This window comes from Clarias gariepinus, chromosome 27, assembly GCF_024256425.1.
Source record: "Clarias gariepinus isolate MV-2021 ecotype Netherlands chromosome 27, CGAR_prim_01v2, whole genome shotgun sequence".
Classification (NCBI taxonomy): Eukaryota; Metazoa; Chordata; class Actinopteri; order Siluriformes; family Clariidae; genus Clarias; species Clarias gariepinus.
In genome coordinates this window covers 5531087-5603175 of record NC_071126.1, presented here as the reverse complement: position 1 = coordinate 5603175, position 72089 = coordinate 5531087, and the positions used below count along the sequence as shown (strand labels likewise).

Sequence of the window (72089 nt, the reverse complement as noted above, 5' to 3'; positions counted from 1 at the left end):
ATATCAGATGTGTGTCAGAAGCAGTGTGATTGTCCATGTCCTAAAGTGCAAGAGTCTGATTTATGATATACAGTAAAATGATTATTATTATATCCTCACTGCTAAATAAAAACTATTATGGGAAGACTAATTCCAATAAATTATAATGTCTGTGGAAGGTTTTCACTTTAATCTCTGGAATGCTGTATTTCTTTCATAGTAATGCTGGAATTCATGGAATTGCTATTAAACTCTATCCCTCGTTTTATCTTTTTCTTTCATTCTTTCTCAGGCTGTATGTCTAAAGCTATTAATGAGCCTGCATTATCCAGGTGCAGAGATGGGGATTTTTTACAGCCATTATCAAAGCCTGCTGTCTACAAATCACCAGAGGTATACACTCCCCCTCATACACACTCACACACTTATCGTGCCATGTACAGTACTCACACAGTGCCCCGTTTGTAACCAGAGTATATTTGTCATGCATTATGACTAAGTCCACCCCCATGTTAAGTAAACATCTGGCCTGCTTTGTGTGTATCTGTGTGCGCCAGTCTGGAGGTCTTTGTGGTAGTGACGCAGTGGATTGTGGGGTTTTCAGTCACGAGACAGACAGTCCGTTATGGGTGGACCTTAACCAGGCACCTATGACACCAGCATTTCCTGTGACACCTCCTACACCTTATGGTAAGTCCTCAATTGTTTATTTCAGTTGGAACGTCAAAAGATAAGATATGAAATAAATGATCATTGCCTTTATACCTTAAACTTTGGTGATCCCATAAATCAACGAGTGGATTCTTGACCGTTAAAAATCAACAGTGAGCTTGTAACTTACTTACAGAAAAGAGGATTTGTCTGTAGAAACTGTACACACAATCATTCAACACCACTTGCATGGCTGGGAGTTACTACCCCATCCTCCGTACAGTCCTGACCTTACTCCAAGCCATTTCCATATGTTAAGGCATTCCAGGTAGGCCAGCATTTCTGATGTGGCTCCGGCGTATTGAGAAAACTTTCTACCTTGCTGGTATCCAAGCACCAGGGAAACTCTGGACCAAGTCAGGGATAAATGCATTAGTGGAGCAGGGGACTATATAAAGAAATAAACTGAGTTTTTACTCTCATAACTGTGTTCTGTTGTTCTGCATAATCCAAAGTCCTGCTTTGACTTGAATGCTCTTTCTATGTACAATTTCAACTTTTAACCTACTAACCTACTAACTAATCTAATGAATAGGGTGGGGTTCAGCTGTCACACAACATACACACAATTTTTTTTTTAATAACTCACTTAAATGCTCAGTATTTAATGCTGCACCAATACAATTTTACCAAGCTAACCTCCACCACTACACTATTTGAATAAGATCAATATGTGATGAAACATTTTTAAAACATTACTGCCTAATCTTTGTAATTTTTATAAGAATTACTAGATTTAGTGAGCTCACAAAACATGCAGAGATGTTCTGTTTGGAAAATCCCCACATTGTACCATGTTATGTAACTGTTTGTCTGTAAAAGAAGAGAGATTCATATGTTATAAACGAGTATACATGTATAAAAAGCACACATTAATATATTTAATTTATATTCAAATTGTGTAGTCAATGTTTAATATATTGCTTGTCCCCAAAAATTGATATTTAATGTATATATTTTCCCTATGAGACAGGGTTAACCCTTAAAACCCAGAGCATTTAGCTATTTTTGCATTACTGTGTTTTAATGAATATACAGTATACTGTATTCAGGATTGTGCAACATAGAGTATCTTATATCATCCACCACAGGTTATATGATAGAATACATTTAATTTGAACTAGCTATATAAACATGACTGAGAAAAAAAAATCATAGACAAATGCAAAGTAATTCCAAATACCTTGGACATATACAGTATTACCACATGTCATCGTTGTTGTTTCTGGTTGCTTGTATGGCCACAAATAATAATATGAGCATTTCGTGAGTTCCCATTTTTGTGTCATTTCCATATTCTGCTAGCAGTAAAATGTATGCATTTTAAAAGTAATGAAAACTTTGATTCGACATATGCAAAATGCACAGTTTCATGTTTGAAGCGTCCTCTGTCGACAAACTAGCAAGGAGCTTTTTTTTCTTTAATGGACAATTGACCAAGCAGCGTTTTCAGGACAGATTCATGCCACTCCGGATTTAAAGGTTAAAAAAATTTTTTGGGGAAAATAAATAAATAAATAAAACTGTAGAGATCTCTTCTTACCTTCTCTAATACTGAAGTTTTCTCATTTTTTTATTCTTAATTAAAGAGATCTTAACACAGCTGGAATAAACTAATATGGAAGAAATAGTAGGTTTCTCCTAAAACCGTTTTTTAACCCATTAAAAAAAAAATTACCAAACAAGTTAAACTGTTGTAAAAGTTGTAACCTAAACCTATATTCAATCTCATCACTGCTGTAAGCTGGGCGGAGAAGAACTGAGCCCCAGCCACACTTCTACCAACCTTTCTGTGAATTTTTTCAAATATAATATTCATCATTTAATTCCATTTGCCTTCACAAAAGTGCAAAAAATAAACTGCAAATGCCATAAATGAAACCTAATATTGATGTATTTTTATCTTTAAAAGACAAGTGGCTTATCCCTGCTCGCCCATTTTGACCAGCTGCTCCTGGTGTGAACTGCTTTCCGTTCATGTGCATAACGTGCATTCATGACTCCTTCTAAACGCCAGTCTGTAACTACATTGTTCATTGTTATATAGTTGGCGGAATGCCTGCCAGAGAGCAGAGCAGAAGCAGCCTAAGATTGTGCATGAAATTTTGTTGTTGTTGTTGACTAGACTAGACCATTGCAGTGTGCTTTATCAGGCTAGCTCATTAACACACACATGTGCACACACACACACACACACACACACACTCGCATGCACACACACCCTTCTTATAAACATTGAGTTGATAAGTTTTTTCCATGTCAGTACGACTCTAAAAAAAACACCTCCTACGGAATCCATGAATATTTCTGAATATTACTATTATTTTGAACCTTGATAACAGTGCCGCTCCTTGTACATTTGTATGCTGTACCCTGTACGCTGTTATCAGTTTGCAGAAAATTTATTTTCTGTTTATAGTCTCTAAGCCAGTAATTTACTCCATAAAGTCTATTAGAAATTAATCTAGAGGTTGTAAAAAACTATTAGGTTAATAACAAGTATAGCAAAATGTTAAATGTATTGATGTGTATTACACTATGTTAAAATAAAGCATAGAAATATGAACTTGTACTGTATGCTGCTTGTTCTGAACCAACTACAACTAAGTAGCGATTCTGTTTCTGTCTTGTATTTAACCAGTAAAGGGTGTGTATGACTTTTCTTCTGTGAGTCTCAGCTGTCCGCCCGGCCCACAGCACCTGCTCTCAAGGACACAGCAAGGTAAACTCAACTCACCTGTCTGCTCTTATACCGGAAACAAATAAAGCATTAGAGTGTCTGTACTTATAATAATTAACAAACTCTACGTTGTGTGACGGCGGCATGGTGGCTCAGTGGTTACCATGGTTGCCTCGCACCCACAGAGTTGGGGGTTTGAATCTCACTTATGGTCCGTGTGTTTTCTGTGAAGTTTGCATGTTGTCTCTGTGCTTGATGGAAATCCTCCACGTACGCAGGTTTTCCCCTGCAGTGTAGGTTGATTGCTTGTATGATTAAGTGTGTGAATGTGTATGCATATGGCCTGCAATGGGTTGCCACCCCATCCAGGGTGTAACCTGACTTGTGCCCAGAGCTCCCTAGTATGGGATTCAGGCTCCCCATGACCTCCCCATGAAGAACCTAAAATCTGTATCCCCTCTTGTCATTTTTTAACTTAAAAATACTAAATGACCATTTTTAATGAATGGTTCTGTGCAGATTGACTCATGCAGCTGGTCTAATTCCCCTTGAGATTCCCTGCACTATGTCGATCTGTAGTTCTATTTAGGGTCACTGGCATAGAGCCCAGCCTGTTTGTGTGTGTGTGTGTATGTGCGTGTGAGTGTACTTGTGAGAACGCACATGCTTATTTGTCATGCAAGTTCAAGATAACAAGAATGAAGTATCAACCAAATGCTTATGTGTGCATTTTAGACAAATAGTCCCTAAACTCACCTCCGCAAAACCTCACGAAAAATGTGTGCAGCTGCTAAAATAGCTCCTTGTGCTAGAGGAAGTGGCCTTGCGAGCCAGGAAATGGACATCCTGTGCCTTTTAAAAGGATGTACAGATCCCCATAAGGCGGTGGATTGAAACCTGTATAAGTAGAGCTATAAAAATATCTCTCATCCAATATTTGCAAATGATGCAAAATTATCAAAGTTTTATTGCATTATTTACATTTTTTAATGTTTCTTTTTACTTGCCAACCACTCTGGATACTTTTACTAACCAGCACTTTTCTGTTTCAATAATTGAACTTATCAATCCTCATAAATTCTTCATGACACGATATCCATCAATTGTCAATAATCAGGCTTGCACTCACAGAATGTACAGTACACCGGGCTCCGAGTCACCTTAGCTGGAATTCACATTCACGCCTTCTTTATACCATTTACGCCAATCAAACATTGTATTGCTGCTAAGAGTCTTATCATCGTACTGCACTCGGAAGTCTTCTGTAAAAGTCAATCGGTTTTACACCTTCGATTTCATCACAAGTCACAGTTTGGCTTAAACATTTCTCTCACAGCGAATGTAAATAAACAGCATGTCTATGCTTGTAGTACCACCTTTACACCATTGGGGGAGCACTACTCCCCCTGGACTTGTACTGTAAAACATGTACTGTATCGTACTCACTTCTCTGATTTCGATTGCTCTTTTAAAGATATTTTTATATATTTTTCACAATTTGTTGCTTGTCATTATTAGCACATGTACAACAGATTTAACCTAAATTTTGTTTTCAAAACATTCAGAATGTTCTACAGGTCTCTTTAATTTTGCTTATTTACTGCAACTATTTTTATGATCCTTTTTTTTTTTTTTTTTTTGCTCATGATTCTAACATCTAAAATAAAATATTATAAACATCTTGTATTATATTAACAGCTCTTTGTCTCTTAAGTTCTATATTAACACAATTGCAGTTGCGGCTGATGAGCCTCGTCATTAATTTAAGTCTGGTTCAAGGCTCAGTTTGAAGTCCTGCATTTATAGTAATACTCTGTTACATAGCAATAGCTCTCTGGGGTTTAAATTTTAATAATAATGTGGAAATTTCAATAGTATTTTATTGACAATTTGCTCCTAGATTAGTAGCAATGGAAATTTACCAGGGACCCCTATACAATTTTATAACGATACCTAGATTCTGATTTGATCTGTATTGTGAAGTATTACGATTTTATAAATAAAAATAGTAGAATTTGTTACAACTTTTAAGCTGGCCTAATTTGCATGTCCTTGGACTGTGAGAGAAATCTGAAGTAAAAAGCCTAGGGAAAACCCCCCACGGGTGGCGGGAATCAATCGTACCTGGAGGTGTGAACCCAAACCGTTGAGGTGTGATTCCACAGTGCCAACCGCTGTACCACCAAGCCTCCCATTGTCAACATTTAGTTTTTAATGTATGGCACAATTGTAGTTGTAATTGGATTGTAACACTGTCACCTGACACCTCCAGGGTTGGGGGTTGAATCAAAACTTTGGTCTTTATGTGTGTGTGTGTGTGTGTGTGTGTGTGTGTGTGTGTGTGTGTGTGTGTGTGCACGCTTGTCAAACAATGCGATGACAACCTATCCTGCCAGAGATACATGGGAGAGACTCCAGCCCCCCTGTGACCCCCTGTACACAGGATAAGCAGGAATAACTGAATTAAGTACATTGAATGAAAATGAATGAATAAATGAATAAATGCCTTACAATAATGGTTGTGGAACCTCCACAAGACTCATCCCTGTTATTGGGTATATCATTGTATCTTTAAATAGCTGTCCCTTTTTTATAACACTTAAAAAAAAATGGTTTACAGAGCAACCTGGAAAAAGCCCTTCGTCCTAAAGGCTAAGGAAATATCCCAAATGTATGCACAACTTCTAAGTCAAGAATGGCATAAAATAAAGTTGCTTTATGGTAGTTATTATTACTTTTGACTATTTAAATAGTAGAACAGTGAAGAGTAACATATTATTATGGCTTCTGCTAGAGTGAATATTGACAATTAGAACTGGTCTATGTATTTTTATCTGATGCACACTGGTATTGTGGTAAACCCGTATTTTTCTTGCCTAAATAACTTATTGTGTGGCGTCGTGACATAGTGGTTAGCACGATTTTGGATCTTTATGTCTTAAGTTTTAATATCCTTTTCCTCTGGTTTCCTCCGGGTACTCTGGTTTCCTTTCATAAAGAAATGCATATTAGGGCAAATGGCTTTTTCAAATAGCTCATAGTGTGTGCATGAGTGTGACCTTTGAGACGGATTGGCACCCTGTCCAGGGTGTACCCCTCCTGGTTTGCCGAGTCCCCTAAGATAGGAAATAGGTTCCAGGTTTTCTGTGACCCTGTACAGGATAAGCGGTATAGACGGAAGTGGGACAGATAACTTATTGACTACAGAATTTCAAATGCATGTATTTTTAAACCTATTAAGTAACAAGTTATTGTAACAATTATGTGTATTGCATGTGTGAGTTTTTTTTTTTTTTTTTATCAAGAGCAGTATGTATTTCCAGAAAGAGTTCAAAGCCATATAATGGTTTTCTAGTACACGTTTACTCATTGTAGAGAAGTTGTCAAAGGCTGTATGGGAACACACACAAAGAGCAGATGTTTGGGGTACTTGCACATGCCACAGTAGAAACAAAAAACCAGCATATGGACAGCGATAAGAGAACATCCTCACCTCTGACCTGTAGCAATGGCCTTTTGGTCAGAAAGGACAGATTGTGAAGGTCTGGAGATTGCTTAGTGAAAAGCTTGAGAGTCATCATGAAGTCATATGTTAATGAGCCTAAAGTGTCTCTTTTCTCTGTCCATCGGCCTCACACCAGGCGGGGGCAGTCGTCTAGCCACCTTCTCCTCCTCAGACATTCCCTTGCTCTCTCTCCGGCCCTCCCTCCCTCTCTTTTTCTCCCTCCCTCTGTCCCTCCCTGTGTCTCCTCAAAGCAGTCACTCAATGGCACATTACTCCAGGAAGAAAGGATGGAGTAGTTTTCCATCTGGAGGCTCGCAGATCTCGGCCAACTCAATGACTTCATTCAGAGCGAAATAGAAAGACTGAGCAAAAGAGAGAGAGAGAAAGAGAGAGAAACTGTGTAACATGCTGTTATTATTTGTGTCAGAGAACAGAGCACAGTGAGAGAACAAAGAGAGAGTGAACTTTAGGGACAGAGACATACTTTCAGTGATAGAGGTAGGGGCGTCTGCAAGACTTTAAACACAGCCAAAGGAGTCGGGTTGTTCCTGTCTAGGAATCTCCCATGAAGATTACCTCACCATGACCACTTCTCTAGGTATGTTTGCAAAAGTACTCCCTATACATGTATTTATACAAAGTTTGTTCTTACCTCTGTTTAAAACCCCTCTGCGTCTTTGTGTGTGTATATGGTAGTGGATTAGCCATTTGCTGTAGCTGTCTTTGGAAATCTTGCATTGTCTACTCGAACAGCCGGCAGTGTAAGAGGATCCTCGTACCACTAGAGTAGATCCCTTCTCTGTGCCTGTCTTTTCGTCTTGACTCTTCGTTTGCACTTGTTTTACATCTCATGCGCTGATCTCATGAAGACTCCATCCCAAGGAAATGTGTATTTACAAACAGGCTTTGGAATGTCACTGAGTTCATATGCAGATGTCTCTCCCTATTTATTTCTCAGACCTGATGTTGGCCTTCTCTTATCCTCCCTTCATTGATGATTGTCGAGTTCTTGTGTGTAAAAAAAAAAAAAAAGGTTGTTGCTTGCTATATAACTTTTTGTTTCTTCCTGTTGTATGCATTCCTCCAGTTTGGGAGAAGAATGTGGTTGAGGGTTTAACTCAACCTCCAGATAAGTCTGTAGATCTGGGCAGATAGGAGCAGCTTGTAAACACAATTAAAGCATATTAAGATATTTGGCTACTTCTCCATGCCGCAAAAAAGAAAAATGGCTTAAGATCTAAAAACAACAACAACAAAAAATGATGCAAAAGTATGTGCCAAGGCAAATTCAAGCTTGAAATTGTTAAACATATTTAGACTTGCTAAAATGAGGGGCGTTCTAAACGGGGAATTTTGATTGTGCAGAATAACAGACCACAGTTATGAAAGTAAAACCTCACTCCAGACCATTAGCAGACTCCCTGCTTTACATCTGAAACTCTGGCCTGCCAGGAACCCTTTAATGGCCCAAACATGTGGAAATGGCTGGGAGCTAGGTCAGGATTGTACGGGGGATGTGACAATAACTCCCTGCTGAAATCCTGTAATGTACATGTGGTGTAAGTGAATGATTGTGTGTTGAGTTCTTACAGACAAATGCATTTCTTTTGTATCGATTTTCAAGAATCAGGCGTTTTACTAGTTGAATGTTTATGGAAATGGCTGCAGTGGGCTCTGAGTCATTTCAGCCTTCTATAAAATGTTTGCACCATTCAGATGTTTTACCGCAGCCAAGATCTGCGGTCTCATCACCGCACTGTGCTTGAAGTCTTCTTTAAATGTCAATCTGTTTTATGCCTTCAAGCATGAGAAATTTCCTCATGAGTCCTAAATAACCTGTCCTACTGTCGTGTGTGTGTTTTGGCAGTCTACCAATGTGTGTATTTTTTTATTTGTCTGTGATTTAAAGCCTTAGGAATTCCTCACAGGCCGTGCACCGTGCACAGTCATATTTCACGCTACCCAATGCATTTTCCTGGAAAATATACAGTTTTCTTTCATGTTCTGGTCCCCTATATCTACTCATCTCACGGCAGGTTTTCTATAATTCTTTCTTTTACTTCTGGAAATCTTGGGTTTGTGCGTATCTGTGTGAAAAGAGGTGGAGGAGTTATCCCAGAAGCACTTGGAACATCAAGCGTAGATAGTGCTTAACTAGACAAAAGCGACAGATCACAAGTAATTTACAACTGAATGTTTTACCATTGAATATCATGAGAAGTGGTGGATCCTAAAGCTCTATGTTTAACGTACTCACTCGTATGTAAAGCTTTGTTCTAGGCAGTGAGATACCGTACCGACAAGGGCTCAGGGTTTTCCATACATTGCGTATGAATCACAGAGAAAGTGCAAAACCACATGGTTCACACCAAGAAGCCTCTCAGCTCTTTCATTTAATGTGCTTTCTCCTAATCAAACCAACAAGGCTGTTTTTCAGCCTGCCTCCTTTTGGTGCCCTTTTAAACTGGCTACGAAAGGAATCAACAGCCTATTTGCAAATGAATGAGATACACATGTACATAAAACCATGCAAATTTCCTTGGGCTTTTTTTTTCCCCCCAATTATTTGTGGTTAATTGTATAAAATCTTTAAACAGTCATTTAAAGTCAGAGAGCGTTCAGGATGGAGAGAACTCCTGGCATTTCATTCAGCAACGATTCTACTCAGGAAGCTATGATTTCATTTGCAGGAAGAGAACATAGTAGGCACCATTTGGCAATGGGTCTGACATTTCCTATTTACTAGTAATCTGGTGTAGGTTATACAGCTGCAGTGATGTTTTTTTACACAGAAGGTGGCAGAGAATGTACAAGCAAACACTAATAGGTGGCATCAGTATAAGACAAGGTGGTCTATAAAGAACACATGTTGAAAGTCACACTATTATCCATAATATGCAGAGCTGGCGAGACTAGTGGTTGGCATATTCATACACTGATCAGCCATAACTTTAACATTAATGTTAACATTTGCATAAACCCAGCTAGGTTTTGGGTTCCAGTTGTACCAATGGAATGTATCTCTGCAGGCCCTCTAGTGTGTGCTGTGGTGTCTGGCACCAAGATGTTAGCGGTGGTTCCTTTTGGTGCTGTGGGTTGCAGGATGGGGCCTCATTAGATTAGACATGTTTGTCCGACACACTCCATGGATGCTTGATCAGATTGGGCTGGGTCAACAGCCTTGATCTCTTTGCCTGCTAAGCCCTGTGCATGGCAGGCTGTGGTGTACAGGGTTTCCATATACCTTTCTATCATGTGCAGCATTGACTTTATTTTTGAGAAGTTTGCGCTGCATTGGCTTGTCTGTCTGATCGGGCCAGACTGGCTGGTATTTGGTCCCAGCGGGCAAGGGTAAGACATGGGTGCCCATGATCTTGTCTAAAGTTTACTGGCATATAATTGATAGAGTTCAGCCTGGGTGTGATTCTCAATAAGGGAACTGACCACAGACACTAGCTTGCAAAAGTGCACTCTGACCACACACAGACCACACACTGCTGGTCCCAAGCCTGGACAAACTGTGGAAGGTTGCATCATGAAGGGTACCTCGTATGAAACTGGTGCCAGATCAAATGTGTGGACTCTGTGATCCACTAAAGAAAAAGGAACAAGGACAAGAAGTCTGCATGAATTGCATCTACTGCAAAGGCAGTGACTGCCACCCATGAGCCTGTACATGGATATAAACATGCCTGGTCATTTTATTGTAGGTTGTGCCTGAATCAACAAATCATCTGTTGGGGTAATGTGAATATTTCTCCTACAAAGCATGTTTCATCGGTTTCTCATTCAGCCTAGCAACGGTTTTCATTTGTTTTAAATGTTCTTAATTGGTCTTTATTTTTACTGTTGCGGTTAACCGCTACAAAAATCAACCAAGTACCAGAGTAGATGATGGCTATCCTTGTTCAAATGCAGAACGTTCCGTTAGGTCAGATGACGTTATGGAAGAAAGAGCTTCATCATGAAAATGATTCATAGCCCTACAAAGAATTGAGGAATATTTTACTGGTTGCATTAAGCATTACGCAGGTCAAAAAATTTGCTTGTCTCTCCTTTCACTTACCCCTCTGTCTCTCCTGCCCCCCCCCACTCATTTTCCCCAGTGCAGCTTTGATCACAACAGCTGAATAGATTTTAACTTGGTTGTGCGTGCATGCGTCTCTGTGTGTGTGTGTGCATGCCTGCGTGTGTGCTTTCCTCCTGTGAATGGTGAGTTTGTTAAGCCTGTAACACTAAAGTTCTTCTTTGTCTTTCTACCAAGCCATGGATGTAATCCAGGGAGATTCTGTTGTTGAAATAAACAATTCCAACAAGTGGCAAGACAGCCACACACTTTTAATCCTGGGAATTGAATACGTTTATATAATGTTTTTCCTAAAAAAAAAAAAAAAAAAGGGTGTGATGTAGTCACTTACTAAAAATAGAAAAGAAATAAATCTCTGGATCTCTATGAGCTGGATGTGTGGAGTAGGTTGTGAGTATTGTATTGTCTAAAGCACAGTGAGGGCTTTGTGTGCAGCATTCTCATACCAAAGAGCAAAAGAATCCTAAGAGGATAAGACACACAATATACAAAACACCATGTTAGATATACAGGCTTAAACTATTTAGTGTCCTGTATCATTAATACCATAGGCTTGCATATACTTTCTTCCTTATTGTCCTTATAAATGGCTTACACCAGGAAACAAGTCTGAATGAACTTTCATCCGATTCTTGTTGTACTCTGATTAGTTTTCCTAGCCTGCTATCTTGTCACCACTGTGATCAGTGAAGCTTTTATTATTTCCATACCATACAGAATTGAATGCAGTAATGCCATACTATACAGGTTTACATACTGATCATTCCCAAGGCAAGGAATCTTTTAACGCGTTTATGATATTTGGTGTCTCTTGGGGGAAAGTCTCATCAATCCAAAAATCAAAAGTGACGTCAAATCAATGTTTGTGCTCACGGCATCAAAGTAGTTCTTACTTATCTTCAATTATTTATATTGTATATGCAAGTATTCGCTTCAAATAGATCATCATATAGACATGTTTCCTCGGTATATCTGTAACACAGACTGCATGTGTTGGAGAGCACTGGAGGAAACTATGCATCAGTCACCACTGGAAGCTTGTTGCTAACAAAAGACAAACTTGAAAATGGCATAATTCCAAGTTACGACCTCCCACTTCCTGAGCAGAAAAACAGGTTCATATTTTGATATTTTGAGCAGATCTTTTGCCCTCTAGTATGGAAAATTCATCTTCCTAAGCTTAACCCATGGATTGGTTTAATTCCACATGGGACAAGGTCAAACCAGGATTTGTGATAATGCAGAATAACACAATCCAGTTATGAGAGTAAAAACTTCCCTTATAGTAATTCCTCTAGGTAATCCCCTGCTACACTAATGCAGTTATCGACTGCCTGCTCCATATCTAAAGCACTGGCCTCCCAGGAACTCCATTAATGGCCCACACATGTGTGTGGTGTTGGTGTTGGTGAGTGATTGTGTGTTCAGTTCCCACAGACAGAGGCGTCTCTCCCACAAGTTGGCAACCAATTACTGTATCCGTCGATGTTCACGACAGCCAGGATTATCGTTCATGGACGTCTTTAAAACATTTGCACCATTTAAATGTGTTTCTGCAGTTAAGAGTTTCATCACTGTACTGTGCTTAGAGTCTTCTGTAAATGTCAATCGGTTTTACGCCTTCATTCATTAGATATTTTATTTCAAGTCGCAGTTTGTCTTGGACGCACACTATTAAATGATTTCCTTTGTGCAAATTATTGTATAGTATTGTATATTGTGTGAATTGGGTGTCTGTTGTTGACTCCATCAACATGACAAATGCCTTGTGATTCATTTCTCCTCAGAACGAAGATTTTGATTCTAAATAAAGAAAGTTTAAGATTTTTAGTTAGACTTTGCTAGTGTATAAATGTATCATTCAGGTTGTTGTTTTAAGAGGCGCTCGATGAAGGAAAGAAATATTGTGGGGAGCCTCCTGTGTGTAGTGTTATGTGCACTATGTCTGGAATGTGTTTGGGTGTGTGTAAGAGGTTGGTAGGGTGTGTGCAGCCCACCACACTGCACATTCGCTTACGTGCATTCACTTCATAACTCTTGACTGATTTTTTTTTTTAAGCTCATCAAATGTAATAGGATTAAATGTGTTGGCAAGTTAATTAGTTATTGAGCAACAAATGACCAAAAAAGTGTCTTGGTCCTAATTTTATGCATTTGTGATTTCATACGGATAGAATTAATCTAAAATACTAAATGAACAGTATAGATAAAAAGATACATTTTACTGCATTAAGAATATCTTTTTATATTCCCTGCCAGAATCACGGGGATATAGGGACAATATGACACACTCTTCTGTGTCACCAGATGGAGACCTGTTTCACACCGAAGTAACATCGAGGCCCGCCCCTTTTCAGAGAGGGGGGTTCGGCTCCATGCGCTCGGTGGGCACCTCAAGTCCACTCCCTAACACTGACAGGTACTGACATTACTGACTTATTTATTGACTTAACACTGTTCTTTTATTATTATTATTATTTTTTATTATTATTATTACTATTATTTATTTATTTATTGATTGATTTATTATAATTTTATTATTATTATTATTATTATTATTATATATATATATTTTTTTTTTACAAATTTTAGCAAACAAACCCACAGCACAGGCCACAATGAAAAGATCAAAGTGAGAAATAAAGTCAGGGGTCTTCCATGTTCTAAACAAAGGGAAAGGCTGGCTGTGGGCTTTTATTCCACCCTAGCAGGAGCCAAATCAAATTCCTGAAGCCTGGTTTTGCGGCTTCCTAGTTACCCCAGAGATTTGGAATTCAAAGAAAACAATGTTCTGATTATAGACCAAGGTTTCCTAGTAGTTCTATTATGTCTCTTTTATAGATTTATTTCCTTGCAGTTGCATACATACAGATTATTGAGACAAATGTACGCGAATAGGAAAAATAGCCCAATACCAGATTTCCGCACTGGATGCGATTATTCCTCAGTTTTATAATGTCTTCAGTTCTTTTTTTTAAAAAAGGGTTTTATATAGTGAATGAGATGGAAAAATACAACTAAAAATTTAGTCAATAAAGCTAAGATGTGGATATTCATGTACAAATAATCCCTTTACCCTTACTAATTGCCCACATGGTGGATTTACCTGCTAAATAGCACCAAAAACTTTTTTTTTTTTTTAAATACCCAAGATGCTTTTCAGATGAGTATTACTCCTATGCAGTGGCACACTGGCATAGTGGTTAGCACTGTAGCCTTGCACCTCCAGTATTAAGGGTTTGAATCCCAGCTTTGGGTCTGAGTGTGTAGAGTTTGCATGTTCTTGGTGGGTTTCCTGCAGGTACTCTGGTTTCCTCCCATTGTCGCTGGGACATTGATCAAAGACATAATTAGGCCAATTAGGCATTTCTAAATTGCCCAGAGTGAGTGACTGCGTGAGTGTGTGTGCCTTGCATTGGATTGTATCCTGCCTTGTTCCCCGACTCCCCTGGGATTGGTTTCAGGCCTCCAGCGACACTGTAAAGGATAGGACTTATAGAGACTTACGGAAGATTTGGTCACCATGTGACTCTCGGGTGGTTTCATATGTAAAGACCCAGTTGTTAGACCCAGTTCATTTTGGTGTTCAATTATCTAACAAGTGTGCCTCCTATTGGCTGGTATGTAAGCCTGCAACAACACTGGCCCTTTCTGGATAAGACTGAATACTTCTGAAGAAATGAATCAATAAAGCAATCAAGAAGAAAAAATAAACACTTCATAATTAGATTAGTTAAATCATGAAGGGATTAATTTACAAACAAACACAATTTATCCCTTGTGATTAAATTGGTCCTGTAGAATAAATTCCTAAATCTGATTGGCCAGAATCATTTTCTATTATATTATCAAACGATTTTTAGATTGTAATACAATTCACAGCTATATGTTACTCAGTTTGTACATAAACACGTTAGGCACATGGACTTAATATGAAAAACAGATGAAATAATGAACATGACTGCACTTGATGTCCATTGAACAAAAACATATGTGAATTATTTTGCACTACATTATAAGATTGGATTAGTCTCCTGATCAATCCTCTCTTCTAATATTTTCTGTACTCTTCTGTTATTTCAGCCCTGTTCCGCCTCATTCATGGTTAGAGAGTGGTTCAAGCACCCCCCTGAGTTACTACACCCCCCAGCCTTCACCTCCACTTTCACTTTCCACCCCTAACGCCCACAGCTCTCCTCGTACACTGCCATCCAGGCTTGACATAGGGAATTTGGAGCTTAGTTTACTGGAAGCAATGGAGGGTCTGGAGTCTCTGGGCTTAAATGGAACACAGCCACCGCTGTTACCTCAGAAGAGGAGGGGTATGGATGGAGGAGATCTATCCCTGAACTCATCATTCAGCCCAAGTGGAGGTTTTAATAACAATGGGTCACCTACAGCATCTTCTCCTAGTCCAGGTTTGTATTTGTATTTATATTTTTCCTTTTCCATTTTCGTTACACGATTTCCGTGAAGTATTCCAGTCCATTTGTTGCATGTAATCATAAAGAGAAATCCTGTTCAGTTAAAAAAATGCTAATCATGTTTTTTTTTCTCATCGAACAGATTCATTTTCCAGTAAAGCTGACAACGTGAAATTTGTTCAAGACACGTCAAAGTTCTGGTATAAGCCGGATATCTCTAGAGAGCAGGGTGAGCCATCTATTTAAATTTTTATCTATCTTCTTTAACAGTTTTTTTTTAACAAATGTTGAAAAATCTTTAAAAACTTTCTATTGTTGTATTGCAGCCATCGCAGTGCTAAGAGATAAACAGCCTGGTGCCTTCATTGTCAGAGACAGTCACTCATTCAGAGGAGCGTATGGACTAGCCATGAAGGTGGCCACACCCCCTCCTTCCATCCTAACGCACAGCAGGAAAGGTGAGAGCTCTGATGTGTTTTCTCCAGATCAATTCAATAAAATGTATAATGTCTAATTGGCATTTCTAAATTGCCCATAACATAGAACCGAGTGTGTGTGTGTCTGTCCAGGGTTTACACCCCCTTTGTGCTCTGAGTCTCCTTAAATAGGCTTTAGCACCCCCATAACCCTGTAAATTGAATAAATTATTTTAACTTCTTGAATAATCTCTGCCTTTAAATTGATCAATTAAATCAAATGCCTATTTGCATATTAATGCACAGTAATTTGTGTGGATGTGACAGCAACTTTATAAAAAAAATCTTCCTCCTTCAGTCAGAGGGAATACACAAGGCAATCCCACACATACACATACACATAATATCGATATCCATACTAAGATTTTTTTTTATCCTGAAAAGTTTGGGGTGAGGTTTTGGAAGAAATCACAACAAAACCATCACAACCCATTCTAATGTGTGCAGGACTACAGGGAGATTGTACAACATCGTACAGCAATAGTCCATAAAAAGGAAAAGAAAGCTATCTGATCAAATGAACAAGTTAGATTATATATAAAAAAAAAACTCTAATAGGAATTAATAAAAATAAAGGAACTAAAGCTAGAAAAGGTCAGTTAAAAAATTTCATAGCCGCCTTTACACCCAGGCTATGGATTCCCTATAGCAACACATGTTAGGGATACTATACAAATACCCGAATTCATATAATTGTTTAAAGACTGCATTGGAATTAAACAGAAGATGCATTAGTATTCATCCACCAACGTGTCTACATACTTAAGGTACCCACTTAAATATCAAAGTAACAACCGTCCTTTGACCCTCATTTAAATTCTCAGGATCAATTAACATAAAACATGGTTGATGTCCTTCAGCGATCGATGTTAGATAGCTAGCTTAAAAAAGCCACTGGTAGACACGGCTACTTTGTTCATTGTCACACTTTTCATATTCTTTTCCAAACTTAAATAACCTGTAAACATTATGATTCAGCTAAAAAATGTATGTGATCAGAATTAGCCTCCAGCATAAGCTTATGGGTTCAGATGTGCTGTGTGGAATTAAGGCCAAACTCTTTGTGTGTGTGTGTGTTTGCAGTGGGTGATCTGACCAGTGAGCTTGTACGTCACTTCTTGATCGAGTGCACACAGAAAGGAGTCAGACTAAAGGGCTGCCCAAATGAACCCTACTTTGGTATGTGTGTGTCTGTTTTAAAGAGGTTTTTCATTCTTATAACATTTTACACCATCATTTCCCTCTAGTGGCCACATTTGGCACTTGTTTATTTCCATATATATGTATGCAGCATCAACATCATGGTCGTCATCATCATCATTATCATCATCATCATTAAAAACAACGCCTTTCTTTCTGGCCCGTCTTGACTTCCAGCCGAGTAATGTGTTATTTGAATATGCTCTTAAATTGTTTCTAGGAAGCTTGACAGCTCTCGTGTGCCAACATTCCATCACACCACTGGCCTTGCCCTGCAGACTAATCATCCCAGACAGAGGTACTCACTATGTGTATTTGTCTGTGTGTGTGTGTGTGAGTGAAAGTGTCAGTGTGTATCTATACCATATTCTAAGCATTCTTTCTTTAGCCTTAACATTATACCCATTTTGTCCTTCTTTCGCTCTGTCTACATCACTTTCTCACTAATAGACCCCCTAGAAGAGCTGAACGAATCTCAAGGACAGACTTCTACAAACTCAGCCACCGAATTACTGAAACAAGGAGCAGGTTTGTAGGTGCTTGTGAAGCGAATAAAATCTTCTATGTGTCTGGATTTGGGGTTAACGGTCCATACATCTTCAACTCCTTATTGATCAAATTGAGATTCAGTGTTCTAACCACTATAGTTGATTCTACACGGATTAGTCTGAACGTTGCCACATAACATTACCACAATAATATTAACACATAAACATAGATAATCAAGTATATCATGGGCACCCAAGGCTCAAATCTGCCTGAGGGGACCAAAGAGAAGCCCGTCTGTTATGGTACCACAGAAACGCCAATGCAGCACAAATCGTTAAAAAAAAGTCAATACTTTCCATGATAGAAAGGCACCAGAACACCAAGTATACCACAGAATGCGTTAAGAATTTGGCATAAAAGGGGCAGCGAGCCCGAGACCGCCAACCCGGCTTCCTAACTCTTCTGATCAAGCACCCATGGGATCCACCAGACAAACAAGTCTGATCCATGGAGCCCCCTTCCTGCAAGCCACAACACCCAAAGAATGTCCTGGCGACAGACATTGTAGCAGACATCGTAGCATACCCCAGAGGTGGAGTCTTAAAGCTGGCACACGGAGGAACCTACGTAATACTAGGCCTAATGTTTTTTGCATTGTAATGTGGCTGATCAGTGTATGTTAAACTGCATTATGAAGGTTCCTTAGCTTGTTTATGCAGACGGTTTCTCACTGTCTGGGACGGTTTTGTGAAATGGACCGAATCTCCTTGTATTAAATTAGCCATTGGAAATAATACATAATGACCAAATGTACATAACTTATATTCAACCCGAAGAGCTGAATCTAAACAACTGGCTTACAGTCTTCCCATTTTTGTAAATAATCAATCACGTGGGATTATGATATTAACTCTTTCTGTATTTTGTTTTCCGTTCTGTGTGCTGTATCTTGCTTTGAAAACCCCCACTCCATCAGAGTTTTTAAAAAGTGATAAAAAAAAAACCTGGTGTAGAGATGCAGATCCCAATCTGTGTGTGTGTGTGTGTGTGTGTGTGTTTCAGCATGTAATGTATGGTTCCTGGGCAGTGTGGAGCTGGAGTCTCTAACAGGCGTACAGGCAGTACAAAAAGCCACCACAGTGTGTCTCGGTCAGGATCCTCCAAACACCTCCACTATCGTCCACTTCAAAGTATCTGCACAGGGCATCACGCTCACAGATAACCAGAGGAAGTAAGCCTTTTACACACAAAAACAAATGATAAAAACAGACACACATGCAAACTCTCATGGCAGTCATTTGCTGCTTTTTCTTTACACACAGCTTTTCACAAGTATTTAAAAATCATATAGTATATATATATATATATATATATAGTGTATAGTTTAACTTCCTTTAATATTTTGTGGTTCCAGATTGTTCTTCAGGAGACATTACCCTGTCAACACAGTCATATTCTGTGCCCTGGACCCTAACAACAGAAAGTAATAATCACAAACTTACCTCTACATCAACATTTTCAGCAGACCCAATGTGTACTCATGTGTCCAGATATGTATTTCAGCAAAGCTGTTTTGATCTTTTTTTAATTTACAGATGGACGAAAGATGGCTGTTTGAACGCAAAGTAAGTCTTTCTCTGTTCTCTTTTTAAAATGGAACTGCAGGACATCTTCAGGATGCATTAAAGCAATAAAACACCTTCAGGACTGAACTCAAGCCTCAAACATAGTCATCATATTAAATGCATCTGTATATGCATTCATTCTGAACACCTTTAAGGAGTTTTGCATTTTATAGACCTTCTACAAACAAATAGAAAGCTAGCGATTTCAGAAATGAAATGATAGCACATTCAGAAATGTAATATACAGTGGTGTGCGTGATGCACCCCTTGTTTTTTCAAATTATGCTTTTTTTTTTTTTTTTTTGTTAAGGCGCACAGTGCTTTTAAATCATTAAAGCATAAAAAAAACATTTAACTTAAGGCAAGAACCACTAAGAAACATAGTGCTGAATTCTGAGTGGTTGGAACAAACAGGCACTTTGCAGTCTGTCACAGTAAAACCTTTGTTCCCATTTTTTTTATTTATTATAAAGAAATGAGGGGTAGTTCAAGACTTTTACATAGAACTGTACATATATATGATGATTTTTTTTCTTCCACAATTATAATTTGGTAATTGTGCATTAAATAATGGCGCAAAAAAAAGCCTCACCTGAGCCTTATGTGAGAAACAGTACTGTGAATGACAAAAAGAAAGCAAGAGCGAGAGCTTGAGAGTGAGAGAAATAGAGAATAGTGATATTAAATGTGTATAGGAAGTGAAACAACTTTAAAGGATCTTACATGATTAATCTTTAGGCAATTTGCAGCCTGTCGCTGTGAAAAAAAAAGGAAGAAAGAAAAAAATATATAATATCTTTCTTTCATTTAATCTAGCTCATTTAATTTCATTTTGTATAAAGAACTGAGGGGTGGCTCAAGACTTGCACAGTACTGTATGTCCATGTATCATGAAAATATTTTCATACTTTACATACAGTATGTAGTCATATACAGTGAGGTCAATAAGTATTTGATCACCTTGTGATTTTGCAAGATTCATGGAGGGGTCTACAATTTTCAGCATAGGTGCATTTCCTCTTTGAGAAGAATCTAAAAAGAAAAATCTGGAAATCACATTGTATGATTTTTTTTAACAATTTATTTGTGAATTACTGTGTCAAATGAGTATTTGATCACTTGCTTATCAGCCAGATTTCTGACCCTCTAAGACCAGTTATTTTGCTTTTAAATAGTCCAGCTACACTCTGCTCATGATTCTAAATTAGTAGCACCTGTTTGAGGTCGTTAGCTGTCATAAAGACACCTGTGCACCCCACAATCAGTCAAAGTCGAAGTAGATACATGGGGTGTCAATGATGCTAAGAATGGTGAAGAATCAGCCCAGAACTACACAGGAGGAGCTGGTCAATGTCGTGAGGAGAGCTGGGACCATCGTTTCCAAGGCTACTATCAGTAATACACTAAGACGTCATAAATTAAAATCTTGCATCGCACGGACGGTTCCCCTGATTAAGTCAGCCCACGTCCAGGCCTGTATGAAGTTTGCCAGGGACCATCTGGATGATCCAGAGGAGTCATGGGAGAAAGTCCTGTCGTCAGGTGAGACCAAAGTAGAACTTTTTGATCTTAACTCTATTCACCGTGTTTGGAGGAAGAAGAATGATGAGTATCATCCCAATAATACCATACCTACAGTGAAGCATGGGGCTGGAAGCATCATGCTCTGGGGGTGTTTTTCTGCACAGGGGACAGAACGACTGTACTGTATTAAGGAGGGGATAAACGGGCCATGTATTGTGACATATTGAGCAAAAACCTCCTTCCCTCAGTCAGAGCATTAAAGATGGGTCGTGGCTGGGTCTTCCAACATGACAATGACCCAAAGCACACAGCCAGGAAAACCAAGGAGTGGCTCCGTAAGAAGCATATGGACTATTTAAAAGCAAAATAACAGGTCTTTGAGAGTCAGAAATCTGCCTGATAAGGAAGTGATCAAATACTTATTTGACACCGTAATTCACAAATAAATTGTTAAAAAATCATACGATGTAATTTCCAGATTTTTACATTTTACATCTTACAGAGGAAATGCACCTATATGCTGAACATTGTCGACCCCTCCATGATTTCTAAGTAAGAGAACTTGCAAAATCACAGGGTGATCAAATACTTATGGCATCACTAGATTAAAATACATATATTATGTATGATTACCCATACATGAAACTATAGGGAAACAACATATATTGCTTAAATATCTGCAAATTTGAAATCTTTTTTAATTTAGGATGTTTTATTTAAAAAGTGGTTCCAAGGTCGTTTATACCAGAGGTATTTCACAAATATTTTTCTAATTTATATATTTTTGCTTTGCCGTGTGCATCTTTCTGCATGCAGGATCTTTGGCTTTGTAGCGAGGAAAAGTGGAAGCAGCATGGAGAACGTGTGTCACCTTTTCGCAGAGCACGACCCTGAGCAGCCAGCCAGTGCTATTGTCAACTTCGTTTCCAAGGTGATGATTGGCTCCCTGAAGGCCAAATAAAGTCAAACATGCCCTTTTTCCCCAGCCATTTTTTATATTCCACTCCATTGCAACAGTTGTTGATTGGTGTCACAATCAAAAATCCACGCATAGGAGACACCATAATACTGCAACCATTAAAGACTGCAGAAAGACCATTGAGGACTGGAACATGGCCTTTGCTCAGTGTAACACATTGTAAAATGAGCAGAAGGGTAAAAAAATTTGAGCTTCATGACTTTGAACTCACCACAGGCTGCTTTGTGCTTTTTACGCAGATCATCCAATAGAGGGAGTCCCACCATTTCAGCCTAAAATAACTTTAAATTACCGGCTGTGTCGGTTGCAAAAAGAAGCAGCATGTGATCTCTACATAGCAGAGTTACAGTCTGTACAGTGCAGAGTCGAGAGGAACTCGATTCCAAAGCCATTTGTAAAACCCCTTAAAACATTTTCCAGCACTGTTTTGTTTCCTGGCGCTTTCACAGTGGCATGCCTCGAAATCCCATAAACTCCGCTGCTTCTGGAATTAAAGTCCAATATCCGTCAGTGAATCATTATTTTTGCTCTGCAAAAAGAACTTCACCCTGATAAACATATCTTAAAGATAGTGTTTGTCAGTTATCAGTGTTTAGATACAGACTTTAGGCTGCTAAATGTGTCAAACTGTTTATTCTCTATTTAAAACAATGTCATGCTCAGAGCAGCTTCACCAGCCCTAAATGAAAAAAAAAAAAGACTGTACCATAATTATTTTTACAAAGCCTCTCTGTTACTACCATTAAATTGCATGTTAAATGTTTTAACTTGCCTATTTAATTTCTGATATTAAGAATTAGTGGCATTTGGTGTATTGTATTGGTTAAAGTTGTGCATCATAGCTTATATTTTGTGTATGCTTCTTTTATATTCATCAGTGCTTGTTTAGAATTTGTCCATAGAAACACTTGAATGGTGGAATTTGTTCGCTAATTGGAACAACTGATTTGTGAGTTGACCAGCTTTGTCTGTGGTGTATTACCTGTTGGGTAATTTTTTTATAATCCATTTATCAATCATAATGAACAATGTTTAATGTAACTGCACATATTTATTTTCATCATTAAGCATTATATTTGCATTACGGCCAGAATCTGTGCATTGATCTCATAAAGCATCTCACTTAATCCACTAATCTAATGGAAATCATTCCCTGTCAGTGGATTTCTCTAAAAAAAAAAAAAAAAGCTTTTCCTCTGCTGCTGATAACCAGTGCGTTTATTATAACTGATCATTTATAGTGCAGCTTTTATATGTAATTTTCATATTTGTGCTTACAGTTTTGACATATTTGACTGATTATTGGCAGCCTGCTTAAATCACTCTTCCATGCACTGGTGATGATTCGAATGAAAATTAACTGCTTGCTGTGATGTGATGCAAAACAAGCATAAGCAATTTTTTTCATATATAATAAATCGTACTGATATTTATAAACTCCTAATTAGATTACTATATACAGCAGATTTACATGTAAAAAGAAGTACAAGATGCTTAATGGAGAATAGACCCAGAACTTCGATCTCAAGTTCAAAATCGACACACAGATTTTTTTTCAGTATGAAGGAAACTGGGTCTCTTTTATCTTAACCTGCTCTCTCTCTCTCTTTCTCACTCTCTTATAACCTCCCGTCATGTATATTTGTTGTAAATTATGTATAGACTTCCTGCCTCTTTATTGTTATATAATAAAAGCAATTTGACAATTGCAGTAAATGAAGCTTGACATGTTTCAGTCAAATCCAGCAGGTGGCAATAGTTCATACACAAACAACCACACACACACACACACACACACACACACACCCCTTTAACATAATTAATTTTATAGATATGCAACACCTAAATCTAACCATAAGTTATTATCCAAAGAGTAACCTTTAAGTCTTTGTTTTGAACAATTTTATCTTATAAGGACCATCCAAAAGACCTGAGAAGTTAAAAAATCTCAGATATTTAACATGCAGTGTTATAAACTTAAAATGGAAACAGGATCTGAAACATACATAATTATAGACACAAGCAGTTCATTGGAATTGGATACAATCTTTAATCATGTAAGGTGTACATGGTCGGTTGCAAGAAATGAAAGCAGATATCTTTCGTATATCGGAAACAAGCAATGACTCAAGCCATAATAATGCTGTGTGTGTTAGCTGTCTCTCTCTCTCTCTCTCTCTCTCTCTCACACACACACACACTCCCTTTTTTCTGGCTTTGTTTATCCAATACCTTTATGTCACCTTTTTTCAAGTCGCAGCATGCTAAAGACTAAAAGTGAAAGATTCATAATCTGGGCCATTTGATGCTTTAGAGCATGTGTGTATGAAGCGTGCCTCTCAAAGTTGGAGGTGTTTAAGGTTAATGAATATATACACTTTTGTGTGTGTGTGTGTGTGTGTGTTTGGATGGGTGCCCAGCCAGGATTCTTCTTCAACAAACTCATGGTCATGAGGAAGTCTGAGCTCAGACTAGAATTCGCTACTGACAAATTGCATTTAGTCTGTTTAGTCTGTTTTAAGTGTGTGTGTGTGTGTGTGGTAGTGTCTTAGCCAGCGGTGGTTAGTTTTGTCCTTAAAATGCTGGGGATTTTGGTCAGCAGTACAACAGGCTGGATGATACGGCAGTAGCAGACAAGTACTGTGAAGATGTGCATCATAAATGTATCATAATGAACTGTTGATTATGATCATACTTTACTGTAAAAGACTGACTGATGCCACTTTAGTTTGGACTCTTTGAGTATTTATCATGCAAGTGATTATCATACAAGTTAATATATATTTTTAATAACCACTGCAAAACTTCAAAATCAAAATAATGAATGAATTAATCAATGAATGAATGAATGAATTAATAATAGATCAAATGCTCGACGGCCTTTGACTTTGTGGCATATATGTGTACACGGAATACAAGACTGTTAACCATTCATTCTTATTGTAACAAAACTGATCATATTACATGCAAAGATGATTTCAAATTCTGCCCTGCTACTGACTTTAGATGAACCCAAAATAAAAAGTCAAGTGGTGTTAGGTCTGGTTTATTTCAATGTATTATTGTTAATTAAGAAGTTATCTTGGGTATGAAATTGAAAAAAGTAAAATATAATTTTCAATGTAAAAATGCCTCTGAATCCAGTTTTTTGGGCCATCTTGCATACACTGGGACTTTATGATGCTATCTATCACATGTCTGTACAGAACATGTGTATTGTGTTTGGGTTACGTGTGTTTTACGTGATGTATGGGGGTTGGTGACCCGTATGTTTAGCTGAGGTTGGGGGGTTGGTATATGTATATGTAAATGTGTGTCTAGAGGGGGTTCATGTTAACTTCTGCTGCCTACGTGGGCTATGGGGGTTGGTGTGTGTATTACTTGAGCATGCATTGTCATGTCTAAATATACACTTTTTTATAACTCATTTTAAAAGCAAGAAAATGAGGTGTCATTGTTCTATATATACATTGAAGGTGCAGTGGATACTGTTACATCACTCCTAGCATTTCCCAAACAGCTTCTCTTTTTCTACCACACTTACCAACATGAACTCAACTGCTAAGATCTTGATTAACTGTTAATCACCCCCTATCCACCCACACACTGCTTTGTCAGGTCATGGCATATCCCAATCCTGTGGGTGTGTGTGAAACAGAGAAAGTGAAAGAGGGGTTTGGATGCATGACCTCATCAGGAAAGGAAACTTTCCCACAGTCCTCACACAAAGCCTGCTGTCAAAAGGTGAACAGAGAGAGAAATAAAAGAAAGAAATTTAACACACCAGATTAAAAAAAAAAAAAAAAAGCATTTTCGTAATCTTAGTATATAGTCACATTTAAAAAAAGGTAAAGAAATTAGGAACATCATGAAAGAATTGTTGAAAAGATGCTGAGTTGACTTTTTTTTTTTTGCCAAGTCATGCCTGGGCATTTATTGCATTTGTTATTACTTGTATTTGTTATATATTTAAGATACTGACACACACCCACACACATATGCATACGTATGAGGGTAATATTATTCTCACTTGGCTTGTAGAATTTATTTTAATTAACTTTTATAAAAGACATCATTTTTTACAAAATTTCTTAGCTTTTTTGTCATACACTTTGTCCATCTGTCAACAAACTCTTATATTCCCTTATCAAAAATGTTTTAGGCTGAGCTGCAAGCCACGAATGCACCGCTGTCCTCACTTCTTCATCAGCAGTGAATCTTTGTCCTCATACGGCTGCTTTTAGGGGATCAAACAGGTCAAAGTGCGACAGAGGAAGACCAGGAATATAGTGAGAATGCTTTAACACCTCAAGTTCTTGCAGTGTGTCGACACTGTGGGCAGAAGTGTGCAGACATCCATCGTCATCCAAGATCATCAAGCCCCTGGATAGCACTTCTCTATGTTTAGGCTTCAGCTCTTCAATAAGCATTCTCACTGTAACGAGCGCTGTTTGTTGAACCCTTTTTTTGATAATGTTCCAATATATCCAATAATGATAATGTTCCAATATATCCAAAATGTAAACATAAATTTTTCAGCTCATGGTTGATTTTCAACTTTTTTTTCTTTGTTTCCTTTCCATACTCTGCCATTTACTCTCAGGCTCGTAGTCATAAATCCAGGTTTCGTCCCTAGTAATGATTTTTTTTAGAAGACTTTCACCTTCCTTAGAGTATCTGTCCAAATCTTGTTTGCAGATATCTACGAGCTTCTTCTGTGAGTCGATTTGGCAGCGGGTATACCATCAGACCACAAAAAGACTATTCACTGCACCCTGCTCTAATTTTGTGAAAATCACAAGTGGAGACATACATTTTTGCTCGCACCACATTACAAATTAACTGATGTAACATGTTCACACCTGCACAGCAGTGACTGGGGAGACAGTAGCCTTGAATGGAAAGCACTGATAAGAAAGTGCGGCCAACAGAAGTTTTAATATAATCGGAGTGCAGATCATTTTTGGCTTATTCTTGGGTGTTTGTGTGCATGCCTATATACCATAACATATCTCATGTTGTATACTGCTTATCCTGTGTACAGGGTTGCAGCGGGCCTGGAGCCTATTCCAGGAGGGCATGAGATTGGCCAAAATGTTACTGAAAGTAAGGGGCTAAGCTTAACTTCTGAAAAACAACCCCATACCAGTTTCTAGATGACTGCGCACCAGTGTACAAAGCAATGTCTGCATATACAGTATATGCACAAGTGTGCGCATATATATATATATATATATATATATATATATATATATATATATATATATATATAACAAACAATTATATTTTGTGTTAATTGTTATTATATTAATTGTTATTATATTATATATATTAATTATATTAACAAATATATATCATATTATTTATCATTATTTATTGTTTATTAAGTTGTTTGTTTATTTGACTTTAAGAGTAAAGTCTGGTGCATTACTTTGGCATATTATTTTTTTTACAAATGTGATTAAAAATAATAGTGAAGTAATGCAACTATAAAAAATATGTTCATTTAAAACTGAAAAAGCAGCAAACAGCAAAAATGCTAAATGCTTTCACCATGTTTTCATTCAAAGGCATTTATAAACGTACCTCTAAATTTGTCAAATCCATCCTTTTGCAGACTACTTTTCCTGGAGAATGTGTTTTTACACCTTACCACATAATCAACACATCTTTAAGTAAATAGGCCAAATCTGGTATTTTGGCCAGATTGCATAAAGCTACCACAAAACTTCCATGAATGTGTAAGTAACTGTAATTCCATTCCAGTGGTGCGGCACATAGCTAGCCATTTTACAGCTCCAGGGTTCCCGGTTCTATCCTTAGCTTGGGTTACTGTCTGTGTGGCGGTCCAGTTCATGTTCTTACTGTGACCTTGTTTGCCCGCCCCCACCTCATGAAAACACGTCTTTAGGAGAGTCGTCTAAGTTAAATTGGCATGTGTATTGGAGTACATACTCTACAACTGTTTGACAGGACTGGTATCATAACCAGTAGGAACTTCTGCATCAGCACCAGTGTTCTGATTTGCTTTAAGATAATAAAGTACACTGTCTATTTATCTATCCATAATAGGCCCTGGATCCACATCCACCCAGTCAAGGATAGGTCATTACATTATTTTGGAATAATATTTCATAGTAGAAGTATACAACTACATTGTTAGGACATTTTCTCTGAATCATCATCCACATTAATGTTGGGTACTAGATGTAGTGTTCATGTTGCATCTAATAAAGGGAATTATTTGACGGAAATAAACGTCTACTATTGGATTTTGAAGTTCTGAATAAATAAGCTCTCACTTCTTTTGTCATTACATTAAGTAAGTGCATTCCTGTTTAAGGTATTCACACATACAATTTAAGCTCCTGTTACATCACATGACATTCTGTAAGCCAGACATAACCTCACTTAATTGATGCCTGCATTAATCCACATTTCCAAATTGATTTGACTTTAAATGGCTTTACAGGCATATTCAGTTTTATGTAATACTTTCATGGAGTTTTTGTAGGTTTCATAAAATGCAAATGAGCTGTGCTGTGAAATGCATTTAAAAATTATTGTAACCTTCTTGTCAGGAATGTGAGTATTGTGATCAATAAAGCTAATTTTGTCACTGTTTGTGGTTCCATTGATGACTGGCTGATAGAAGTAGGCATGACCAGAAATCTCTTCTAGCTAATCATATTGTAGTCTTCTAGATATTAAAGCTTGTATCCAGGAAACTTTACAAAAAGGTATCAGACACACCACAGTATAAATATTACATCCAGTGCAAAGCTGTGATGCGTTGGTCAGATTCTGTATATCACAGTTCATTTGGAAACCTTAACATAAGGACTGATCTTGATCTCTTGGAAAAGTCCAAAGCAGACGTGTTAATTTTTTTTTTTAATATCATACTTGATTTCTGTAATTTCCACTAGACGGTGCAGTGATATTACTTGATTTAACTTTAAACCGTCAGCACATTCATTACACACTTATCAAGTGACAATGAACTCAGCCTTTTCCTTGTTCAGGGACTTATGCACGGTCACATTCCCTTTAAGCTGAGCCTACGTGCTCCAAAGCACATGCTGAGAAGGTCTTGCCTTTTGTTATCTACTCGCGAAGTGCATTGTCTCTGCATTCATACACTTAAATACACACAGATTCAACAACTTAATGAAGTTGTGTAAGGGGTGGGCAGAGTAATCGCAATTACAAAGGCCTCTTAGCCAAGGAGAGACCAGCAGATTAACTTTCATTACATCAGCATTTTCACAATAGACTTAATGAGGGAATCATTTCTTGTGTGTGTGTGTGTGTGTGTGTGTGTGTGTGTGTGTGTGTGTGTGCGCACTCAAGAGAGTAATACAGAGTGAACAGAAGCGAGAAGGACTTGTTGTGAGTAGACTGCCGATGTCTGATCCCCTTTCATTCCATCGTTGCCCCATTCACCCTCACTCCTACAAGGCCAGAGCGTGAACTGCTGAAACAGCATGATCCGAGAAGAACATAAAATTTTTTTTTCGTGGATTCCAAGCTGCAGCGAATGTTCAGTTCTTTGTACCAATAACTGTTAACCGTCTAAACCGGCAAATGACTCAACAAATACTCTAATAGTCCATCAACCCTTTTTTTTAAATGTAATTTGGGCTTGTAGTTCCCTTTCAGGCTCACTAGAGGGATAACTAATTACCGTAATTAAATGGCCGTGAAATTCCCAGTCTACAAATGCTTTGTGGAAGGAAACGATCTCGCCAGGTTTCTGATCTGTAGGCTAGCTAGCTGCATGAAAATGTCTAAAAAACCTGCAAAAGAAAGTTTAGTATGCTTTTAAGGCATATCACTAGATGCATTTGCTATTTTATTAAAGAAAGTTTAAATTGTTTTTATAGTAACTGAGTGCTAATCTTTAAGCAGCATCTCATTATAATGCCCCTATAATTTTCCAGTGATCTATAAATTTGTCCTTTCAATTTTTTTTTTCATTTCTTTCATTTTCGTAAAGCTGCTTAGAGACAATGACAATTGTTAAAAGCGCTATATAAAAAAATTTAAATAAAAAAATCTATCCCCCTCAAGCTTTCTTTGCTTGTTCATAACAAAAATGCACCATGTTTCACTGTTTTTGCTTATTAGTCATAGAGGTTTTTATTATCCCAGTAAACGTTCTGGCAAATGCTGATCCAACCACGAACACACAGTAGGTGCAAAATGGAGTGGTGCACCATGGGGTGGTGCTCCAGTGATACTACACATTCTATAGCTATTAAATATGTCCTAGTTGATTTTCACCCACCATGTATATCCATAAAACAACCACTTCATTGCACTTCCTCATGTCTTATATAGTAATACTTCTATATAGTATGCATCTAGACAAATATTCATGCAAATGACTTTCTGGAGCCCTTTTGTCTAACTGGAAAAAGTTATCATCTGTCTGTCTCCACGTCTCCATATGACTTGCATCTTAATGCCTTTTGTTCATTTATTTGTGACACAGGGCACCTGAACCAAAGTATTAAAAATTTTCTCTTTGCTGATCATAACCAGAAACACGTTGTGCGTGCGTCTGTGTTTGTCCATCTCTCCTGGTTCAGAGGCCACCTGGTAAGAATATTGAGCTGTTGCAGACGAATCAACTTTAAATTTTTAATTTAAACTTAAAAATATCATTCTTCTATTATTCATTCACACAGACCCACATACCCTATAATACACTATGGGCAATTTGGAAATGCCAATCAGCCTACACTGCATTTCTTTGGTCTGTGGGAGAAAACTGGAGCACACAGAGGTGTAGATCTGCCAACCACGGAGGTGTGAGGTGACAGTGTTATGCAATAGGTCACCATGGTAACTTTACCCTAAACTAATTTAAGTACAATGTAAATGTGGCATAGTAAGTGTACACTGTATTTTACTTGATTTCATTTATATGTGGCTCTGAGATAAATAAGGCATGTTGATAATACTATGCAGCCACAATATCATGATGATAGTACCAATAAAAGACACTGAGAATGTTTTACATCGATTCTGGTATTATTCCATATATATTTAACCAGAATTCACCCTTGCCTACATACTGACATTTGCTATAGTTTTAAGATGGTATGGTTGTATATGGTTTTTGTTATATGCGGTTCAGTGAAAACCGTGGCCACACTGGCCTATGATCCAGAGCAGTCAACTGTTTCCAGTGTTTCAAGGTTAAGGCATGAAAGGGGAGGTGAAAGATTAAATTAAACAGATGGACATGGAGAGAAGGAAGGAAAGACACAGCGACAGAAGTGATTGGAGAAACTTGTAAGAGAATGAGATAGATTAAAGGCACAGTAAAGAATGATGGAGCTAAGGCTATGACTGACTTATCACCTCTTTGACATTTTATTAGATCCTGTATCATTCTTGAGGTTATAATATGATATTATATGATAATACCTGCTTTACTGTACTTTCGGTTAAAATTTTCATTTTAGGTTAAGATTTTGTACTAATGGAAGTGAGTGGTTGCATCATGAGACCCACTGTTGTGCCCAAGATGTCCACTTTACTTAAGCTGACTTAATTAATTAATTAATTAATGTATTTTGTTTACATTTGTTGGACAATAATAGAGATAAAATGTAAAATTAAACTACACTTAACTTATTTTATACCACTATTTAGTGTATCTGTACTACACACTTTTACTAAAATAAAAATAAACAAAAAAAAAAAAATACTACAACTACTACTACTACTACTACTACTAAAATTAATAATAATAATGGATAAATTAACATAATTAATTATAATTCATTAGTTATAATTGAGAAATTAATATAAAAGGGGTATTCAAGTCAAATAGGAATTTCTGATTAGGCAAAATAACATGATGCAGTTATGGAAGTAAAGGCACTTTGGGTTTAAAATGAAGTGCAAACCTTCAAATAGTTGTCTCTCTCTCAAATAGAGACAACACCAATATCTAACTATCAGTGGTTTAAAAAAAATGTATGAACAGAATACTCAGTGTAAGCAGATTCTGTGTATAATATGTATCAAACAAGTTTTATAGTGCTCAAAACATTACAAACATGCTAATAACTTGCTAATGATAAATGGCTCATTCCATGGCAAAATAACCGCACATGTTTATTCATTCATCCTCAGTATTCACATTAGCTAGGTCAGACAAAGTTCAGTTTATTTTAAATGGAAATACAATTAAGCAAATATGGGGGTATCAAGCGCACACAATGGAAGTTATATAGCTATATATATATATATATATATATATATATTATGTTAGGGCCGTTTTCAATGCCGGAGTGGCGGGAAAGAGAGAGAGAGAGAGAGCTCTTTTAAGAAAAAGAGGCCTAAAGTCATTTTGTGGTTTTATAAATAGCTTAAGTCACTGTTGATGGCTGCACTTTCATGGGCATTGTGAACTATTTATTTGTAAGAGTAACCATCCATTCTCTACCTCACATGCACCCACATGCACAAACACACAGATGTTCGCTTTTATACCTTAGGCTTTTTTTAGTAGGCACTACAAAGCAACACTATAATGCCACCACAACTGCTTTATCCTGGTCAGGGTCGAAGTGGATCCGGAGCCGATCCTGGGAATCCTGGGCTGGAGCCAGGAACACACACAGAGAGCTTATAGCATTTTTCCGTTTGATATATTTTTTGTTGCTGTTGTTTGTCCTATTATGATTTATTAATCATTAAACTCATTACAAATCTTCCTAAAATGCTGGATGAAAATACAATATTGTGCAAAAGTATTTAGCCCCCCCTGCTAATTTCTTCTGATTTTGCTCCCAGAGCCAGACCTTCAGGATATTTATAATGTTGTCTTGAGGAACAGTTCTTCAGTCTTCCTTCAGGCCAGTCCTTGTATCTGGACAGTTTCGGAAAAATATTTTTATTGTTAAGCCACTATGTATTATTCAAGCATAAAACATGGCATGAACCAGTAAGAAACAAGTGCAGATGACAGATAATCAGGCTGGTTTAGTATACTGGTGACGCTGAACGCTAAGTGGCTGGACAAGAGGGAAAAAGAGTATATTTATATTTATATTTTATATTTATTTATATTTTATAAAATATAAACATTTTTTTCTATAATTTGTTAATTTTGCAGTATAAAATTTAAATCATAAAGTTAATCAGCCCCCAAAAAAATTTGCATCGTTCATTTTTGTGACTGGCAAAAAGAAACCGAGAGCGGTTAAGTGAGAGTGAAAGATAGAAGAGTGTGATATTAGAAATGCATAGAAAATGAACCATTGACAGTTGGGTCATAGGCCATGACACCAGACAAAGCCACTAGAGTTGGCCCTTTAAGTATGGACTCAAATAACCTCTGACCTCTGACCTGCAGACTGGGAACATTACATCATCCTTTTCCCATCAGTGTTTGGCGATTTGAACAGTGTGTGTGTGTGTGTGTGTGTGTGTGTAAACCCTTGATGGAAACTGTAATGGAATGATATGGGAGAAAGAGCACCAGATACAAAAGTGGCTGTGAAAGTGACAAAAAGTCTGCCATGAAACACAAACCTTTCATTCTCATGTCCTCTCTGTCAGTCCATCTCTCTCTCACACGCACACACGCACACATACTCAGAAACACTGGGAGCTCAGGTGTCTCCTCTTGCTCTACAGGAACTAAATGGCTCTCTTGGTTTAGTCCAACAATGTCAGTGACACTCTAGCAGTGGCCTATGAGTCCTATTGTTAGCTCACAATCCTCTTGGCATTGTGCTCAATAATGCTGTCTCTGAATGGCCAGCCTAACCTACTTGTATTGTCACTAATTGGTCTCTCCCTGGCGAGAGGAGAGAAAAAGAACGGACGGATGAGAGGGTCAGGAGCCTGGGTGAATCCACCGTGCTGCACGGTGATGGAGAAACAGCTCTGACAAAGGGACTTTTGTCGCACCACAGTTGAGAATTCAGCTGGAAATGCATCTCACCCCCCTTCTCACATCTGATAAGAGCTTCAACTAACCATTACCTCATCACACACACACAAACACACATGCACACACACACACACAAAATGACTCCACACAAGTGCTCACTTGTGCATACATTTACTTAAGCATAGGTACTGAACCATTATACAAGCTAACTCCCCTCAGGCTGTGTAATTGTTTCAATTTGCCCCTGTTCCCAACACACCTGATCCATCTTACAATGAGCTCGATAATTAAATGATAAGCTGGATCAGGTGTGTTCGAGCAGGAAAAACGTGAAAACTGGGCAGGGCAGCAGCACACTTGGCTTGCAACTGAGAAGCTGTGCCCTATTCACTAGAGCTAGCCAGGAGTCATTGTGTGAAGACAGCTCAAGAGTAATCATATTTTAAAAATATATATTTAACCCTATGCAAGGGAACTGAGATATTTGAATATCATATATTGTATAATATAAATCATCTGTCTAACTCTTTTAGCTTTAAATGAGACATATTATGCACAATTCACATTGTTAGACATTCAGATGTGTGTCAGTGTGTGTGTGTGTGTGTGTGTGCAAATGCACATTAGGGAGGGGGAGAAAAAACATTCCATTCTTTCTGTCCTTGTTTCCTACCTGTTGGTATTGGCCAGTTCTTTAACAAGCTAGTTAGATTTTTCTTTTTGGTGACCTCATATAAAAAGGCTTGATGTTAAAGACATAGTAAAATATGGGTCCTTTAACTTATGAACTACTCATTTGTAGGTCAATTTTCTGAAAACAGCTTTGTACCTGAGCCTCCGATAATGAAAGTGGACTCCACATTAAGTTTAACACCTCTCCGGTTATACTGAACTGCAGACGCACAGTTTGACTGCAGATCAAGCCCTGCTATTCGATCACTCAAATGAGTTACCTGGTGAATCTGTTTCCTCATAAAGTTTATTTCTATTGCCATCTCATGGAGTTTTTTTTTTTTTATCATTTTGATTGATACATTTTTTTTTTTAACTGTTCTGCGACAATGAGCATTCCTGAAAGTTATATATAAGTCGAACTGACCTGTATGGAATATAATCGAGTTATATAGCATATAATATAAATATATATTATAGAATAATAATAATCCATTTAAGAAAGGAGCTGTAAAAGAAAGACCAAAATTGTGGCAAAAAAACAAGAACATGCACCATAAAAAAGCCTGGGGTTATACTTTAAAGTTTAATCCCAGAGGAAAATACTTAAAAGCAAAAAAATTCATTTAAAAATTTTTAATCTTCCTGACCATGATTTGCTTACATTTGATATGTTTATTGTTCATTCCTCTTTCGGCTGTCCCCAAATGCCCTTCCTCATGCAACACTCCCCAGTTTATTTAGGATTGGCACTAAGTGCACTTGTTCAACCCCCAGCGGCTGTTTTTTTGTACATGATTACTATTAAATCAAGCTTTTTGAGGCGGCCAATTGAACAATTAAAACAATAGTATTATCCAAAAGCTAAGCTGCTTTTCTTGGCCAAGACTGGTATAGAACTAGTGCCAACAAAGGCAGAATGATGATTACATCTAATTGTTTTGCATAAAATGGCCAAGATTGGGAAAATGTGGACCTAATTAAGCATTTTCCTTGCTGTTTGAGTTTCCTGGTCCAAGTGTAACTTTTATATTTTCCGTTAGGATGTGCACTTTAGTAGCCAAGACTTGATAAACACTTTAATAATGCACCTGCAAAAAAGGAAATAACAGTCCATAACAGGAAATACCATTTGTTGGTATTTATTCAGATAAGCTGTGTGGCACCTTTTAAATTGTCATTCTCTTGCTTTGCCTAGTTCAGTGTTGTTTATGCTTCACTGATTTGCTAGGCTGAACATCCAAGAAACATTTTTTTCTTTCACCCAGGATCCGAAGCCGATTTGCCACTTAGTAACAATGGCAAGGCGCCTAACAATGCAGACGTCAAACACTAAAAATGATTTTTATTAACTGATAGTCAACAACACGACCAGTTAAACTGGGTATAAACTGGCATGTTGTAGTTGGGATGTAAGAGTTGGAATTCTGGGGATTATACACTGCCTGGCCAAAAATAGGTCACTATTTCAGAAGAGTAAAATGATTGGGATGCATTAAGCTAAGAAAACACTTAAGAAGATTTGAAGTTGAGAACCATTTAACACATTATTATCATGTCATTAGAAAACCACTTGTTAGTGAGGCTTGTCAGAAAGAAAAAGGCTTCAATTTGCTAGGGAGTATAAATATTTGACAGTGTAAGAAGGGAAGCACATGAAGTGCATAGTGGCCCATGTATAAGCCTCTGGAGGCAGTGTTATGGTTTGGGGTTGCTCGAATGAACAATATAACAGTAAGACAAAATTACCAACTTAGTACATCCAGCGTATAGTCTCAGCTTGTTTTAAGTGGTTTTAGACCCACCTTTGTTTAATTGTAATCGACATAGCTGGTACGTTTCCCATCACCAGCAAGACACACACAGAAGAACTAATTTTAAACAAAGGTTTTCCAGACCAACACACAGACAAGTGATGTGGAACTAGCTCAAATAGTTTGGGAAAACAGGAACACATTGTCAGAAATAGGATGAGCCGAGGATGCAGTTGCAGGCCTGACTTTATTAAACACAAAACAAACCCTGGCAGAAACAGAAACAGGATGTATGCTAGAAACTGTGGTTATGCTAAACACTAATTACCAAAGCTAACAAACATAAGTGATAAAGATAACGAATGCAAGAGGGAAAAAAAATCTTAAAACCCTGTAACTAAATTAACAAACCATTCAAATGACAGAAAAAGGTGATGTAAGAGTCGTTTGGGATTGTGTTCATAACCCCGATGGCTGGTGACCTGGTTTGAAACATAAGGCATGACCAGGGAAACGTGTAGTCATGGGTGAAAGTAGGCTTGTATGGTTTAATACTTCATACCCCCAAAAGATTCAGTGGCAGTCTGCAGTACTGGAAAGAGGGAAGAGCAGATGCTTTCCATACCCACATTCAAGACCAGTCAGTGAAGCAGTTTCAGCAAAAAAACACAACTGATAAAATTTTGTCATCTTAAACAACACTTTGTTTAAGTTATTAACTGCTAGTAAGTGGTTCCGTGTTATTTTGATCTTCAAAATAACTAGTTAATGTAAGTGTGAGCTTCCGCCAACACGCTGACAGATTTATGACACACCTCACTCTTCATGGCTAATGTGAGCTACACAAGGCTGAATCCCAAATCCCACTTTGGTATGTGGTATAAGTTATTTTACACAGCACACTAACTTCCCACTGTATGAGATTCAACCCCGAAGGCCTAAAAGTTAGTCTTAACTTAGCTGAGATAAACTTAAGAGATTGTCCACCACTTTCATGATTTTTTCCTTTTAACGTTTTTGATACATAATGCCAGCAAGAATTTAACCCCTGGATGTAGTGCATATGGGAAGTAGCTGCACCAGTACCCTCTGGTGCTTTGCCTGACACACAGGTTTTTAAAAAAATTTCTTTAGTTTTAATTTAAAAAGGCCTTGGGGACTGCTGGGGATTTTTTAAACAAGCCTAATTTTACTGTCAGAAATTACTTAAGTGACAGAAATTATTTAAAGGATCATGAGCAATGATTTCTGCCCCAGGGGGCCTTTGTAAGTGTTTCAAGCAGTTCCCATTTTTAATCACTTGATGCAACAGTGAGCATGCTGTCTAACACTAAAAATCCAAGTGAATCAATGGATTACTCGTTATCTCAGTAAAATGCACTTTTTTTAAAGCATCTGTATAAAAAAATAAAGATGATATGAAACCTGATATGAAGTCAAACAAACCGTATTTAGCACATAAAATTAAGAGATTATTATTATAAATTGTAGTTGTGGATACACCCTACATAGCACACTAGCTTTGCCTTTAATGCTATTTGCAATTCAATTCCGGAACTCAGAACTTATAAAGAGAAACATATGAAATTTACGAAACTGTCCACCACCTACATATGTTTTATATTCTCCGCACTTTTTAGCTACATAGTATTGCTAAAAATTTTAAACTACTTTTACCCCTGGTGATTAAACTCTCAGTTGCCAACTCCACCAGTCGCAGACGGAAATGCGTTGGTGGAGCTAAATAATAATAATAATTAATAATTGATAATAATAAATGGTGCTTGTAGATGTTGTATTGTTCCATGGTCTCTACATGGAGCAACATCAGTTCTGATACATTAATTCAGAGGCCATTCTATCAGAGGCCATCAACTTGAGCATTAGCTTCAATTTATTTATTTTTATTAAATGATTTTTTTTGTGCCTACACTGGGGCCTCCCTGTAGATGCAACAGCTTATCGCCTATGACAGTTTAGAATTCCCCAGATTGGCAAATGATAGACGTGCTGATCTCTGTTCACCTTGTATCGCACGCAGTTATTAGAGAAGTCACCCTCTACAAGAAAGGTAATATTTGGGTGGGAGCTCATATCCTCTGTAAACCCTGCAGCTGCTCAGTGCGAACACCACATGACTGGCAAAGACATAGTGGCTGGATTCTCAAACCTGGCAGTAAAAGTAAATATACAGCCTGTTGCACCCAGGCCTGTGCTCCAATTTTTTTTGATGCTGCCAGGGCTTTTTTCTGCATGTCAGGGTGTGTAACTATCCTAACATGCGTTATTATACACGCATTAAAGTAATTAACCAAATTTGTTCTAAGTCTAAATGCCTAGATGAAAATAAATGATAATGCTTCAATATTTTTTTCCCAAAAAACAACTTTGTACTGTGCATTTAAATTATAAGCAAAAGTCCTTTGAAGGCTTTGCATAGACTTGTTAAAGGAAAATACATGAATAAAAGTCAAATTATAGTTATAATAAACCATTTAATTAGCTTAGACAAAACAAGTAATCAAATTATTGACAGAAGTATGTCTGACTCCTCTACCTTGGGTGGTGATACTGTACATTCCCTTTCCGCTTGCTAGTATTATATTCCTGGTTAACCTATTATGGCACACACCAAAACAATAGACAGACATGTTAGCTGGTGGCGAGTAGTATGTTAAGCGGTGATCTCGATGACGACTTTCCAGAGCTGTACATTTTGTACGTGCTGTATGCTTCATTTTTTGGGACAAATTGTGCAATCCAAAGTCAAATAACACCGCTGTATTGTTAGCAGCTTCTTCTGCTTTCATGCGCTTTGTTTGCCTTCCTTGTCAAAGCCCGCGGCAGGAACTGTGGAGCATGTGCAGAGCACCTAGGCCAATCTCTGTGTCTGATTAAGTTACATGTGCAAGGAGTAGCTTGACTCTCAGCTGCATTATCTGGATGTGCTAGTCTGACTTTGAGAAGTTTGACTGTAGAAGTATGAAAGTCTGGTTTTAGTCAGGTTAACTCACACACACACACACATACTGATTATTTTAAAGGTTTACATTTTTTTAAACTCACTTCCATTTTTACAACAATAGCATGCATCGTGATGCATAGCAACACATGGTGGCAGTTTATTTTACTCCTGTTTGTTCAGACAGGAGAACATGGCCTTATTACAGAAAGTGAGGTCACAAGTGTAGACAGGGGAGACATGACAAGATAACAGGATATAGTAACCAAAAAGGATTATTAATTTCCTGTTACCAGACATATGATCGGGTGGGAAAATGGTGTGCATTAATTGTATACTTTTGTGTTGATGAATTTACATATGTGTATCTCTATAATGTTTCAATATCAATGATTGTTTGTAGTGAGTTTTGAAAGCATTTAATAAAAATTGATTTAAAAGTCAGAGAGAGAGAGAGAGATAGAGAGATAGAGAGAGAGAGAGAGTGTGTGTGTGTGTGAGAGAGAGAGAGTTATACTGGCACTTTTAAATAGACTTCGTGGAACACCAAATCCTTTCAGCTAGAGATATCAGCTGATGCCCTAGGATTTGCCAGGGCAGCCGGAAAAAAAGGTGGGGGAGGGAATTAGGGGGTGTTGCAAAAGTAATGGGTGGAAATGAGGGCGGAAGAGGGTGGGAAGGAGGAAAACAGATATCATAATTCCTATTGACAGGGCAAACTAAATCTTCACACTCTTCTTTTTGACAGAGGTCACATGTTAGATAAAGAAAGAGCTTTTTCCATCTATGACTAGGAGGGAACATTTCTGATCTAAACATAGTGCTGCTGTGCCTAATGGAGTGCAAAAGGGGAGGTGAATAAATAAATACAAACACTTTTAGAAATGAGTAATAAAATGTCCGAGAAGATCCTCATTGCACTGGGGTGTACTCTGCTTCCTTTTAGGTTTCGCAGAATTTAATATGTTTAGCATAGAAACATATGAAACAGTTCTACTTAGAATGCCGTAACTAAGACTCTCTCTCTCTCTCTCTCTTTGTGTGTGTGTGCAACGTGAGGAGTATTTAGGTTCCTGAGATACTCTAAATGCTTGTCGTCTGAGTCCTTTCTGCTGGCTGGTGTGTGTGTGTGTTTTCATTTCTTGGTGTTCCACAAGTATCGGAATCTACAACAGTTTTGACGTTGTGGGGACATTTAGCTGGTCCTCACAAGAAAAACACTTTTATTAAACAGATTCATATACAGAATCGTTTTAGTTACTGAGATTAAGGTTGGTGTTTAATATATCTGCATTATGGAAACACCTAAATACATGCAGTATTAAGCATACAAACACACAATTTCTTGAGCAACTCTTGTTCTCTGAGTGGAGGAAGCATTCCACATGTCAGACAGTAAATCTTTCACACAGTCTGTGGCTCATCTTACTGTCAAAGTGCCCTTCCGCTTCTTCCCCAAATACCCCCCCCCCCTCTACCCCTCCCCCCCTTTCTCCCGCTCACTCAGTTTACTCTCAGCCTTCTCGCTTTCCCTCCACTTTCCTGTGTTCTGTGTCCCAGAGTTGCATTATAAGTCATCAACATCAACCTCATTTACCTTATATTAAACTTCTGGCCTAGTTCAGTTCTAGATAAAATAACTCACTTTGGTTTTCACACTCAAACCAAACATCAATATACTTTTTTAGTGTAACAGTATGTTATGGCTTTTTGTCATTCACGCTTACATTCATACATTCATGTGCGTTCATGATGATTTGTGTAATGTGTAAGATATCGATGGATTTATTGCACATGATGGAGGTTTTTTTCTTTTAACATTAGTTGGAAATAGATGCATGTGCAATTGGTTATACTTTATTAAAAAGCAGGCAGTCCAATCCATTATGTCTTAAATGTGCACACACACACACACACACACACAAAAAGAGCCAAACCCTGATCTCAGGCAAGATTTTCAATGCAGATAATGCTAGCTTTATCTCTCTCTGCTGTCCCGCCGAAAAAAAAAAGAGAGAAAATTCACATCAATAGATTGCAATAATCCACACAGTGGGTGTAGAAAATTACTCATTACTTATTGCTCATTCCTAACCACTTCACAACGCTCACTTTACAGCATGTCTGACCGTCTCCCTGCTGCCACAATAATATAAAATACATATCCCAAATGAGATATATGAGATATGAGATACTATTAAAATAATAGGTTTTTAGATTGGAAATAATAATAATAATAATAATAATGCTTTCAATGTGATTTGACTACCAACAAAAATTCAAGTGGAAAATAAATGCAATTGGAAAAAAGGGAAAATGCATAAGTATGCATACCCCTTAAATAATACCTAGATAAAGCTATAAAGAAACTATTAAATAAGCACATCTTTAGCAATTTATGTATTTATGCAATATATTTCTAATTGTAATGAGATCTCCTATTCTTGGGCTTGTGGCTTGGATCAAAAGGTGACTTTTTTTCTTACACCTTCAGCTGTCTAGTGGAGGTGTGCAGGTTTTATGATCTTTCCAGATTGATATGCAGCATCAATTGATTCTCTAAGACCATTGATTATGTCTTTCCCTCTTGACATCTCACATTCTAAGGATATGAGAGATTTATCGCATGCAAAGAATGACCAGTACTTGCGAGATTTTTCTGCAACTATTTTAATGTTGCTGTAAGTCTCTTAGCAACCTCCCTGATATGTTGTCCTTTCACCAGTTTAGAGGAATGTCCTGTTCTTGCTAATGTCACTGTGGTGCCCTATTTCCTCAACTTGGCCTTGGTGCTCCACAGTAACTCTAATGTTTTGAAAATTCTTTTCTGTTCTTCTACTGATTAATACTTTTCAACCGCAAGATCTCATGCACAGATTGTCAGCTCTTTGTAGACCATTTCTTCAACAATCAGAAAAAAAAACCCATGATGTCGAGAAAATCCCACAATCACAGCTGACCTTTACTTCGGGTTCAGAAGTTGAGCGTGATCATGCATTACTATGTCAGTCTTTCCAGAGTTTCACCTCTGTATGCATTCAAACTAACCCAATTACAGTTACACAAGTTTAAGTAAAACTAGGACTTTTTAATGAATAACAGAACAACAGAACACAAATATGATGTTAAAACTACCTTTATTTCTTTATATAATCCTCTGCTACACTAATACACTTATCCCAGTGTTTTTCTAGAGCTTGGATACCGTAAGGTAGAACGGTTTCTTAGAATGTCGGACAAATGATCACACTGCCTGCTTCAAGTCATGCTCTCACAGGAACTCATTTAATGGCACAGACATGATCACTTGGAGCAAGGTCAGGACTGTATGGGGGATGTGTCTATAACTCCTAGCCAAACTCCTGTAATGTGCAAGTGGTGTGTTGGGCAATATGGGGTCATGCATTTTCCTGCAAAAATAGAATACTTTTGTTGGCCATATGGTGCATCAAACCAGGCTGTTTCACTTAGTGAATGTTTGTAAAACATTTGCACCATTCAAAAGTTTTATTGGCAATAAGATCATCACCATGACCAATTCTTTTGTAACCGGAAAACAGAAATCCCTGCTTGATTTGAGCACCACTCATATATTCTGCATAAAGGTATGAGTATACAATGGGCACTTAAGCAGCTTCATACATTTTGTCACTGAGGTCTTGTACCATGTATCCTTCTCTTACAAATCAGGATAAAGAAATACCGTCCTCTGGTTTCCAATCTTCCAGGCTGATATTGGGGAAATGTTTAAAGAAGAAAGCACCAAATGTAAAATGAAGTGATTGTAATATAGCACTTAAAGTCTTGACAAGATTAAACAAACTGAATAATAATGCGCTAGAAAAATCTGACATCAATTAAATTCTTTTACTGTTGACTTGGGTTTAGTTATTATACATATTAATTGTACAAATGTATTATGGTTATTAAAATGTCTAGTTTAGATTAAAATGTATACAACTATATAAAACACAAAAAACTATAAAGACTATGAGCTTATCAAACAATCCAGAAATGATATGGACAGTCTAACTGTCCCACATAAATAATTATCCCTTCAGGAGCAGAGCAGAAGGGAAGGGGAGACGAGGTTGGCTTGCTTTCACTGATCTAGGTTGATTGACAGACTGCATGTTAATTTCAAATCCTTCCCATTGGCCAATACAATCTCCTGATCCTCAAAGACTATACTACACATGTCACCCCATATGACGTCTGAAACACCCCTGCTTGTGCACAATTTAGAGTCAAGCGTGACACTGATGAGTCCTGCCAGGAAAAAAAAATCCATCGTCGGTATAATCAATTTTTCTTGATAGGCTGATTAAATGACTTTCACTCTCATTTGTAACAGATTAGCTATGAGATGTGACAAAATTTGATCTCTCTAAGCTTTAACGTTATAAGATTTCAGCATGAAGGCTTTCTAGTTAACTAGGATGGTATTCATGTTGGCAGTACATGGAGAAATATATGGGGGTTGTGGAGAGTGGATAATCCAATGTGTAGATTATATAAAATGAGGAAGAAGAAGAAAAAAAGTAGATGATGATGATGATGATGATGATAGTCCGGCTGTTGCTATGTACAGTTTGTCAAATATTTTGTATATCAGTGATAAAGGACCTCCACATGACTACCTACTGCTTGGATATTATTGAGGTGATGAACACATTGATAATGATCAGTGTGTCTAATACTGATAGCTATGTTCAATCATGTGTAAAACTTAGTGCCCCCTATTTTAGTTTTATGTGGAGTTTTTTGTGTATGTAAAAACATAATAAATAATCTGATTGTAGGGTGTCTTAATATTAGCAAAATACAACCTCAGACAGACCACAAAGTATAACTTTTTTCACTGCTCATTTATTTAACGAAATTGAAGCCAAAAAGAAAAAAAACATGTGGGCAAGACTTAAGCTACGTTTACACTGTCAGTTAAATGTGACCTAATTCGGATTTTTTGCTCATATGTGACACATATCGGATACGTTCTATGTCTATGTAAACAGGTAAAAAACACATGCATTCCGATAGTTCGAGATCGGTTTCAGGCCCCCTTCATATGTTGAAATAAATCAGATATGTGCTTATGTGTCGTGTAAACAGACAGATCGGATTTTCTGAGGCACCGTGTTCTGTACATCATTAAAACTGCAACTTCTTCGTGGCTTAATGACGTAATGTTATTCTCCGGTGGAAGTGCGTGTGGAATTATAACATCGCAGGTGACATGGAAGAGGAAAAAGCCCCCTGCCTTGTGTTAATGCTTATTTAGGCTAAATAACATAAAAAATCAGTATTTGGTGAATGAAGCATATGCACACAATTATTGAGTTTTGAGCATGGTAAACACTGAGCATGGTAAATGTAAATAGTAAAAAGTCCATGATAGCAAAATTAGACGAAGACTGAACAAGTACTGTTTGCTTGGAAGGACTGCCAGGAGAAACATTTTCTATTTAAAAAAAACATGGAAGCATGACTAAGGAGCATTTCAGCAGAATCACATCATACCTGGGCCTGGGCCCTTGTAGTCATTGAGTCGGCTCTGTATACCAGAGTATTCTACAGGGCAAATGTGAGGCCATCTGCATGTCAGGTAAAACTTGGTCCAAATTCGGTCATGCAAAAGAATAACGAAGCACACAATTGAACGCAGTGCCGGCCCCAAGCCCGGATAAAATGGGAGTGTTGCATCAGGAAGGGCATCCAGCGTAAAACCTGTGCCAAGTTGTTGTGCGGACTGGATATTCCACTGTGGCGACCCCTTGCTGGGAGCAGCCGAAAGACCAACAACAACAGCTATTGAATCTACAACAGAATGGCTAAAAAAATGAAAAATAAATACATACTTAAAGTTTTCGAATGGCCTAAATAAATGACCTGAATCCAGACCTCAACCCAATTGAAATGTTGTGAGAGATCCTTAACAGAGTTAAAAAAAAAAAAACAAATGTCAGAATGGACTTATAGTCATACAGAAAACAATTATTTCATGTTATTGATGTGATTATTTTATGATGTTATGGAGAATCTAAATCAGTTTTTCCATGGAAGCAACAATGTTTTTATTTTTATTTATTCATTTTTTTGTCAAATTTAATAAATATTTAACTTCAGTTAAGCAATAAAAAAGCACAGTAAAGCACTGCCACAACAACAGTCCAACAGTAAAACAGATAAACAGCAAAAGCATTATTTGTCCCAAACCGTTAAACAAAATGCCACAAACTAATTGCAAGAGGCTAACCTTAATTATTTCTCAAGATAACGAGCAGAGAGAATCAAATGTCAGTGTTCACATACTTATCTGTGTAGCATTAGCTAAGATACTTTTAAGCTAAGTAAGCCACTTCTTTTTAATACTACCAGATGTCAGATAAACACCTGGGTAATGTACGTCTTAATTTTTTTTGGGTGAAAAACAGGAAAAGAAAGACTACCCTGAAAGATATTCAGAGATCACACTGTTAGGAGGCCAATGTTAATATTGTACAATTTAGAAAAAGTGCATGGTGACCAGTAAGTATCACCACCACAGGGTCTGTGTACTGGTAAACCTTTAATTAAGGTCTATAAAAGAGAAGATGCCCTTTGTACACACAGTACAGGGGCTCTAAACCAAGTCTAGGTCATTTTTTTGACATTGCAGGGTTAGGTCAGATAGAGGTGCCTTGGGTTTGCCATTATAATAGCATATCTATTAGACCCTATGGTGTGAGCCCATCCAGGGTTACGTGGTATGAAATGTCACCTTTGATGTTCATAGATGGGGAGTTGCTGCATGAAGTAGTATTAGAATCCTAGGAGGGGCTTACATGGCCAAGGCACCTGGAAGCTGACAGGGGTTAAACCTGACCCATACACAGCTGCCAAGACAGGGTTTAACATATGGTCGCTCAACTTGAAGGTCATTATCAGTTTGGGAGAACCTCCAAGATGCTGCTCTACATCTTTTTATGTTCCTCTGATAAGGACCCAGAAGAATGACTGACCATTCCAGTGTAAGGATCTGTTGAGGAGTATATCCTCTGAACCGCGTATTCTGAACCATTGATTTACACTGAGCCATGCCTGCAAACAAAATGTTTATTTGAATAGATTGTAACTCAATCTGTTTTTCTGTTTGTTGGTCATTGTTGAGCCTGGGTGTTTATCAAGCGATTTATGTTGAGGGTCTTGGACTAGGAGAACTCAGGACTCTGAGGCAAGGTTCAAATCTACCAGCCAAGTGCCTTGTGTCAGCATAGGCATCCCTGCACAGTCATTTCAGTGACACTAAATCAGACAGCATTCTTCAGACAGTCAATTCCCAGCCAGTGATGACATAACTGGTGTTAATCTTCAACTTCCAAAATATACTGGCTGCATGAGCCTTATACCATCGGTATTTGTGGCTACCCACTCAGTATGGTGTGAACTATGGTGGGAATCTGACCTACGTGCAGAAAGACAGTGGCACTGTATGTTGTGTGTGGAGGGGAAAGCAGCTCCAAGTTAAGAGCTGTAAATTAGTTGAAATTGTGCTAAATGAGCTGGCTCAGCAATATACAACGTGTGGTATGTTTAGGGAAAAATCTTTTGACCTAACAAGCAACAAAGGGATGGACTGCCTTAAGGAAGATGAGAAAGTGTGTGTGTGTGTGTGTGTAGGGGGGTTATATCAACTTTTAAGAATACTTCATGTTCAAAAGTTAGTACCCCCTCTTTTAAGTCTGTTTTATTTCTGTGTTTGTGTGTGTGTAATAATAATAATAATAATAATAATCTCATCATAGCAGGTCTCAGTATTAGGCAAATAAAACCTCCGACAAATTACATGTCATGTCATGGTCCATCAAGCGACAGATATATATCCGTCGTTTCTGTGGCAGTTATGTACAAGGTCGGGTTGTCAGCTTAACAATTGTATCTGAGCACTTGAGAGTGAAGGACCTTGCCCATGAGTCTAACAGTAGTGATCCGGTGATGTTGGGGCTTAAACTGGGGACTTCCTAGTCAGCAGTCCAACACCTTAATCACTAAGTACCCCCATGATTCCTATTTTCCCCATTTGCCTTTACAACATTGCTTCATTTCATTTAGATTTGTGCCATTTGCTTATGCACAGCTCTGTTTAGGTCCTGCCATAGCATTTCAATTGGGTTAATGTCTGCACTTTGATAAGGTAATTCCAAAAAACATGACTTTTTTTTAGTCACTCTGATGAAGATTTGGTGTGCTTCAGATTATTGTTCTGCAGAAACTATTTCTTCTCACAAGACCATTGCTTTTGTCTTTCCCTCTTGGCATTGTGTTACTACATCTAAATGCTCCCGATCAGAAAACTGCCCAAACTTCTGCCTTAATAAAAGAAAAATTAGCAGTCCTTTTATAGTCAGATGTCTCCAAATCATGGGTATTTCTGTTAACAGGGTTGAAATCATAGTACACAGTAAAATCTCCAATGTTTATTTAACACTTTCAGAGTTTATTTGAGTCCAACTGGACTCATATAAACACTGCCGGGTATTTCAACACTGTGGAATTTGCTGTGTCAGTCTGCATAGGTTTTGACCATTCATAGCTAATCATACAGTACAGCAAGTACATCATAGATCAATATGGTTTGTAGTACCTTTGTAGACTGCTTCAAAGATGGTTTGCCATGAGATTGGCTGGCTTTGTAGCCGAGTCATCAATGACTACACAGGAATCGTAAGTACATCGTATCATGCCATAGCTAATGCGTGTCCAATTTGTGAGTAATTTAGGGCATTATGTCACATAGTTGTGCAACCAGGGCCAAGAATTTAAATTCAGCATGCCCTAATAGGTTTGGGAATGTGGTCCACACGGCACTCAACATGCTGCGTGTTTTTATTTTCTAAGTAAACAGTCCAAAAATGCATATCACTTAAAAAAAAAAAAACACACACACAATTATATTAATACATTTCCAGCCTCGTTGAACCATTTCTAGAACATTATCTGACAATGTTTTTAGAGCATCCAGAAGGCTGGACAGCATGAACATTTTATGAACCAAACATCATACCCTGTGGGGTTACTGTGTGTACAGCACATTATTTGGGAGAAGATCAGAAATGCCTTTTTTATGTGTATGTGTTTGTTATTTGCAGCCTATGAACTCTCACCCGTGTGTGTGTGTGTGTGTGTGTGTGTGTGTGTTGCACTCAAACTTGCACTTTGTGGTTGCAGTCTATCCTTTTAAGTTAATGAAAGCATGTTCTCTAAGTCTCACTCGAGCACAAATACACATTGTACAGACAGAAGAGCATATCATTACAAATCACTTAAGTGCAACCCACACCAGACCCAGACACACACACACACACACACACACACACATTCTATTTTTAATCAACAGAGATACACTAAAGTATAAACACTGACCAACAGAAAATCATATTTACACCCAACACTTATGTTTTGAAAATGAAATAGACATGTATACTGTATCATTAGAAGCAGCCTCTTAATCTCCAAAGATTTTGGTCACTCTGTCAAGAGCATTTCTAAATAAGTAGCAATGACAAAAACTCATCTCCTGTGCACTCTCGGCCAAACCCCTAATCACTGCACTGCAACTGGCTCCAGCAGGCTGAGATGGACATCCTACTCCTGACGTTCTGTAGACTTTTGTATCAGTCCTGCGGAAACAAGAGTTAGAGATAAAGATACAGTCAGCATGAGTGTCATGCTGTTCTTCACAACAAATGATGCTTCATGTATTTTGAGGCTCACAACTGTTTCTGTTGAATATATTTAAATATTTTTCCTATACAGCGTATATAAAAGGTCTTCACACCCTGGCTTATACATTTAATCATCCTAATGTGATACCCATACAAAAAGAAAGTCCCACATCTTAACACACTCATGTGTAATGGTTAATATTACACATTACTTTTTATTCTATTTTTTTTTAACTCTACGTTCGTCATGTTTGTTGTTATGTCAAAGAAAACAACATGTGGGCAATATTAAGTTCCCTCTTACTGTTTCCACAGGATTTAAGAGGGTAAGTTGCAACCAGATGCTGCTAATCATCAGCACTTGATTAATTGATCATCAGCAGGTGTGCAGACCTTTATGAAAACAGCAATCTTGGCAGTTTGCTGGTCTAGAGCATTCAGCTGTGGGTTAACACAACACCAAGATGGAATGACGTAACCATCTTAGAGAGGCAGTTGTTGCTGGACGTCAGTCTGTAAAAGGTTACGAAGCCATTTCTAACAAGTTGGGAGTTCATCATCTACAATAAGAAAGATTATTTACAAGTGGAAAGAATTTAATACAGTTGCCAGTCTTTGCAGGTATGGATGTCCCAAGGTGTAAGTTCTTTGACTTGGACAGCATCACAGACATGAGTTGACGTCTTACAAAAAAGGGGTAGCTTAAATAGGAAAAACGAGAAAAGAAAAGGATTTTAAGGAGGCAGGGAGAAAGAAAAGGAAGAGTGGTTGTGGGTCCAGAGGCAGTGTCCAGCTGGCAGAAAGAAACTTAGCTTGCGAGTGTTGGCAGCGACAGAGTGGCAAAGTGGGTATGTGTGTGTCTTCAACGAAGCTTCTTGGCATCCGACATCTGGGCAGCTTTCCTGAATGGAAACAGGAGCCTATGCAGCAAATGCAGTGGCCTTTTCCTCCTCGGTGTTTGGATTGCAAAGGCTGATTCTCGGCGAAAGTGAAAGTGCCACATGAGCTTGTGCATCCTTTTTTACTACTTTCTCCTATGCAACGATTAAACGGTGGTGCTCAGTCCCCAGGGTGCGGGGCATTGCTCCAATCACATGCCATGCAGGTTTAGGCTGGTGAATGTTGGTGGCAGTAGAGTGGCTGAGTGGATTCTTCATGAGCATTGGCTCCTGCAGGTTTCTTAACGTGGCCCTCACAGTCACAGCCAGCTGGTCCCACCCAGCCATCCATTGGTGTGGCCTTAGGCGAACACTGCTTACATGCCACTCACTTGTTTAGGCTGGTAAATGCTGGTGATGGTAAAGTGGAAAAGTGGCTCTCATAGTTACGGGCAGCTAACCCCACCCAGCCATCCATTGGCTCGAGTGGATTCATCGTGGGCATCAGCTTCAGCTCTCACAGTCCCCAACCAGCCATCCATTGGTGTGGCCTTAGGCAAGCCCTCCTGTACATGCCACTCACGTGTTTAGAGAGGTGTAAATGCTGGTGGTGATAGGGCAGCAGAGTGGCTCTCGCAGTTGTGGGCTCCCGGCCCCACCCAGCCATCCATTGGCACAGCCTCAGGTGTGAGTCTTCATGGCTTACCCAGATTGGGAACGGGGGCCATAACAGCAACCATAGAAACCTTTCCCTCTTCAGCAGCTGGATGACAAGGGCTCGTGAAGGTGAAGGTGCTGCAGCAGCTCATGCAGTACTTTGGCCAGCAGGTATTCAGTCCACCTGCATTTGAAGATTGTGGGGCATGTTCATATGAAATATACAGAAGAGTGACTAAAATCATGGTTTTGGAATAGCTTTGTCAAAGTCCAGACCCCAACAAAACTGAAATGCTGTGGCAGGACCCTAACAGGGCTGTGCATAAGCGAATGGGCAAAAATCTTAATGGACTTAATCAATCAATGTTTTAAAGAAAAACAACATTCTGGTTAGAGATTTCGGTCTACTTAGGATGTGAATGATGACACTATGAATGATGAGTGCATTACCCTTCTTATTCTGAAATGCCCATTGCTTAGGAATAAGGTCAATCTGGACTCATCAGAACTTGTGATCTCTTTCCATTGCTCCAAAGTACAATCTTTATGCTTGCTAGCAAGCCTTTTTTCTGATTTTCTCATCACATTATAGTGTTACTTTCACTGTTACACAAACTTCAGTGATGCCCCCCTTAACTAATACTTTATTGAAGCAATATTTGATTGTAATGCACCACTCAATGTTTGCATCCTTCACTCACATCCTTATTTGGCCATTTTATTCCCCACTTCTTTGCAAAAACCTTCTATCCCAACAACAAGAGATGTGCTTGGCAGATATTCCTGCCGGTAATTTAATGTTACTGTAAATCTCTTGGCAGTCTCCCTAATAAGTTTTCCACTTCCCTTTAATCAGATTTGAAGGAAGTGTTTCTGTGATGTTTGTATGTTGATGTTGCTTTTACCATGCTCTATGGTGCATTTAATGTGTGAAAATTGCCTTGTACCCATCTCCTGATTGATACTTGTTGACATTGAGTTTCTGTACATCTTTTGTAAACTGGTTGTAGACTATGGCTTTAGCAATCAAATAAAACCAGGAAAGTCATACAAATAAAGCATATGGGTGACATGTAGTGATGGTGCATAGCTAAGTGTAAATTCTGAGCACAGTAAAAAAAAAAATTGGCTTTTTATATTGAAAAAGTTTTAAATTTAAAATATGTCACCCATTTACAGATCTAAATGGAATACGTTTCTGTTTGGAAGGTTAATGAACTAGGTGTCAGGGCAGTGGAGGGTGTTGGGAGTGCAGAACGAGAATGAAAAAGAGAAAGAGAACCATATATCAGTTAGTGAGTGATAGGTGAGCAGTGGAGCTTGTTTGAACATCTGGAGTCTCTGTAATATTGAATAGAGAAGAAAATGAAACCCTAAAAAAATATGAGGAGTCAGTGAGCAGTGATGTGTTATACACCAATTGCCTGCATGACCTTTGACCACCAGCCATCTCCTCACACCTGCTATACTAGTGAAGCCATATTGTTTTAATCTCCTAAAGCTCTCAGCTTCACCTACAGCCTAAGGGACCTACTATGGAGAAAAAAACGACAAAGCTAGCACTTTCCTCATTTTTTCCCCATAGTGGAAATAATTATTTATTGAAAGCTTTAGTAAGCTAGAATCATTGGGATAATTTCTTAAAGATCCCTTGAGAAAATATAAAGAGTGTATATGTACCATAGATGTAAATATTTAATGGTATCTGCTGCATTTGTTGCATGTGAGTTGATTATTGCACAAGTTGATTGTGCAGAATAACAGAACACAGTTATGGGAGTAAAAACTCTTCATATAATTCCGAGATGATCAGACTGCCTGCTTCACTTTTGAAACACTGCCCTCAATGGAAATCCTTAAATGGCCCAAACATGTAAAAATGGATGGGGGTGAGATCAGGACTGTATTGAGGCTATGGCAATAAATTCCAGTAAATTTTGAGGAATGTTCACAGGCACGACAGCAAGTGGGTCCGAGCAACCTCGGTTAGAATCGTCCTTCATGAACCTGCTGCCTTTAATCTCTTTAGACTCATTAATGTATTGGTCTTAAGGTCAATCGATTTTTTTTATGCCTTCATTAATAAAAAATTACAACATCAGTCCCAATTTGACTTTAATGTTAACGAAATCATCCACAATGTAAGAGTTTACCCTACTTAGACAGGTTTTATTCACTTAGACAATTAGATTTTTTTTAAATCTTGTATACCAAATGAAATGTTTTATAAATGGCATTTACACATCAAGTCTAATCTTTTTCCAACTGTAAATAGTCCCTAGCAGCTTGTGTGTAAACATATCTGCTTTAGAAGACGATTTTTGACACATTGTCCAAGTTCTATGTTGGAAATGTAATCCGTGAGCGTTAAATCACTTGAGGTTCTACCTGGAATTCTTATACATATGTATAACCTATTCAGCCGTCTACCTTTTGATCAAAGAGCTGATCCTTTGTGACTAAATCGTCAGAAGCAGCGTTCAGCGCTGAAGTTCCTGACACAATGGAAAACCTCAGCGTCTAAACGTTATCTTTCCAGGAAGTCGTTGAGAAGTGGTTGATGGTAGATGCAAACTACATCCATATGCTTGTAGGATCTGACCCTCGGGCCCTATGTCTCAGTTGTGTTGGTTTGATCCTGAAGGTGACATTCTCATGGCAGAGACAGGGTGTGCATACCCAAGAGACACCTGCATATACATGGACTAATGTAGCTGGTGGAGCACCTACTTTTTCCTATATAACCTGTCACACAGATGTCCACACACACACACACACACACAGACACGGTACACGCTGAAAAGAAGGACCATTAGTCGCTCGGTTGTGACAACAGTCAGGTGTTCAGACATGCACTTACATATAAACCAAACCTTCGGAGAACGGGTTTGTTCAAGTCTATTTTAACACCCCTAATTTAAACAAACTGCTATACAATTTTTTAAATCCCCCCTCCACACACACACACACACACACACACTCCCTCCGCACTGCAACAAAGCACAAAGTAGATTTCAGATGTTAAGCTGGTTTGTTTGTTTCAGCCTTTCACATCAGTTCTGGCATCCTGACATCAAACAGTTTTGCTGAAGTGTTTACTGAAGCCCATCCGGTTGCACGCATCTGCGTGAAAGGCATTAGAAGGCTTGTGCAGCGAATTTATTTTTAGTAATTACACAGGAATGGCAGTGTAAGGTTACTGTCAACATCTCTGTCAACAACTCATTCCATTCTCATTGTGTTATGTAACATGGGCTGCGTGTTTCTATTATACCTTGTTCTTCCGTTGTACTGATTGAACTTGTGATTCTGTGCTGTATACAATGTGGAAATATGGCAGCATGCTGCACTGGAAGCTTGTTGAATTGACTCCCATTACTTGTTGCATGTGAATCACATATCTTTCCTATTAATTTAGGTTAGTGGTCGCCAGTTAATGATTGCAGGAGGTCAGTTTGTGTGTGCACTTGCGTGTGGTTCGAGGGGTTAAGACTGGACGCGCCTGAGTCAAGCATGACTCTCTGCACTCACTTGGTGCAGTGTGTTCCAGGGCCAGGGACCCCGCGGAGAGCCTTTCCTCATTCGGAGGGAATTATAGCTGGGCATAGGTGAAGCCTACTGCTGGGCTTCTTGTCCTTTCCAGGATGCCCTGCTGGTTGAAAACAAATCACACAAATGTGCAGTCACACAACTGGACTTCAACCTTAAGCTTTGTATTCCTGACACATTTTTTTTTTTGTCTTGGACTTATTCTTTTAATAGCCATTAACTGGTTTTTCCCTTTCTCTCCCACACATACACACACCCACACACACTCATATTTAAAGTTAAAAGATGTGCTTCCTGCTGACTCAAAAATTCCCAATGCCTCATTCGGCTGTTTCATGGAATGTTGCACCAGATATTTTCCAGTAATAGTCCTTAAACACTCCTGAGCATCACTCATGGATGAACTCATCCCAGACATTTATTAGAAGAAGGTATTGTTCTTCTTTATTACAGAGAAGCTAACAGTCAATGAGTAGGCACTAGATTCTTACTGGCATAACAAACTCATTCTGGACCTATAAAAGAAGTGATTTAATCTATTGTTGTGCTATGTTACATTTTTACAATTCTACCGGAATTGTATCCATATTCAGCATAGAAAAAACTATGCATAAATACAATTTTATGCAGAATATTATTATATTCTTGTGCAAAACTGCTGTGTACAGTATGCGATTACAACCACATGGCCGAACATGCACAGTTAAATCCCATTAGTGGGTTCAGTGCATCACCCTGGGCCATTGATCCAGAAGTCATCATTCATTGAAGGCTACATCCGAATCTGCAAGAAACTGCTGACAAACAAAATAAATATTAATATCAGATGAGGGGTTCGGAAACAATGCTTCACAGAATCATGTCTCAGCAGATTTAAAAAAAGATTGAAAACCAGAGAAGACGATGTCGGTGACATGGTTCCCATTTACTCCGAACTCATCAAAGCCAAATTCAAGACATTTGTAACAGCTTGATCAACAAAACATATTTTAATAACGACAATCTCGTGTATCCACTCTTGTGGATTTATTGTTCTCATTTTGGGTACGTCTCGGGTCAATGAAGAAAGCAATAATGTTAGACATTGTAACATATTGACATTGTTTTTTTGCAATTGGGCCCCAGCTGTGGCATTACAGACTTGTATGTTAAGACTAAGCTGCCAGAAGTCTCATAAATCCCTGAGGCTCCTGCTGAAGTTTTAGTTGGTGACATCAGGCTCTCCACTGCCCTGGCTACGCAAATGAGACATTACATACCTTTGGATAAATATATATTGGCCATGCATTTCCTCCTACATGGCTATAACTTAGCACTCCTTTGTACAAACCAAGTCCAAGGAACATTTTGAGCAAAATAGGAATAAAGCTAATAAATGACCAAAGCTAGCAGTTCTTTCTAGCCTGATGACATGTTTTGTATCACCTCTGGCTAGATGAGCATGAAAAATCTTCTTAAAGATGTAGTGTCCAGTTCTGCTCACTTCCTCTTAGGAGGTGTGGTTGGCACCAGTCCTGTGAGTGGTGGGAGCTGTCCGTGCAGTCATCGCACTAAGTGAGTTAGGGACTGCTGTGGCTTGCTTTCTCCAAACCTTCCTAGCAATGGACAAAAGAGTCTAGTGTGGGAGCACACACACACACACACACACACACACACACACACACACACACACACACACAAACATCCTACTCTGTTATTAGCTCCTAGTAGAGATGGGGAAGTATAAACGAGATCCATGAAGATCTGAGTGTTTTGGAAGTCTTTGATGGTTACATGTGTGTCACCATGAAAACATCTGTTTCAAGAATGATGATGATGAGGTCTTGCACTGAGCTCAGGCCTACCTGTCGCTTTACAGCTACATGCTTAATCTTTCCATTTTCCCCTGCAAAGCAGGTTCCATTGCCACACTGTCTCCTATAAAGGCAACAGTACTCAAGTTAAAAAGTTATACACATATATATATATACTCGTACAGAATGCTACTACATTCATCCAAACAGATAACTGTAATATAGTAAGTGGTGAAAAAACACCTGTTGGAGAATGTATGCCCTGTATCCTTCATTGCCTGTTTCCTTTATCATCCTGGTTAATGGTGGCCGAACATTCCTTTTGCAGTGCTCTGCTCCAGCGCAACCTGCTTTTGTGCCAGAACACTAAGAGATTATGGCATGCTGGAATCTGATCCCACTGCCGGGAGTCACATGCAGCTACATCGCTAGAATGGAATATTGGATCTGGATGAATAGGGAGTTTAGATTTTGTTCAGCCTTTAACAGCTCTAGCTTGAAAAAAAAAAAAATGTTCCTCCAGTTTTAATTGCACTTCAGGGCCTGGACAATGTCTATGTGCTGTGTAAACAAGGATGACATTTGGCAGGATTTAGTTGGCATAGAATACTGTATATTTGAGTGTGATCTATTCGAGCTGTATCTTTAAACATGTTACCATTGCAATTTAGGCCATCTGAGAACTTGTTTACATATTTTAAAGCTACACTGAGATTTTTTTTAAAACAATCTTGTTTATATCATCTCTGGTGTATACATACTCACTCTTGGAGTCAATTTCTGTTACATCTCTCATTGGGGCTCATCCTATTACGAGGCTCCGAGGACCGAGTGCAGTTTGATGTATGGGTAGAATGAGACAAGCGAGCAGTGGGTAAACAAAGCAATTATGGATTTAAAACATTTGAACATTGATTCATCCATCACAGATCAGAAATGATTGCATCTTGAACTACAGCTATGTAAATCTTTACAACAAATCAGGGTAAATTATTATTATTATTATTATTATTATTATTATTTATCATAGAATCAGCATCCAGGATGTTGAATATGAAGATTATAAGCAAGATCTCCATCACTTCAGAAGCTTCTTCATACCTTCCCTTTGCCTTCTCATCATATCATCCCTTAATTAGTTCTGAAATACCTCGCGGCAGAAGCAGTAGGCTATCCAGTGTTTGCGCTTCTATTTGTCCAACCTATGATTTGCCTTCCACAGAGTAACAGACCCACTAACAGAATAATGACAGGAATGCCAAGGTCAGCTGAAGGGAGTTAAAGAAGTGCTGACGGTGGAAAAGGTAATCGAGCCAAACGTGCAAAAATTTCCTTATGTAAATCCAAACTATTTAAAATCCTGGTTTAAAAATATAAAATAACACACCGATCAGCCAAAACATAAAGACCACATAACATTAACATTTTAACACTGATTATCAATTATATGTCAGTATATATTGATATACTTATATTTATATAAATACACCAAAGATCCCTACTGTGCATCAGGAACCGCAAGTAAATACTCTATGACCGCTGACCCAGCCTCCCCAGATCGCAATGCATTCGAGCACCCATTGGATGCACCAGACAAACAAGTCCAATCCACCAAGGCCCCATCCTACAACCCACAGCACCCAAAGGATCATCCACTGCCAATATCATGGTGCCAGACACCACAGCACTCCCCAAAGGCCCTGTGGAGAGACGTCCCAAGGGGCCAGAGCCACCGCAGTGGCAAAAACCTGGGTGGATATAATGTTAATGGTTTTAATGTTAGGGGAGATCAGTGTATAATAACAATAATTCTCGACATATAGTTTAAAACAATCTTTGGAAAAAAAAAGAAAAAAAAAAAAAAAATATATATATATATATTTAGCCATGCATGAGATCCATGATCTGCGTAGTTCATTAGTGTCAGTCTATGTTTACATTTTTCTGACCCAGGAATTAGCTCCAACCAAGATGTGTGGACTGGAGCCCACTTGCTTTAAAATGAAAGATGGCTTCAGCACAAAAAACATATGAATGGGTTTAGTTTGAAGGAAAGTATGCCGTTTCAGTTTTACATTAATCACAGGTTGCAGAGATACAGAAAGACTCTTATGGACTGAATGGTACTTGCATATAATAAAGAGGGCTGCTTGATGCTCTTTTACTTCCTCTTACATGCTGAGAGCCCAGACACACACACACGCACAAACACACACAGCACAGCTCTCACATTCCAGTTCATTCCTCAGGAGAAATTCCTGAAGCAGGTGGAAAAAAAGAGAAAGAGAGGTGAGGGGAAACAAAAGAAGAAATGTGCCGAGTAATTAAAAAACTACTAATCTAGCTCCAAAGGCGGCTGACAGAGCGCAAGAGGTAGTTATGCTTGTTTTTAGTGGTCCAGTCTCAACACTGGGTTCTGCTGATGGGCCCAGAGCTCTGTGCCTTCCAGGAACCGAAGCACATGCCTCAGCAGCCTGCAAGGCCCTGTTGTTTTAGCAGAGCACAACACTGTAGGGTATGCAGTGCTGACCCAGCAAAATCCCACATTCAAGCCACACTCTAATCATCTTCTACCACCCACCAGGGCAGCCACCAGACGCTCGGAGACAGAGGGGGGGGGGGGGGGGGGGGGGGGGGGGGTTAAATGAATGGATGCATTGGTCTATTTTAAGTAACGCCATGTGCTTACACACATGCACACAGATAGACACACAAACAAAACATTTCTGAGCATGAAAGGGGTAAAAAAATAAACTCCATCATTCAGACCCACTGTGGCATAGTTATACATGTTCCAAATATGCATGTACATATGTGAGTGTATATATAAATCATTGTTGTGTGGCTGGCCAAATTTTCCATGACAAAATCGAAGACTTTGAAGCTTGAAGTTCTCCTAATGTCCTCTGTCATTATTACTGCTGCCACAAAGCCAGGCATGGGCCAACTTCCCCTCGCCCAGTGTGTGTGTGTTGTGTTATGGCCGCCTTTTTGCCGTGGTCAACTCATAAAGTTGTGTTATACATTCAGTAAAGTGGAGTTTGAAAGACGGAAAGTGAAACCATGTGAAAATGTTCCTTTACGAAATAATTGTTAGTACAAAAAAAATTATTATCAGGAGCAATATGAATGGAAAGTAGAATGTTGGAAGCTTACTGTATGACATAAAGTTCAGAATTCTGTAGAATATAGTATGGTCTATTTTTGCTTTACAGTTTTATTTCAATGTTGTATCAGACTTTTTAGACCCTAGAATATAAAGCATTTTATAGAAAATCTTCTGTCATGGGTGTAACTTCTGATTTAATTACGTAAGTCATTGTCAAGATCTCTACACAGAAAATGTGAGATTACCTGCCACCACTATCTGTAACTTCTGATGTTATTTTCATATCACCTATATTGGTTTTAAAGAATCAGAATGTGTCGTATCTCTTGGTTCCAGTCATTTTGTACAGGTTGCGCATGTGGCATTTTAATCAAAGTTTTTTCATTGCCATCATTGCAGCCTCACAGCTTCAGGGTCATCAGTTCAATCTTGAGCAAGGCTTGTTGTCTGCAGTTTATCTGATTTCCTAGCAAAAAATGCCTTTACCACTCTAAAGCCTTGTGCATGTGTGTGCTTTGTACAATACACTGAATTCACTGTGACCCTACTCAGTTTGAAGCAATTACTGAATTTAATCCACCTAAAATATATTTAAACTTGGTTAACATCTGAAACTTTGGATGCCTAGGTCACTTTCATCCATGCATCGTCTATACTGCACAGAAAGAGCTGAAGCTTATCGTTGAAAATGTAGGGCACCAATTGGACGGGCAATTCTGAAACACCAATCACTGCTTAAAACGCATGTATTTGGACTATTGAGGAAACCTGAGGACACAAAGAAAACCCACTAACCATAGAGAGAACACGCTCACTCCACACCAGAGGTTAGATTTGAACCCTGACCCTGTAGGTGCCAGGCAACAGTCATTCAGTTCTGACAGTTTCAGTACCATGAAAAAAGGTCAGCTGAATTGACAAAGTGAGTTAATTATTTTGGGTTTTTTTTAACCAAAAAAAAAAAAAAATCTGTTAAAGAAAAAACATTTAACTTTAGATAGCTATAAATAAAGTTATTGCTCCTTTAACTTAAAAACATGTCTTATTTCTCTGATGACTGTCACCACACCTCTAACTCTTCAAGTCTAAATAGACATTGTTCACAATAAATACTCAAGATCATGATTTAGCTTCATATATGATCTTTATCATGCACAAGAACGATCAGATTGGAGAATGTAAGCAGGCCAGGCGATAATGAGCATCGCCACACATCTTTAGCACTGTTTAATAAGACAGACAATGGTTAAAAACAAGCTCTTTAAACTGAGCAGTTGCAGATGTCCCCCTGCGTCCTGCGCTCCGCGCTGAGTGGCCGTGAAGGATGTGCGCGGTCCCTTAAGACCGAGCTCGGGCTACATAATTCATACCGAGGGGAGTGACTTGTTGCCCGTGCTTTTTTCTCCCCCTGCCTGTATAAAACCTGAAGTTCCCAGCACATCACACTTACAGATGGAGAGACATCGCGGCTCAGCCGGGTTCCACGCGACATCCCGTCCCTCCCCGTCACATTTAGCGACTTTCTGAGGGCGCGCAGAGATTTCCCCTCTCAAAAATTAAAAAGCACTTTTATAGCACTTTTAAACAGAGCACCGTTGCATCGTCGCCCCACCACCCATCCCACCCGTGTGCACGTGAACATGAAGCCCTTACTCCGTTCCGCCCAGCTCAGCTCGATGGCGCTCTGGCTGACGGCGCTGTTTGCGGCTCTCGAGCGCACGGTGCATGCTGCCGGTCCCGTGGTGCTATGTGAGCCGTGTGACGCCGGTGCGCTCGGCCAGTGCAAGCCGCTGCCACGTGACTGCGCCGAGCGGGTGCGCGAGCCGGGATGCGGCTGCTGTCTGACGTGCGCGCTGCGAGAGGGCCAGGCGTGCGGCGTGTACAAGGGGCGCTGCGGCGCCGGACTGCGCTGCCTACACCGGCCCGGGGAGAGCAAACCGCTGCTGGCGCTGCTGGAGGGAAGAGGGGTGTGCACCAGAGTCAAGCCCAAAGTCGGTAAGCGTCCGAATCTCACTTGTACTTAAGTTTTCTATCTCTCTTTTTCTTTCTTACTTATTTATTATTATTATTTTTTTTAGAAACATCTATCTATGTCTCTATCTCAAAACAGCGTTTTCATTTCAGGTCAACTCCTGTGTTAATGTTAGCCCACGAAAAGTGTTTACATAAGTGGCACAGGATGCCAACCCTGTTTTTAAGCCACATGTTCTAGTTTAGTATTAGATCTGTTAATTAGCATGATCAAAATATTTATATGCAGCGTATGCAGTGTATGCAAAATGCAACCAGAGAGAGAGAGAGAGAGAGAGAGCGACGCCATACAAAGACTAATAATTCATTCATCATGCGCAGATAACTAAACAAATCGAAAATATCCTGCAAATGCACTCTTGTCATAATGTCCGAATGAATCCTAAGTAATACTGCCTCTTAGCGCAGTCCATGTTTAACCCTTTTTTAATTTGTTGTACTTTTTCAATTAACCAGAATACCCATGTTGCCAACTTTAGATTTCCCCCAAAAAAAGACTTCCTCTTACACAAAAATATTACTTAGTTTGTTTATCATTCCATCAACCAACAGTGTTTTTTTTTCTCTCTTTCTTTCTGTGAATCAAATTTGGCTAATTAAGGGGTTAAAATTGATTGGGTGTTCATCACATCAGGATGTGGAACTGCGTGTTCCACGCGTCTGCTCCCGGTTTACTCTCCTGTAATTAATGCAGTTATTCGGCCCTGCGCTGACACAGCTCCGGTTTTGCGCGCGTGTACACGTTTTCTGACTGCATGCACACACGTAACAAGCATGGCAGACATCATTTTAAAGAGCGCCTGGTTGATTTGTTCTCCATATCACAGTGAAAGTCTTGGCTCGGTGATTCTTCAGTGACTTCTGTGCACCACCTGGCCGCTCATAAACAGCTCGCTGGAGCGCGTCACAGCCCCACACTGGCACTGTTGTTCTCATGCGTCCGAGCCGCTACAGCGAGCCCTCTATGCTGGTGTGTGTGCGTGTGTGTGCGTGTGCGCTCGCCTGTGTGTGTCTGTGTATTCGGAGGGAGAAGCCACGCTGTCTTCGTGTACACTGGCTGCGCGCGCTAAAGTTTGGCCGCTCCAACCCGATCGTTAAGAATGCCGCGCGCGTGTATTTTTAGAGTGAAGCAGAGATCACTGTTTTGTTTATATGCGTGCGCGTGTGTATGTGTGATGTTTTGCTGTATGACGTGATTTTAGTTTTTTTTTTCCCATAATGACAATCTCTTCTATTTAGCTGCAGAAAGCGCCTTGACATATACACTGTGCCATCCTGCGCAAACACACACACACACAACGCCAGAACATTCTGTTCTCTTGGCTTAATTAGTTCAACATTCAAAACAGTGTGTGTGTGTGTGTGTGTGTCTGTTCGTGTATATGTGTGTACGCGCGCACTGGCGCGCGTTTGCAGGAGCTGCAGCCTCCATTGCTGTAATGTCGTTGCACTCCTGACTCATAAAAAAAAGTCCTCCGGTGCTATGTTCCTAAACTTCATTATAAGCACTGTTATAAATTTTAATAGTAAAAGTGTTTGCATCCATGATCTGGCTTTTAAATGATTGTAGTTGGGATAAATTAATGTGAGGCATGATGTATAATGATGTACATGAGACTACAAGCTGGTGCTTATGAATATGTTGTGCATGTCAGAGCACATAAGCACTTGGCATGCATATTATTATTATATCAAATATATTACTGCATCATGGCATCATACCAAACACACCACTGATTCAGCATTTTTGCACTAGTACTTGTCTCACTCTCCTTGTAAGGACCTTCCAGTGGCACAATTATTAATGCAGTTAATTACTGCTGTGCTATGCCTAATCACCACAAATCAAATCTCATCATTGTCATTTAATCTCAGCAACCAAAAACAACAACTCTATTACCCTCTTTAACCTTTTAACATTCTGCTCAGGTTTTTGATAAAGCACATTTTGAGTCCATGTATCTTGTTTAACTTAACCTGACTGAGCCATCTCTACCACTCAGTTGAGGAATGCAATGCCAAAATATCCACTAGATGTCACTGTCCTTAAATAGTATGCCTTTTTAATTACTTTATAGCATACCATTTTAGAAAGCATTTTATGTGACTTTTTTTTTAATTGCTATTTGTATTTGTTTTTAATACTTTTACCATGAAGCAACATCTTTTGGAACCATTTGGAAGGTCATTATTTTTTTGTTATTTTTGTCCTGAGGAAAACAAAGAAAATGCATTGTTTTTTTGTTTGTTTGTTTGTTTGTTTGTTTTTTTGAAAAAAGCTCACAATTTTTTTTAACAGTTTTCCTGATGGGGTCCATCCAAATATCCAAGCCCCAAAACGATATTTCTATCCTTAGTACCCTGAAAAAAAAAGAGAGAGAAAAAAGAATTGCATGTAATTTTTGGTATTTTTAGACATATCTGACGTCAATATCCCTCCATCCAGAGTAAGCAGAGTTCCCTGTTCAACCATCTGATGTAGCCACAAGTGTTGTGTTGAAGCAATCAACTATGACAATGTGACACACAAAAACTATTGTTAGGACACAGAGTCACTTTTAAAAAGCAGTTTGGGGGTGCCAGACATTTTACAGTATCGCCTTACCTCATATTCTCTCATTCTGGTCTTTAATTTTAGTCTCTCCCATCCTCCTTTCCCATCATACTGCAGTTTATGGTAATTACATATCTCCTCCAACCAGTGAGCAGGGCTGTGTCTCCTTGATACTTGCTCCACCCCAAATAGTTATTTTTTTCCCCTCGTTACATAACTGGACTAGATCTGGATATGCACAAATAAATTCTTATTTATTACTCGTTTGGCCCTAGTTTGAGTCTTTATTTCCTGCTCCATTCTGGCTCTAATTTTGTTTCATTAAATTTTGCCTTTCTTTGTATATGTGTGTGTGTGTGTGTGTGTGTGTGTGTGTGTGTGTGTGTTGACTTGTGTTTATTATATGTTAAACTGTTTACCTGTTCAGGATTTACCAAACACATGAGGTCGTGTTTCCTTTTAAATTTGAAAAAAAGCAAAAGACTTGCTAGAATGGGCCACAAAAATGTACAACAGTTTACATTTTGCTTAAATATTGATGTTTTGCCGGATCCAGAATTAGATGTTAACACTTCTGCCCTGGATATGACTTTTTTTTTTCTATTTCTAGCAAAATTATAGTTGGGCAAGCAGAGAAAGTAGGTTATTACTATGATTCTGTCTCTGATTATACATTGTCATTGAAACCTGTTTTACATGAACTGTGTTGTTTATGTTGGCATCGATGCTGCTGTTGATGTTTTTTTTTTGAGGTTGTTGTCATTGTTAATTAGGACATGCTTTTTAAGCTGATGCTATAATTTTGTCCTAGCCACAATCTTCTTTCTTGTTCTCTTGTTTTCGCTTGGCATAAAATTTGTTAACCATAACACTACAAGTCAGCATTTTGGGGTTATAAAAAAAAAAAACGAAAATGGTGCATTGTTGTGAACATGTTGTCTAACACTGTCCTTTACGCCTCTCTCCAGCATTAGATCAACCCAAGGAACCTATAGAAGAATCTCCCCCTACAACTACCATTGCACCAGTCAGCAAGGGCAGTGAGGTGGTACAGGAGACAGCAGCAGCAACAGATTCAGGGGTTGAAGATAGCATGCAGAAAACAGAGCTGGACCATAAGGGGCCTAAGCTGTACAATAAAATCAACATGATCCACATGGAGGAATTTAGGCAAAAGCAAATCTACAAAGTGGAGCCAGTGACCAAAGGAGTCCACCCTGACATCCACAATTTCAGCCTGGAATCTAAAAGAGAGTCCGAGTATGTAAGTGCTTCTTTAACTCCTGGCAGCGGGTCAAGGATGGTCAAGAATAAAGTGGGAAAGTGTGTGTGTGTGTGTGTGTGTATGTGTGTGTGTGTGTGTGTGTGTGTGTGTGAGTAAATGTGTGTTCGCATGTATGAGCGCAATTGCATCATAAGTATAGTTTTTCAGTATTGAATTGGCCCATAAGCACATATCACACAAACTCTGATCAAAAAGTAGTTCCATATTTGTCATAGTTAGCATATTTGTGATTTTAAACTCATCAGCAGTGAATGGTATTTCAGGATATATTAGGAGTCAGGAAAGAGAAGGACTCTTCCGGCTTATAGATCGCTTTAAGATTGCAGTCCCAGCTGTGCCACATGCCGTTCATGGCTCGAGGTCACTTAGAGTGCAGCCATCCCTTTCCTCATTTACAGCAGGGCAGTATTGGGTGACGGAGGGGGAAAGCGTAGGGAGTTATCAAGGAGGCTTATTGTGTTATCAAGAAAAAAATATGCAGAATTAGAATAAAATAGGCTATATTCTAAAATATATAAAATATGATTGTAAAATATATACAACCATCCATTTTAACAATATATTAATTCACAATTTAGGTTTATCTTTTTAAGTTTGCTGAAAGCCCAGAGTACTTTGTGAAGTGTGTTCAAGCGGTATGTTTGGATGAAGCGTGATTGAAAAAAAATATAAAAATCATGCACAAGCTAGGCTAGAAACATATAGCCTCTTTATATTTGCTCGATGTCAGAAAGCCTGGATGAGTCTACCATGAAAAAAGAGTGTGAGAGAGAGAAAGAGCAAACTAATTCTACATTTGTATCATTTCTAAGATCCCGTGCATGCTGCAGTAAACACTTAGCTGATTTTTATACGTTTATCACATTTTCAGGTTACATTCATATGTGTTTGCTTGTGTTCTTTTGAAGGGCCCATGTCGCCGCGATGTGGAGAGCCTGTTGAAGAGTCTTAGGATATCCAGCGTGCTAAACCCTCAAGCTTTTCCCATCCCCAACTGTGACAGGAGGGGCTTCTACAAGAAGAAACAGGTGAGTGCTGCCATGGCCACCAGCTCAAACATTATCCCAAATAGCCGCATCTGTGCCAGGGTGCATCTGGGTTTCTGAGAAGGAAGAGGATGTTGATGGGGAAATCAGGGGCTTTTGGAGATGTGTGAGTCATCTGTGTCACTCCCCCCTAGTTGTTTAAAAAAAAAAAAAAAAAACGGGAGTGAGTCAGAGGTTTGGTCTGAGCATGTTTAATTGGGTGTTTGGGTTAGGTGAATTTGGGCAAAGTGGATTATTTGGAGTTTACAGAACAGGAAGCCTGTCGCATTACTGATAAATACACTTGCACCAAACTCTGTTACACTAGCTTGATTACTGATATTCAACCGTCTAAAACTAACCCCACAGCGTTTCCTTTCTCACTCCTATAAAGACAGACAGTTTCATGTACAGAGTTGATGTCAAACGAATATGCAAATCAAGCAGCTTGATAAATTAATGCAACATTGCTTCTGCATGGTTTCTTTAACGTTCTCATTTAAAATGCATGCAAGACTACATGCGAAAGGTCTGTGGTGGAACATGAGGAACCACGACCCCATACTCATACTTGTCATTTGTAAGTTACAACTACCTCTAGAGTGGTTTATTCTGATAAGGCTGATACAAAATTAGACCACAATGTGGAACCACAATGTGTGCTGCTACAGAACTTGCCTACTATTCTAGCTAGTTGGTTTATTAGGTTAATAGTACTGGTTTTCAAAATAGTTCTGTGTGTTATGCCAATATTATGTGTTCTTAAATAAATTGCTTATGCTGAAATTGATTATGGACATAATTACCAATTTAAAAAAAAAGTGCCCCCTTCAACTCAGAACCTCCATGTAGTCATTTGAATTAAAGTAAAAAGTAAGCTTATTATTTTTTATTTAAATAAGTTAATATTTAATATATCCAATGCGAAAAAAAAGCATCACCACTTCCAAAGGGGCGATTTATTGGGCTGCATCAAGCAAAGAAAAACAGCTCAGAAGATTTTAAATTACTGGAGTAACTCGGTTAAGAACATTTCATAAAATATTTGTATAAAATCACTGCTCATATCACTTACCTGTGAGCTTACCTGTGACCCAGGTACACCGGCAGGACAAACTGATCGATATATTTTTCCGTACATTTTCTAATTTGTTTCCATTTTTATTATGTTAGGCGACTTTGCGACAATGACCATTGGTTAAAGCGCTGTACACATTAAATTGAATTGAATTGACTTTAATTTCTAGGTGCAACACATGCACATACAGCAAGTGAGTTAGTGAGCAAGAACAGGGTTTTTTTGCATGTTGCTTATAAAACACCACCATAAAACTCTGATTACTCTATGCATGCATTTCAAAGGTCAGACTCGATGCCACTGTTGTTCAGTGTACATCAGGTCCTTCCTATTTTAAATTAAAAAAATGTTCAGTTTTTTTTTTTAGCTTATGTCTAGGCTATCTATATGATTGTTAACGTACATGAGATAAATGTGAAAAAAAAAAAGCTAAAAAATGTGCATTGACCACCAGACGCCAGTGAGGAAAAAAACTGACCAAAATCAGCGGAGAAAAAAAAAAAAAAGTACGCCCCTGGTGTACCAATGTGAACTAGCTTGCTAGCTAATTAGGGAAAAAGAGAGGAGAAACACAGGCATTCACCCTGCCTGCCTCATATAAACAGAAATATCCAGATATCATTGGGTCTCCTCATTTCCCGACCCCACCCCCCTAAATAAGATTGGTAATGACTGTGTATGTGTGTATATGTTTGTGTGCATGTCGGAGGCCTTTTCCTTGGAGGGCACAGTCGAGTCCAGGATAATTTTAGCTCCGATTATATGAATTGGCTTAGTGTTGCAAGTAGAGACGAGGCATGCTGGCCCCCGTCCTCCACACTCCACCCCCTGAACCCCCCAAGGCCACGCTCATCTTCGCCCCAGGCAGTGAGTATTCTTGCTGGCCTGGAGACTAACACTACCCCCCGACCCACCATTGGGTGAGCCCAAGGCCGTCTCCAGTGCTGCTTTCAGACTGAATGAGATTTCAGTGATGCAGTGGGAAAGATGAGAGTAGAAGAAGGTGTCAACTGCAAGACACGCTGGGAATGGGCTTCGCACAAATACACACTTGGGTACAGACACACTCCAGTGTCTCAGTGTACCCCTCTAGCACTGTGGGGTCTTCCGTTCTCACAGTCTCCTTTTACTGCTCACATGCACATGTATCCTGTCTGGATTTATTAGCCATATCACTACATTCCTGGTTGTTGTGAGCCTTCAGTATGTTCTTAATGACACGTCTACTTCAGGGACAGTACTTACGCAAAACTTTGCGTGTTTAAGCAGAATTGACAGATGTAGTCCAGGACAGACTCTGAACCAGAAAACAGACGCTGTTCACATTCACATGCAGATGTTAACCTGCATATTGTACATGTGTGTGTGTGTGTGTATGTGTGTGTGTGTGTGTATTTACACTGTGACTGCTTTGAATGTCTGTCTAGCCTTCATGCTGTCCATAAAGGCGATATACGGATCTGCAATCGTTATAGCTCACTATGTGACGCATAAAACACACATTTGTGCTCTCAAACACATGCATACTCAATACACACAAGGCTGTTGTGTTGTATCCCCTAGACATTGCCTCACTGACAGGATTATACAGACACACCTGCATGTGTGGAATCTGTGCGCGCACACACACACACACACAAAGTAGTAGAAACTCAGAATACTCTTTTTTATAAGCACACAAGTTAATAGAAGTGCCACAGGAACAGATTCTGGCACATAAAAGTCATTCCAGCTCGCTTTCTGACCGAAGCAGTTGCATCTGTTCGAGACATGACACAGGAAGCTCTGTTCTGCATGCACACATTTTACTGCCTGAAGTGCGCTTGTTCTCTCCCAGAAATCGTCCTTTGTCCCTCTAACTTCTCCTTCTCATGCTCTTTGCTCTGTGAGATTTTAAAAAAAAAGTTTATTTATTGCGAAAGATCAGCCATGATTTAAAAAAGGGGGAAAAGGCTAAGAATGTGTGATGAGATTTGAGGGCGGAGGGAAGAAAACGTACAGAGAAGACACAGAGAGAAATGAAGAGGACAAAATGAATGCTCTACTTTATTTCCCAAACAGCTCTTGTTCTGGTTGAGGAACAACAAATTTCTCCCTTCCTCTCTCTCTCTCTCTCTCTCTCTTTCTAGCTCTCCTGCACACACTTTCATTGAGAAATTCACATTTTTCTTGTCTATTTCTGTCTACTTCTGTGTGCGTGTAAGTGTATGAGTGTGTGTAATAAGCTCCAGATGATTTCTATTCAGTACCAGTTTCCTAAAATAGTCTGACAGGCTTTTACTGAGTAGGGGGAATGTTTTAGCAGAGCCAAATATACTCTTACACTTTTCCATAACATCATAAAGACACTACTCAAGCCAGCATGCACTGTATATTCAGCCCTCATGTGTGCACACAGTTGTGTGCATGTGTGTGTATGTGTGTCTGGGTCTCATTAGTCGGTCTTGGCTGGAGTCTGGGTCTCGGCTTATGGACTCCAACGAGACCACAGTGTCTTTCCATGCTGTAGGTGATAATCACCTACTTCCATCACTCGCCTGTGCTGTAGTATCGCCCCCATGGAGAATTCAGCTCTTCCTGGAAACGAGCATAATTATCAACAGCCCCACTATTATCAATAAATTACATCAATTATGATCTAATACTACACTTTGTATTTGTTTGTTGAGCATTTTATAATCCAATTAATTTTACAAGCAATTAATAATCCATGAGGTCATTGTATTGGATAAGTGCACCTACAGAGTAATAAAGGTACTTTTTACTCTCATAACTGTGTTGGTATTCTGCACAATCAAGTCCTGGTTTGACTTGAACACCCCTCATATTTTAATGTTTAAGACATTTATTTGATGTCAACAATTTTATAACATGACTAAAAAATTTTTATAACAAATCTAAAAAAAAAAAAAAAAATTTATTTCATACAGTATATGTTTAAAACATCTTGAATAAGATGAACCCATTTTGGTTCTTTTAAGAAAGGAAGTTGTAAAAATGCAGATGTAAGATCACAACTATTTTGCTACTACCTATTACCTATTAAGCTGATGGATATTATGTAAGTGAACCAAACACTCTGAAATATATGTGCACATGAGCACACTGAGTCAATAACAGCCATACATTCTTCTCTCAAGGTGTAATATTTGATTTGCACCATTTTTCACTAACAGCCAAAAGGTCGGGGAGGAGATTGTGATCTTTGTTCCCACACTGCCAAATAAAAAGATCTATTCACCAATGCATAATAATTTAGATTCAATAATTTATAACGAAATATATTTTTATACACCAATAGGACTACTAATAGGTTGTCTAAATTGCATTATTACTTTTTCCCTGTCTTGTTCTCTGTCTCAGTCTTACTGTCTCTCTAACTCTAGTTTCTAGTAGTGGTGTTACTCTCTGTCACCTGGGTGAGATATTCTGGGAGAAATGTGTTTTTTTTTTTTTGGCCCATGTTTGTTTCTTCCTCCATTTGGTGGCAGTTATCTTTACATATACATGTCTCTAACACTCCCATCCATTTTTCTGTCTCCTTACAGTGTCGTCCATCCAAAGGCCATAAACGCGGTCAGTGTTGGTGCGTGGACAAGTATGGACAGCCTCTGCCAGGCTACGAGGGCAAAGAACACAGCCAAGTCCACTGTTACAACTAAGAAAAACAAATGGGAAATGCAGGAGAGACTGAAGGAAAGCTGAAGAGGGAGGAAGATCTTTTCCGAATAGTATGAATCCGCAGTGAAAATGGGGAAAGGGAGATTTTTTTTTTTTTAAAGATGGTGCCCTATTTCTGAGCACCCCACCTATGCACCGGATCAGGGACTCATCAGGTCACTTTCACACAACATGGGATTAGAGAGAGTGGGGGGAGGGAGGGAGGTAGCGAGGGAAGGAGGGGAAGATCTGTGCTGTTCTGTTTTTATTATAGCCCAATGTGGGCACCATTTGGATTACACCAACAAAAGAAATATCTAAATTACCCTTTGGGCTTGATTACCTTTTGGTTATGTCTAACACCTTCTTAAGTATAAGGGTTTGACTGAGAGTACATAGGGGTTGGCCATTTTCTTTTTCTGGTGAAATGAAGCGCCTTGAGCAAATCACTGCCATGACTGTCACTGTCTCTCATCACATCCTGTCTCTGCCTTTCTGGTGTAAGACTGTTTGAATCGCGCAGGCTCAGTAGTATTGGCCTGCTCTTGCCATTGGCTCCATCTGAAGCACAAGCACTTGATGCACTTTGGTCCCTCACTGAACAACTACCCTAGTCTATTACAGATGTCCATATATTGCAACACTAATCTAAGAGCATAGTGTTTAAATTTATGCTATTCGAGGACCTATTCATCACACTGAATGACTTTGCAATGACCAAGTCGTTTCAGTGTGTTTCTTTCTTTCTTTTATTTTTTCCTTGTGTGATCAGTTGTGCGGTCACTTGCAGCTTAACCATGTAGGAGAACAACTGCATGATTTCTGATACGTTTTCTTACCAGCCTTTTTTTTTTTTTTTTGTTCAGCTGGTAGGAAGACAGAGTAACTGATTTAATCAAAGCTACATCATGCTTCCGAATGGATAATACACAGTATATATTTAATGCACTAAAATATATCACAGAGCACTTGACGAAATATTTTGCTCCCAGTGCTGTAAAAGTCAGTTGGTATGTTTGACATCTTGTGCATTTCATCAAATGACTGCACAAATTGCACGATACTCATCCTTCTGAGACTTTTCAGCAACTGTGTAAGACAATGAAACAGTAATGTATGCACTCCAAAGCTCAATACTGATCACTGGCAGTCATTTTCCTTCATCAGCTCACTGCCTAAACAATGTTTGGACTGAAATTTGGCAAATAATGATTAGTGTTTAATACTCTGCCTCTTTAAATGCTGTCCGGTTACTTCACCCAAACTAACCGCTTGGAGATCAGTTCAGTGACCCTATTGGATAGCTTGTCTTTTGATTGCAGTACAGATGTTGGGATTTTTTTTTTTCATTGTCTGACCTCCTGAGAAATTACTTGAAATATAGAGGGTGCCAAAGAGGTATCCCCACTCCCAGTAGCTCAGTAGCACAGAATCAGCCAAAAGCTTGACCCCTCTACACTATCCCTCCCCAAAAAAAGTATAAAATATATGTACATTTATATTATACATTATATACAAAAAAAGGAACTTAAAGACTCCAGAAATGTTGGTGCTAGATCTTTTCTTATTTCACAGACAGATTTGGGCGAGGAGTAAAACACGAGTACAAAACTTGTTTTCCCTTCTTTAACTTGCTAGTTACATACACTGATCAGCCACAACACTAACACCACTGCCTGGTGAATTGAAAAGTATTGAATTGAAAAGTATTGATTATATACCAGTAAACTGGTGAAATGATCATGGGAACCCTAGGCTCACCTATACCTGTTGATCTGA

At 38.7% G+C, this 72089-nt stretch overlaps 2 protein-coding genes and 1 long non-coding RNA gene across 7 annotated transcripts in view; 2 read left to right on the top strand and 1 right to left on the bottom strand.

The window, feature by feature from the left end:
- Positions 1 to 23399, top strand: part of si:ch211-191a24.3 (tensin-3) — a 49284-nt gene extending 25885 nt beyond the window's left edge. For 3 of the 4 annotated variants that reach the window (XM_053488978.1, XM_053488980.1, XM_053488977.1), the window contains 14 exons: positions 272 to 372; positions 537 to 669; positions 3332 to 3412; positions 13222 to 13381; positions 15046 to 15380; positions 15529 to 15615; positions 15713 to 15844; positions 16946 to 17041; positions 17283 to 17360; positions 17513 to 17590; positions 18614 to 18782; positions 18966 to 19034; positions 19147 to 19176; positions 21517 to 23399. In XM_053488978.1, the coding sequence (XP_053344953.1) occupies positions 272 to 372; positions 537 to 669; positions 3332 to 3412; positions 13222 to 13381; positions 15046 to 15380; positions 15529 to 15615; positions 15713 to 15844; positions 16946 to 17041; positions 17283 to 17360; positions 17513 to 17590; positions 18614 to 18782; positions 18966 to 19034; positions 19147 to 19176; positions 21517 to 21661 (1694 nt within the window). In that variant the 3' untranslated portion in view covers positions 21662 to 23399. The remainder of the gene's footprint in view (positions 1 to 271; positions 373 to 536; positions 670 to 3331; positions 3413 to 13221; positions 13382 to 15045; positions 15381 to 15528; positions 15616 to 15712; positions 15845 to 16945; positions 17042 to 17282; positions 17361 to 17512; positions 17591 to 18613; positions 18783 to 18965; positions 19035 to 19146; positions 19177 to 21516) is intronic. The other variant, XM_053488979.1, reaches the window with a different exon arrangement.
- A 31895-nt stretch (positions 23400 to 55294) lies between these two features.
- On the bottom strand, positions 55295 to 56047 carry LOC128514813 (uncharacterized). Its single transcript, XR_008356565.1, has 3 exons — positions 55812 to 56047; positions 55620 to 55692; positions 55295 to 55390 (listed from the first exon to the last, which is right to left on the bottom strand). It is a non-coding gene; the product is annotated as an uncharacterized LOC128514813 (long non-coding RNA).
- A 4068-nt stretch (positions 56048 to 60115) lies between these two features.
- Positions 60116 to 70533, top strand: igfbp3 (insulin-like growth factor binding protein 3). Of its 2 annotated transcripts, none has more exons than XM_053488872.1 (4): positions 60116 to 60672; positions 64231 to 64526; positions 65456 to 65575; positions 70199 to 70533. In XM_053488872.1, exons 1-4 carry the CDS (start codon positions 60318 to 60320, stop codon positions 70310 to 70312), a joined length of 885 nt encoding a protein of 294 aa, XP_053344847.1. In that variant the 5' UTR covers positions 60116 to 60317; the 3' UTR covers positions 70313 to 70533. The 2 variants fall into 2 exon arrangements, with proteins under 2 accessions (XP_053344847.1, XP_053344848.1); XM_053488873.1 differs by having other exon boundaries at positions 64237 to 64526; positions 70199 to 70532.
- Positions 70534 to 72089: the final 1556 nt, after the last annotated feature.

Excerpts from the sequence above, each read along its gene's own strand:
- igfbp3 (XM_053488872.1), top strand. The coding sequence starts at position 60,318 with ATGAAGCCCTTACTCCGTTCCGCCCAGCTCAGCTCGATGGCGCTCTGG. Across the intron at positions 64,527-65,455 it reads CTAAAAGAGAGTCCGAGTAT|GGCCCATGTCGCCGCGATGT; the intron begins GTAAGTGCTTCT and ends GTTCTTTTGAAG. Across the intron at positions 65,576-70,198 it reads GCTTCTACAAGAAGAAACAG|TGTCGTCCATCCAAAGGCCA; the intron begins GTGAGTGCTGCC and ends GTCTCCTTACAG.